This window comes from Brachycentrus maculatus, unplaced genomic scaffold (assembly GCF_059751285.1).
Source record: "Brachycentrus maculatus isolate JH-2025_06_01 unplaced genomic scaffold, ASM5975128v1 h1tg000345l, whole genome shotgun sequence".
Classification (NCBI taxonomy): domain Eukaryota; kingdom Metazoa; phylum Arthropoda; class Insecta; order Trichoptera; family Brachycentridae; genus Brachycentrus; species Brachycentrus maculatus.
Window position 1 is genome coordinate 1,155,894 of NW_028281094.1, and position 62,856 is coordinate 1,218,749.

A 62,856-nucleotide genomic window follows, 5' to 3' on the forward strand; every position below is an offset into this window, starting at 1 on the left:
TTATCGTCAATATGGTAACGGAAAATCGGATAAAGTTCCCTAGATAAATCCATCTCAATTGCAATAAATCAATTTATTTGGCATGTTCTTTTAGAGGCGTTATTTCCGCCATTGTTCTAACAGCTTCGTTCGGATCATTTGCTTGTGATTTATATTATTATTAATATGCTGGTATATTTGTGTCTGGATAGTATACACTTACACTTTTGAAAGTAATGTTTTTTTTTTAATGTAGTGATTAGTCATATTTTCTTTTGTTTTTACCCTATTTTTTTATATTTCCTCATTTTTATATTTTATCATTATTTGTTTATTTTAAAGCTTCTTACCTTATGTTTTTCTCATTTATTTCTTTTAAATGTGCTTCTTATGCCTATTTATAATACCTGTTTATTGTTTTTTATATTTTGCCATGTATTAGTTTTAGTTATTTTTAAAAAATCTTTTTTGTTACTTTATTATTTGTGTTTTAACCTTAATCCCATGTCCCAAAAAGATAAATGGAAATTACTCATCGGCAATATTATATGTATATATGACTTATGTATGTAATATGTTTTTAAAAAAAAAATGAAATAAATAAACCGAAAAATGAGTTGGAAGGATATATAATGACATATTATACCGATAAAAGAGTAATATTAATAACATTTTATTCGTTTAATTTTATGTTCATATTAAGAAAGGTGTGATGAGATTGTTTGGGCATGTGAATCGTGAATGAGTGAAAAAACAATAGTAAAATAAAATTATGAGGCAAATATGGTTGCTGATGACCAAGGAAACCTTGGAATCATCAAGTATTTAAATACTTGAAAGTGGTCTCTTCCACGTATCGCCCTTCAAGGAATCCCTGAAGGACGCAGACCCCCAGGCAGACCTCCAAAAAGGTGGAAAGACAGCTGGGAGTCAACATCCCAAGAGCTACAAGCGGAGGCACAAACAGATCCTTAGGATCTAGAAAAAGTAGAAGAAGAAAGTGGTCAGGTCAGTTGGAAAAATCGGTGGGTATGTATGAGAAGATGCATGAATGTGGCAAAAGCAAATATTGTTTACAAAGACAATTTTGTGTGGTGTTGTATTATCTCTACCTACTCCTTCGGGGAAGCGGCGTGATGGTAAGTTAATTTCTTTATTTCTTTATTTTTTTCAATTTAATCAATTTGACTATTGATTTTACAGAATGATAATTTAGTCTGTTCAATAATGAATAGACTAGTAAACGTTGCACAAGTGTTCAAAATACCCTGGGATGCTCAGACATACATCATCTTCCATTTTTATACCATTAAAAAAATAGTGATGGGAAATTTCTTTTTATATAATTATATATAATTATATAATTTGACAATAAAATTAATACAAGAAACTTAAACATATCAAAAAGAAAATAAAGTTTTAAAATTCGTTTTACATCACTTATGTAAAAAGTCAGAATAAATAAAGATATCTCTTTTCTTAGAACTATGAACAAAATGAAATTTCTCGTACAGAAATCCCCATTTGCGAATAGTAAACGCTTCTGTAACTTTCAAATACGAATTATTTTGTCCTTTCAAAGTAGGTACAAAGATCAACAAAAATAAAGAGACTACTTTGTCAATGATATATCTGTATGGAAATTTTCTAACGTTTCAGGAATACTTAAGCGTGTAATTCGACGTAATGTTAGGATCGTGGGGTAAATATAGGTTCATCTAGATAAGTAGTATGTGCACCCTTTTATTTGCGTTTCCTTGAGAGAAATTCACAAAAATGTTTCAATTTTCCCTCTTATCATTTTGACTAAAACAGTTTGTACTTAATATTCAAATTTAATATCCCACACGGGGTCCCTTAAAACCCCAAGCGACAAAATTCTAGTGGCTTAAGCCGAAAGTCTAAAGTGCTGAAGGATAACACTAAATTGGATTTTCGTGGCTTTAATATGCTTGACTTTATTGTCAAATATTTATCGAAAAATGTTTGGATTGACAAACATTTTCATGGATATTTTGTATTATTATTTCAAAAAGTGGTTTTGTAGATAATAAAACGAGAATTAAAAATATTAGTCTATCCACAGTATGTAAGTAATTGAAATAAAATTTATATTAAATTCAGTCATCATACCGCTTCAATTTACATTAACTCATGTACAACATAGAGGAGATAACGAAAAAGGCGTTAACAGAAATTTCATTTTAATGTATTCGTTAAGTCGAAACAATTTTCTCTAAATCCAAGTCACATTTTACGCAATTTATTTTTCTCAAAACACCGTTTTTGCATTGAAAAAATAAGTTTTTCTTCGAAATAATTGTATGGTTTTGAAAATAATAGAGTTATTGAAAGGTAGAGTTCAAAATTGCATTGTTTGATGTAAATACTGTTTGTATAATAATTACCATATTTATTAGTTTATTTATTTATTTTTCCAATGAAAAAAAAAACTTAAAATATACTTTTCATGAAAGAAAATATCCAATTATTTTGTTGAAATAAGTATCCTCAAGTTCTATAGTTAGTTTGATGTCATATACTATATGGTTCCCGTGAACTCAAACAAAATGCGTAATGGGATTTATGATACATGCAGGAGTTCCATAAATTTGAGTAGTGTGGTTGTCAATCATAGATAGAATAGTGAAACTTACACGTGTGTAAAGTGATCACTTAATCAGCCTATTACAGATCGTGAGCCCTGTAAATATCCAGACTTTTATATTCTTCTTCATCTTTGTTGAAATGTCAAAAATGTTCCACCCAGATTCGTGAAAAGGATTTGGATACACCTAAAAAAATATTTCTCCTAACTAACTAACTAACCATCACGCCGCTTCCCTGCAGGGATAGGCAGAGAGAATAGAGCGCCACACCACTCTGTCCTTGCAAACATTCTTCGCCTCTTCCACGTTCATGCGTCTCCTCATACATACCCTAACTGACTCCTAACCTGACCACTTTCAAGTATTTGGCATACCTGATCGTGCCATGTTTTTCTCGGTCTTCCTTTGCTTCTTTTCCCACTAACATTAACGCCTCATAGATTTGTTTTACCGTTCTTTCCTCACTCATTCGTTCTACATGTCCAAACCATCTCAATAAACCTTTCTTAATTTTATCGATAATACTTATCTCAGCTTTGCATTCCTTCCTTATTTCACTATTCGCACATCTATCATACATCGTTTTGTCGCACATCCTTCTGAGAGATCGCATTTCGACTGCATTCAGTCTACTTTCATCCTTCGTTTGCCAACTCCATGTTTCACTTCCATACATTAGAGTTGGAACCGGGACTCCGTTGTGCAATGCCAGTTTAGCTTCCGCTGATAGGTTTTTATTTGCTATAACTGATTTCAGTGCACCATTCACTTTATTCCCAGCATTTTTCTCCTTATAATGTTAATTTTAGCATATTTCTCCTTATAATGTTATTTTTGTGATTACAATTAATACATATGCATTTATACACTACACATATAACAATGATTAAAGAAAACACTTGTTTTTACCACTTGAGTTTAACTTAAGTTAACTTAAACTTAGTTAAACTTAAACATTAACTTAAACTTAGTTAGTTAAACTTTAATTTTAAAAAACAAGTGTTTTCTTTAATCATTGTAACATGTCTTACCACAAAGTTAATGCCGAAACAATAAATAAAACTACACATATAATTTATCCCAGTTATTTAGAAAATTTCTTAACTGCGTCTAAAGTAATTAAGAATAAAATACCGGTGGGGAATAAAACATAATACATTTACAGTATCTACTCAATGAATTAGGGCCACCCATTATTTTTATGAATACTCTGAAATCCTTTGGATTATTATATTTATTTTACATAAATACTTTAAGTTTTCTATTGACATCTAATATCATGTATATTACCTTCAATAATATGTAAAATATACCTGGATTATTTAAGCCTTTACAAAATTTTAAACCCTTTTTCTGAGAAAGGTCCCTAATTAGCCCAGGTAGACAGATAGTTGAAAGTTCAAAAAATAGTCCTATCTCATTTATTAGTGAAGTTTCTTGAGTTCTGGTTGTTGTTTTGTTTAGAGAGGTTATATAGTTATCGTGTCTTGTGAAAAAAAATTAATTTTTAATTTTAGTTCGTAAAGTATAAAAAAAATTTGTAAACACAAGTGTTTTTTTTGAAAAGGACAAAATGGGAAAAAGTAAAGACATTTCTGAGGAAAAAAAGTCTAGTGTTATAGTGCTACTGAAATTAGGAATACTATCTAATAGAGAAATTTCAAAAAAAGAAAACGTTTCTCGTCAAACAGTGGACAGAATTTCAAAATCAATAAAAAATCAGTCACCCGCCACCAGCAATCGGCGAAAGAACTGTCGTAGGATTAGAAAAACAACACCGAGGACTGATCGAAAAATCTTTCAAAGTGCCTTAGAAAACCGTAGTGCATCAGCAAAAACATTAAAAATAAAATTGGAAGAAGAGGGTATAAATATATCGGTATCAACACTGAGGCGACGTCTTTACGAAGTAAATCTGAAATGCAGGCGCCCTGTAAAAGTACCAAAATTGACACCACGAATGAAAGCGGATCGATTAAAATGGGCCAGGCTACATCGAAATTACTCGGTAGATGATTGGAAAAAGGTATTTATTTAAATTGAATTTTCAACATATCATTTTAGTAAATAAACTTATATATTTGAATTAAACTTAAATTTTCATTATTTTTCAGGTCATCTTTAGTGATGAGTGCCGGTTAGAAGCCGTGACAGAGAGCCGTCGATTCGTCAGGAAAACACCAATGGAACGTTACAATGAGGCCTGTGCGGTAAAAGTTATCAAACACCCCCCTGCAACAATGATATGGTCATGTATTATTAACAATTTACCTGGGCCGTTGTTTTTCGTGGAAGGAACAATGAACCAAAATTCCTATAATCAGGTCCTCGAACGAATTTCATTGCCCTTCTACCATACACTCGACCCAACAGAAGGTCCATACACCTTGCAGGATGGGGCACCTTGCCACCGGGCTAAATCAATAATAAAAATTTTGTCTAACAAAAATCTGCCTTTGCTCCCCTGGCCTGGAAATTCTCCGGACCTTAATCCTATAGAAAACGTATGGAGCATGTTAAAAAATAAGGTATACTCATTTCCAAATCCGACAGTAGACTGTCTAAAAAAAAATATTCAAAAAATTTGATCAGAAGACGAAGAAATAAAAAACATGATAAAACAGTGCATTTTAAGTATGCCAAAAAGAATTGAGGCAGTTATTTCTGCCAAAGATGGAAATACTAAATACTAACTATATTTATATGAAAATATATGCATAATTTAAGCGTAATAAAGTGTTCATGTGTAAATAAAATTCAATGTTGTTTTATTCAAGGTTTTCTCTGAGTTATTCCTGTTTGAATTGAGAAATTGCGCGAAATTCTGCGTGGCCCTAATTCATTGAGTAGATACTGTAAGTAATTCCCACTTACCACTTAAACTCTTATTAGGTTCATTGCAAAATTAAAGGGCAACATACTTTTATGTTCGCGTTCAAATCCTAATTGCACACTCAGGTAACCATTAAACCTTTTATTGTATCTGCTTAAATATCCAAAGCTTTTACCGCCCAAATGTTTTACCTTCGAAACGACCTTCTCTTCCAAACTGCGTTTTTTTTATATTTATATGTAATACCCCATCGCATTAAGAGGAAAAAAATAGTTGGTCGAATATATGGCTTCGTAGCAATGTACCTACATACTATAAGTACTTTGGCAATTTAGCAAGAAATTTTAAATGGATTAAATGTGTGTTCACATCTACATATTACGCACATTTAATAAAGATTTTCAAAGAGATGAGCTGAGGGATGTCTACATGGCTTAGGACAGGTAAGGGTGGAGAGGGATGACAACCTGAAGTTGCTTGGAAGTCATGAGGGATACGACTAAGAAGAACGGAAATAAAATATATAATTTTGGGGGTTTCAAAATTTGAAATCTCTCTTTTTGTAAAATCTTGCTGCAATTTTTCTCTGGAGGAGCAGGCAAGGAGGATGGAATGCCACACTCTTCTGTCCTAACATACACTCCTGGCTTCTTTTACGTCCATACATCTAGTCATACATGCCCTTCGATTAGGTACGTAAACTTTTGACACCACCACATTTTAGGTTCTGATTGATCTGGTCGGGCCAAGTCTTTTTTGGCCGTCCTTGTACTGTTCTTCCGTCCATATTTGAAACACATACATTCTTAGTCATTCTCTCGTTATGCATTCACTCCACATATCCAAACCACCAAAGAACTTTTCTTAATCTTTTCGAGTATCCCTATTTCAGCCTTACATCCTCTTATCTTATATTATAACAATATTTTATGTTTGTCATCTAAAAATTCTTATAATTCACCAAAAAAAATATCAAACAATATAACGTCAGTAATCCCTTTTTTTTTACATAAATTCAGGCGTATTCTAGGTATGTACCTCTACAATAAAATATTATTATTATTTAAATATAATTCTCCAACTAATCCTAGCGAGGAGAAACCCAATTATATACAATCTTTTAGTCTTTTTTTTCATCAATTTATAGTTAAAAAATAAGTTTATCATAATTAATAATTTAATAAAACTATTGAATTAACTTGACATTGGAAAAAGCAATAAATTTTATATGCAACGCCATTATTTATAAATAAAAAATATATAATTCTCGGCACGTTTAAATAAACCAGGCAAAAGGTGATGCTTCTGTTATTTACGCTTCTCCAGATTCGATGCAAATTTCACACTGCTCTGCACTGGAAAAGTTTGTTTAGTTTGCGATTAACTACGAACCGCTAGTTAAACCGCATTATTTCAATTGCGGAATCTTTTCGATAAAGTTAACTAGACGTTGAATTTATCGAAGCGCTTCAGTAAGTTTAAGTTTTAACATAGTTTTATCTTCGGTGGAACTTCCTTTTGGGTTAGACAGGTCCCTATTTTAGAAAAGATGTCTTCCGGTTCAGCGGTTGTTCACTAACAGCACCATGACATCATTTCAAGAAAACTTTCCGGAATATGTTTTTTTATTGACAGTTTAATCCTTATATTTTGCATAATGCACCGAACCTTACCCTCATTCTATTATTTTAATAAATACGTACACTCTATTTCCTATAGGCTAAAATAAGATATTGACGTAACTTGATTTGTTACGTTTATCGAAATTGACAAACGACTATTAAGTTAAAATATTAATTAAATTTAAATTTAAATCTGTGAATGCACCGAAATCAGAATGGTTTTAAGAAATAATGATACTAACCAAGTAAAAGTGTGTTTTATGTTAAGATATTTCCACAAACTAACAGCCGAATCAACAAAATAAAACAAAAACGTGGCATGATTCTTGGAAAAAATGAAATAAAATTTGAAGAATGGCAGATCGAAGACGCATTATATTACTGGAAAAGATTTTATTTATTATGATCAAATAAGTATTAATGAGTTTTGTAGACTATTATTATATTATATTATCACTATTTGTTTGATCAACATAAGAAATAACGGGTTAGGTACCTACCTACGTGCAAAGTTGGCAACATTGTATTGCAGCAAGGAATTTTATTTAATCTAGAAAGCACTGCTTTCAATAAAGTACCTACCTTCTTCCATGGCGCTGTTGCGCGCCATCTGCTGTAATAATATGTAACTACGCGCTTTCAACTGAAGCTAACGTCAAAATATTTTTCCTTTCTTCAAACGAATAAAAGATGTCGCTATACTTAAATTCTCAGAGAAAAATGTAACTTTATTACAGATAATTTATGTGAACTTAAAAAGAATTTAAATAAAACACAATATTTCAATTAGTATGATCCAAATACAATGTGAGATTTTCCAATTAATAAAATAAAAGGTATCAAGATTTTTATTATTGATATCTCGTAGATTAAGATAAATAGGACAGTTCGAGCTTACAGGGCTTACGACTTGTCATAGGTTGGTTAATGTAACCACTTTATATACTTTGTGGAATTCACCATTCTACCTATGATTGACTTAACTTAAGACTTCCATAATTTTCTTCAACTATACTTGAGAAATCGATCTATACTACAATTTGTGAAGAAAAATTTGAACACGCTGAAAATATTGAAAATCAAAGATCCCAGCATTCGTTTTTAGTTGTCCGCTTCCGACTTCAATAGGATTCATCTACTACTTGCTATAAATAAAAATACTGCAGGCCAGTTGCATGAGGCCAAATTGAAATGAAAAAACTTAAAAATGACTTTTGTGTAAATGCTGGTTTATACAGTCCATTTTCAGCTGTTCGTGAGACGTTTTGTGTTCTTATTAATGTTATCATGACATCCTTATTCGTTTTTCCATGCATGCCTCTAGAGAATTTATTTAAAAAATAAATATTTATATATTTATGAATATTGGTTAACTCACTTGAGTAAAACTCATAAACGTACATAGTTAAGAACAGCAATATGCTTATTTTCTTTTTAAAAAGTTCTAATGCGTTCCGTGAATTCATTATGCTAGTAAAATGGTGACTCACTGGCAGATTAGTCACGATATTTGCTGATAGAAACTGTTTCTAGAAACATAACCAACAACTCTCGTAAAAATTACAAGGAATTTGTGTAATACCTATATGTATATGTATTGAAAGAATATTTTATTTATAAGAATGCAAGGGTGCTAAGCTATCATGCTATAATGATATAATGTTGATAAGCGTTATCAATATAATTAAGTGTTTTGAGATGGTTTGGACATGTGGAACAAATGAGTGAAGAAAGAACAATAATTTTTTCTTCTTGGTGTAGTCTTCTTCTTAGTTAAGGCCATAACCCTGTTTTTAAGAGGGATTAGCCTCCTACGATATCGATTCACAGCTGTCAATCTATCTCTTTGGTGGTTTGCCTGGGTCTAGAGTCCTGAGTCGTCTAGCTCGGGGTTTGTTGTGCAATGCAACGTGGGAAATTTACGAAGCGAATATAGTTGAAAATAAGAGGAGAGGGAGACCGAGGAAAGCTTAGGATAATCAAGTATTTCAAATACTTAAAAGTGGTCAGGTCAGGAGTCAGAAAAATCGTCAGGTATGTATGAGGAGATGCATGAATGTGGAGGAGGTGAAGATTGTTTGCAAAGACAGAGTGGTGTGGTGTTCTATTCTCTCTGCCTACCTCTGTGGTGAAGTGGGGATTTTTTTTCACGTTAAGGACTTGATGGGTATTCCCAATACGCCAGGATAAAAAACAAAACATGAGATACATTAAATTATTTTTTATTCCATGTTGGGTAGAACATCAACAAATATAATATATGTAATATGCAGATAAATTCAGTAAGAACAGGTGTATATACAAATTATTTATGCAATACATACATATATGTAAAAGTAAAGTAGATACCTATATACAAAAACAAATTCTTTGGTTTGTACAAAAGGAAAATATTATTCTTTAAAAATTTAAACAAATAAGACAGGGAAAATTAAGCAGCTGAGATGTTTGGAAAAAAAAAACTTTCATATAAGCAGATCATAAACGTAATATACAATATAATTTATTTTCCTAGTCACTAATTTAATAAATATTTTTCATTACATACATATTTATGGTATTAAAGAGGTGTATAATTTTACAAATTACAGTGTGTGTTACTGCTACTGAAAAAGACCTATACACATAACATTCTTTATCAATTTATACTATGTATTTACGAACACATGTATGCCAAATTTTCATATCTAATGTTATCTCCATAAATAAATATATAAAATGAAATAAGGCAAAGCAACTAAAAACAGTATTGAAAAATAGTAAAAAAAAATAATTCTGACCAATTAACCCAATCCCAGTGTCTGCGCAATGCAAAATTCACCTTTTTTGGTTGCTATTTGAATAAACACATATTTTGTTGAGAACCATTGATTTTTTTACAATAATAATAAATATATTTGTAAGTCATATACCTTTTTGAGATTAAATTGTTCACTTGACCTTTGAATAAGATAGTATGTCTAATCAAATACGTAGATGAACATTTTTACTTCTATTCTCAAATCACATAGCATACATAAGTTACAGACATATATTTTATCTTCTGTATAAATTTATACTTTTAATAGAAGTCAATAGTTTTATGCCAAAAATCATTGCTATCTTTATACTCTCAGTTTTCAGAAATTAAGGTTTGAATCTCAGGTACTAGTCGCTAATGAATGCTGTTAGGAGAGCGCAGTATCATTGCCTGAGGGTGATCAGAGATATGTGTCAACTATGGTGATTGGGTAAAATTATCGCGAGATAAAAAAAAAGTTATTCACCATCGTTGTCATAATTTTAATTCATTTCACAAAAAGCATTTTAGTTTTTAAAGGTATTGTAAATTGAGAATTTATATGGAATTATAAAATACATCAATACACATAAGATTAAGTACCAATAAAATTCAATATGATATTAATACTCCATTAGTATTATTATTTTTTCCAATTTTATGAAATATGAAACATGTTTTAGTATGAAAATTTTATACCTGAATTCAGAAAAGTAATACATAAACTGTATTGCCCTAAATATAATGCCATATTTTTCTCAAAAAATGCAAACATGAAATTCAACGTATGCAACAATTTTCTAGGTTTTTACATGACGTTGAATGAAAGGAAAATTTAAAAATTTAAAACATTTCGGCGTCATATGAAAAAAATGCCCAAAGGACCTTTAATATTTTCTACACTAAGGATTGATGACCAAACACCATTAGCTTTGACATGCAAATTTTAAATGATAATATAAAAAATATTCATTACTTAAAATTTAGCCTAAAACTTATATGGATGAAAATATTCAAAACTGCTTTATATTCGGGCCAAAGAGGTTATTAAATTTAAAAAACATGTAATCTATACAATCTTCAATATATATACTTTTTTATCTAAGCACAAAGAATACAGAAAATCTATTTGAGAGCTACCGATTTTCAAATTTACTCTGAACATTTTAACAGACAGTCTCCATACATTTATTTAGGCATTTTTCTATAACAGTTTATACTATGAATTTACAATATACGTAAAAGGACACCACTATCACAATACTACACATGTAGTTATAACAGTCATGTAGGTAAGGGTTTTAGTTTATTCATACATATCCTTAATCAAATTTGGGAACATTGGATGTGCTAGAACAAATGGTTGGTATGATACACATACCATTAAGGAAATTACAAATTTAAAAAGTTATATCACTGGATGTATGATACGTAAATATTAATAATATATTACTTATTTAGAAGAGCTAAATAATAAAACTCGGTAAACAGAATAATCTTACATTAAATAATTTATTTACTACTAAATTGGAATGCAACAGATTTAACTCGATAATAATATTTCTAAATAAATTAAAGCTAACTATCATCATAAAAACAAATAATTTAAGACTACGATAAACCAATAATTTTCAATCGTTTAACATAATCAAAATAAACTTTAAAGACAAAATAATACAATTCACATCTACTACAGGTAACAGTAGTGGTATTTACACACAAGTACTCGGCATTATCGGAAATTTCAACTATTGATAAAAATCTCACTCTAATTTAGATTTACGTCAGTCGTAATAATTAGAAATTTATTCAAACAAATATTCAAAAAAATACTCGCTTAATAATTCGGCCAAATTGGCAGTCCAGGACATCCGAAACGCTCGAGAACACAACCGGTCAAACTAAACTGCAGTCGCACACAACTAAACTACGCTACCTCCGATCGTCGGCTGACATCTTCCGTTCCCGAGATTCAAGTTGTTTTGATTATTTTGCCTGCCTAGTGTGTTGGAATTTGGTATGAGAAAGCCGGCTATGGCGCTACTGTTGCTATTGAGACTCGTACCACTTCCGTGTGAATCGTTGCCGCCTCCAAAAAGAGTATTCTGAGAGGAATTAAGCGGCGCATTGGCGACCGCATTATTCTGGTTGGCAAATGCGTTATTGGATATCGTGTTCACTATAGAATTGTTTTGAAGAGCGATCAACAGGTCGATAAGAGAATTGGCAGAATTTAAAGGAGATAGCATGGTAAACAGGGAACAGATGCACGAACTGGATTGACTGGGAGAGGATGACGAGTAGCTTTGCTGGTTCTTGTTTAGATTGGAGTTGGGAGGCACAACGAGGTTCTTGGTGGATCCCGTGGAGCTGTTTGTAGAGTTTGCTCCGGAGTTGTTCTGCACGTGGTGGACAGGACAAGAAACCTGGAGATGACACGTCCTCGGAGCTGTTGAGGTAGCCATTTGCGCTGCTGCTATATGGGCCAACTGCAGGCATGACATATTGTCGGCATCGAGAAGGTTTGGATTGGCGTTATTCTGAAAGATAATATAAATATGTAGATAATTAACATACGATTTCCCCTACGAGGCCCAACCTAGCAATATCTTTGACTGGTAAAAAGGGCAGTTTTTTTCTGATAATAAAATAATACATTATTGCAAGGCATTAAATAACAATAATTTTCAGTTTTTATGATTTTATTTTAATGTTAAGAGCAAGATAAATTTTTACTACTTTTAAAACTGATACACAAAGGTTTTTCAACTAGTATTTCTAGCCTATAACCCCATTAAAATCTACTAATATATACTGCCAATACTAAGACATAATTAGTTTAAGCTTTTTCTTTGCCGGTGTCACATCTACAAGGACTAATTTTTTGTGTCCGTACCAGGTATGGGCGAATTCGCAAACGCTTATTTTTTGCCTATTTTACGGTCAAATTGGCAAAGAGTTAAGATGAATCTTTAATTTATACACTTATTAAGGTGTATTTTAAAAAAGGCAAATATTGGATTGAGTATTTGGATGACGTAAGTACAATATGCATAATTTACATACATACATACATTAAATAATTCAATCTGATTTTTTATTTTACTAAGCGTTAAGTGTATTAGATCATTATTTTTTTACTTAATAGTTGTAAATTTGAGGATGATTCCCTTACCCATATGAGCAGCTGCGCGACTGGCAGGTCTCCGGCGGCGCAGGCCAGGTGCAGCGGGGTGCGCCCGCCCCCGCGCGTGTTCACGTCGGCGGCCCGCGAACGCGCCAGCGCCGCCAGCAGCGGGGGCAGCTCGCCCCCGAGCGCCGACAGACAAGCGCCCCCGACGTCCTCCGAAGAGGGAGTGAGGAAAGCCTTGCGCTCGTATTTCAGTCTTATCCACCTGATGGAAGAGTGCATTTAAGTAAGATGATAAACAATGTATAAATCCAACTTGGATTAAACATCATGTAAGCTTAATCAGTGGATAGTGCATTTAGTAGGGTAATAACAAAAAAATATAATTCCAACTTCGAGAAATCGGAAAAAGGGTAAGAACAAAAAATCGGTTTTAGAAATTGTTTATTGATTTGGCTTTTAATTTATAGAACTTTATTTTAATTTATGTAATAATTGATAAATCAAACACAGATTTTTTTTGAGTCTACTAAGTTGTTACAACTTAGTAGACTCAAAAAATCTGTGTTTGATTTATCAATTAATACATATATTTAAAATTATGTAATTTTATATGTTATATCGTGGGTATATTGGCTAAGATTGTTATTCTAAAATCTCTGTTTGAATAATTCCTGTTCTTTAAACCTTTTAGCCTGTAGCATAAAATACCCGTTATTAAACTGTAAGTTGAATTTACTTTTAAAACTACGTAAATATAACATTCAAACAACTTAATGTATTTTGAAAGTTTATAGAACGTTGAAAATTTTATAATATGCATCATTAAGGCAAAAATTCATATTTTCAAGATAACGTTTTTTGCCAGTATACCCACAATATGTGAATGCGCTCTTTCCTTAAAAAAAAAATTAAAAAACCCCTACCGTTCTTTCTCTTCTCTAGAAGATGTTGGTACAGGTTTAGTATGACCTCTGAGATCCGCTTCCCAAACTGAATTAGCCAGAGTGTTTCCTATAGACAGCATGACGCTCAAATGGCCGGGTCTGAAAGTAAAGTAATTTGTGAATTGAAATTGCAATGCTAATATGAAAACAATTGTAGGTAAAATCAAAACTAGTCTTTCTTCGGCTGCTTACAGAGGCGTACATTCTATATAGGCAGAAAAGTAGTGCCTACCCTGGATTACTTGCGTTCCATATAGAAACACGACCAGTGCCTACTATGCCTTGTCCTTACCCAACCCTACTGCCAGATTAAAAACTCTGTGCACGCCACTGGGTGCTGATATGTTATACTAAGTAATCAATTACGCATGATTTATCACATGAAAGATTTTGAACCATGGATTTGCTATCTACAGTATCATCATTTTTAAAAGTACATTAACTTTTCTATATTGAATATCATTTTATTTATAAGCAAATTCCGAACCCAGATTATTTTTACATACTGGGAAGCGCCGGAAAACCTTCTAATTTTTTATTTTTATGTAGCAAATTTTTACAGACACACCTAAAATATTGAGAGTAAAATAACTGGTTAAAGTCTAAGCGGCATAAAATTTGAAAATCAGGTATTCAGGCATTTCCCAGTATGTAATAATAATGCGGGTTCAGATCCTGAACACAAATAAAAGGGTCATTTAGTAGAGAAATACAGCAATAAAAGCTCCCTAAATCCAATCATAGATAGCTGTTGTGAGCTCCGTCATTAAGTGACAAGGGATTTTTTATTTTATTTAGTGATTTAATTTGATTACTTAAATATTAAAATATACTTACGGCCATTCGTCTAATTCGAGGGACCTAACTCTAGATATATGAGATCCGAGATTTCTGTGAACTCCTGAACATTCGATGCACATCAAGACACCAAGGTTTAGGCTAGCCCAATCAGGATCTGGAATAGAATTATCAAATATAAAAAATTAAGGACATAGTTAAAATATTGGCGTAATACAATATGTACACAGAAATTTCAAAAATCTGATAGAAGCAAGCATTTCAAGTCATATTAATGATAATTCTATAAGTCTATGACAGGGGTGGGCAAATAGCGTCACGCGAGCTGCATGTGGCCCGCTCTGTGTTTCCGTGAAACATTTTATAAAATATATTAACACACTAAGGATGGGTGTTTTTTACACCTGCGGGTCGCTGGCGATGGTATTTGATAATTATGTACATATAGATAAGACCTTAACAAAGAGATTGGTTCATAGTATTCATTCAAAAACATTTAATATGTAATTCCTTAATTTCTGACTTTGAAACGAGGCCAACGCAGAAAGTGGAAATACCTTTTTTGTCCTTAAGCATTAATCAACTGAACGGGTAAAAATACCTTTCCCGTCCATAGCATGTAAAATTATAATTTCTGTCGCATTACTGCATTTTCTCAGCTTCCCATCCAGTTGTCTACATCCAATGAGATATATGTATCTATTGACAGTACCACCAGAGGCGAGTTCTTAATGCGTTACAATTATAAAAAATTTAGCCCGGCAGTCAAAAATTTTCCCACCCCTGATATATGCGGTACTCAATCTCACAATCCTATGAGCAATAGTCACAAACTGATGATTGAAATTGCCAACTCACCGAGTGCATCGCAATCCACGCACGTCGCATTGCCAGGCACGAGGTGGACGTGCCTCGAGATGGAGGCCTCCGCCCCCCCGGGGCCCTGCAGCGAGGCCAGGATCTGCTTGTCCACGGCGCTCACCCAGGCGTCTCGCTCCTCACAGCTGCCGGCCTCGAAGCGCCAGCTCTTGCCGTCCAGAGAGACGATGCAGAACTCATACACCTCTTGATCTGGAATATGATAAATGAAAAAGAAATTTATTAAAAGCTCAAGAAATTAAACATAAAATTGAAAAACATTACATATTTACATTTTAGCCAATGGCGGCAGCCGGTATAGTATTAAATCTTCTACCGATTTGAGCTTTTTTAAGATATTTTATCCATTCGCCAGGAACTGCGCTTGGATGGCTTGACTCTGGCCAATATCTGCACCCGACGGATTCTCCAGTTCTTTGGACACGTTGCGCGTGGCAACGAGGATAGCCTGGAACGACTAGTTGTGATCGGTAGCCTGGAGGGAAAGAGAGGGAGAGGAAGATCCCCCACACGATGGACCGATCAAATTAAGGCAGCAGCATGCACCTCAGTGGTTGGAGCGCTACGTGCAGCGCAGTCAAGGGATAACTGGAGAAGAGTCATTGCTTCTGCAAGGGTCACATCCCTCAGCAATGAGGATTAAGACGGAGAAGAAGAAGATATTTTAGAAAGTGAACTGTCGATCGGCTAGCAAGTTTTGCAAGAGTATTGATTATTCTATTCCATTTTATTCCTAACTTAATGAATTTTGGCAGATTATGTTAAATATTTTTAAAAAACTAATTTTTTGGACAGAAAATAATAAAATAAAAAATCTCACCATCACCATCACCGTCCTTCTTCAATCCACTACTCTTCATCCTTCTGTGTCTCTTCTTGACATGAGGAGTTTCCATCTTGGAGCCAGCCCCCAGGGTGTTGGTATCGCCGTTAGTCGGCACGACGAGACTGCTGGAAGAGCTGAGGTCCTCCTGCCCCGCGTTCCCTGGCGGAGCCGCATTCCGGCCGGGTTCTTTCAGGACTTCGTAAGCCGTCAGAAGTACCTTATCGGTGAGCCTCTGCATTTTGCCATCCTTTGATTGATACGCTGGTGGTTAAAAATAAATTGTTATGTCACTTTTGTGAACACATAACTATTTCTTATTTTTAATATGGTAAAATGAAAAATAGTTGATTAACCTGATAATATTTATTAAGGTGACATACACACTGCTATTCATTTTTTTATGTTTGTTTTTTTAGGCGTTGTACAAGAATGTAGAAATTCAATCGATTCATTCATTGGAATAATAATTCAATTGACTAACTTGATTCAAAAAATATTTTTTGACTAATCGGATGATAGTAATGGCTAACTCAAGTTGAATATAATATAAATAATAAAACCCTTATCCGCACCCCAATGGTGCATAGGGCACTGCGTCATATAAACGCAGTGTTATCTTGATCGTTTACACATGAAGGAAAGGTGATGAGCCCTCCGCTTCAAGTACCAGTCCAGGGTAATATTGAATAAATATTACAGTGAAAAAATCACTCATATTTATTTTTACCCCCCCTGGGAATCGAACCCGGGTCCTCCAGAACGGTAGCCGAGCGTGCTGACCATTACACTACGGAGGCGGACAAGTTGAATAAGGCATTCATTTATGAAAATGGATCAAATATATAAGGAAAAAATAAATTATTTTCACTACTTTGAGTACTTTTTTACTATTATTCCAAACCTTGAGGTGAAGTGTGCAAACTCTAAAGCTGATATGATATAATTATACATTATTTAAAATACAATAAAATAAAAAACATTACATAAATGATCAAAAGAAATAAAAGTATCCTAAAAGTAAATCTACACAATGGTAACGATTTTTGAGAGGTAATAATTGAAAAAAGTGTTATATCATTTAATTGCTCTTTCACCGTTTAATCATGTCTCGCCACAAAGTGAAAGCCGAAACAATAAATAAAACACTATTTGATTGTTTAAATAACTAAATTAACACCGTCATCTCAAAAAATTTAAATTTAACTTCCAAGGCAATATTTAATGTTTAGAACCAACTGACCTGATGAGCCGGTGAATTTGCAACATTTTATAATGTACTTATGCGATTTGTAAAAAAGAATTACGTATGTACTCACTGCTCAGTGACAGTCCACCGATGCCGTCGTTAAGATTGCCCCCGTTGTTGTAGTTCTGGTGACCGCCGGGGAGAGTGGTGATGATGGATTTGGAGCCTCGCGGTTTCTGTCCGGGCACCTTGACCGTCACATACTGCAGAGATATCTCCTTGCCGTGAACATTCTCCATGTAGTCCTGGACAAATTAAAACACCAATTATTTTTGTGAATATACAAAACATAGGTATTTTTGTTATGTAGTTTAACCTTTATCTTACGGTGCTAAAAACTTCCGCGTGCACCGGTTATATTTTGTACACCATATGAAAATGTGGTTTAAAAACGGGAAGAATGTGAATGTTCCTGAATGTTGCTTTTATTGACCATAGTTGAAGTTGAAATGTAACTATTTTGTAATGTTAGCTCTGAAAAGTATTTGAAAATGATAAAAAAAAATCATCGCAAGTAGCCGCAATAACTAGCGAAGCGACATGACCGCTGCGTACGATGGTTTGTGCACTACTAAACTTGCTACGACATGCGCGTATACGCAAAGCAACGACATATGTTTGTGTATTGGTGTTCTATCCCCGATTTTTCAGAAATAATACTTTCATGTAATACATAATCATATTACAGAGGAAAACAAAAATTCTGAGCTCGTATCTATTATATTTTATATTGATACTCTCATTTCAAAAGTTAAGTTGTAGTAAATACATATAACCGGTAAGGGAAGGTTAAATAGACATATGGGTGCATCTACAGTGTAGCAGTTAGTGCGTTTGGCTACATTAATGGAGGTCCCGGGAAAGATTCCCAGAGAGGTCAAAAAAATATAGAAGTGATTTCTCACTCTGAACTGGTGCATGAAACGAAGGACTAATCACCTTGCCTTGTAATTAACAATCTAGATAACATTGTGTCGACAAGAAGTAGTGCCCTATGCACCATTGGGTGCAGATAAAGGTGAGAAAAGAAAAATATGAAATGCACAGAGTTTTTCCAAGTCAAGGCAAAATCATTTAAAAAATTTCATTTCTCTGAAAAATTTAAACTTGTTCAAATAAAAAAGACTATGAGCAGTGAACAAATCACTTTTTTGACTAAGTGCAAGCAAATTCACTCAGTCTTCATACATATATTTGAAATAAAAATGAGTTAGTGAGAAATGATAGAATTTAAAAACTTACATTGATGCTCGGATGGTAAGTCAATCGGCCATCATCGCACAGCGCCACATACTTTTTCTTCCATTCCTTATTCAGAGCTTTGCTGCTCTTCTTGTACAAGTACCCTTGCTTTATCGGGATAGCTCTCCCCGATCCGAGCTCTCCATTTTTGAACTTATCATCACCCTTCTTGGAGGGAGTGAAGAGATTCGATCTTCTTCTCGTCTTTCTCGAGGTGGTAGGGGTTGAGGACGGCGTGGGGAGGTCTTTGGAATCCTTGTAGCCCGAGTTGGGTATCTGCAAGTTGTCCAAACACGCGGGGGCTGCAAACTTGGCGATGTTGTTGTTTTCCGTCGCTATCGTGACGAGCCCTTGCGAGGAGGCGTGGCTGGCCAGGGTGTGAGAGTGCCCCCATCTAGTGTTGTCCGGGCCGTTCATGGCGTGCAGGTCGACAACTTGCGTGGGAGCATTGTCGTTGGGCCCTGCCATGGTCCTGTGTATGTGGTTTGAGGAGCCAGACAGTGTGTGATGCCCTCTGGACAATGTATCCTGCAATCATGAAAAAATATTAATAACCTTTTAAATCACGTATTTTTCATACTGGGCACCTTTAGACATACTTTATTTTTTGCTGACTTTCAACGTCAAATTAAATTAAATTTAAAACAATATAGATGAATTTAAATTTAAAACAATATTTTAAATTTATAATAATATAAATTTAAAACACTCGGAGGCAGTATTCCCCTACCTGCCTCCGAGTGTAATACAAAGCTGGAGGTTCCCGATTTCATTCCCAAGGAGGTCAAAAGTGTTATTTGACCTCCTTGAAATCCGTATGGCCATATGTGAGACTACATGCGGCCTTAAGGTCGCATGTGGTCTCACATGTAGCCTTAAGGATTCCAAGGAGGTCAGATAACACTATTTTGACCTCCTTGGGAATGAAATCCGGAACCTCCAGTTTAGTATTACACTCGGAGGCAGGAAGGAGAATACTATTCCTATTTCACTTGAATAAGACATAGTTTAGCAAGACATTAAGGATGACATGAGACAACATCTGAGACATAAAATTGCATTAAACCATACCTATTCCATGGGAAAGAGAAGATGATCATTATTTACCTTATTATGCTGATAATTGGCGTGGTTGGGTGAATGCGAGGGGTGCAGACTGGACACGTTGGGCTGCGCCCTCAGCGGGGCCCCGGGCGGCTGCACTCCGAGGGGGGTGGAGGGCCGAGAGTTACCGGGCGTGAGGCATGAAGTGGACGAAGACAGGCGCTGCTGCACTATCTTCTGACAAGCTGCAATCAAAAATAAAATACTGTTAATGACATATTATCAAATGATCAAATTTATTATTAAGCACTTCATCCTTTGAATGAGCAGTGTTTGCGAACCGAGCATGTATCGTATAGCGCCAACCCAAGCACTGCTCACATGTTTCGACTAGTTTGCGTTACAGAAGATAAATAACCAAACTGAGCTTGGCAGTCGCCACTTGACGCTCGTAGAGGTTTGTGCAAGTTGTTTCATCAGCTTTTACTTGTTTATATATTAATAAACATTTAAAAAACAAATAATTCAAAGGATTAATTTTTTATACAAGGTTCAGTTTTATTGCTTCTGGTTTGTTTCTTTGGACTGGATAACGTTAAAATAACGTTTGATCTTTAAATAAATGTTTAAAAACCTGATATTTTTAGTTCTATTTTTGTGGAAAAAAAACCTAAGCATGAAATGGTTGAACATATTATCAAAAATAAAACCTAAGTAAAGAGAAAAACTTTAATAAAAAATAACATTTTTATCAAATATATTTTTAGGGCCGTTTAGAAAATGATGGGGTATTTATGCTAAGTGTCAATGTTATTTATTCCCGCCGTTTAACCAGCATTACAGGAGCCATCTTCAGAATGCCATGGTAGAGAAATTATATAACGAACCAACACTACGCCAGTTGTACCAATGGTTACATCATATTATTGCAGTGCCCATTGAGTGCCGAAGATAACTCCTGTAATGGTGACCAAAACGTTGGCAATGAGTACAATGACACTCAATACAAAACCATAAAAAACAAGTGTATTACTGTTTATTATTATTAGTAACGATTTGAAGCCAAGGGAGTGAGGCGGAGCACCAAAGAGACATCTGCAAGCACCCAGTGTAACATTAAATACAAAAATCATTTTATAATTGAAATGTAACTTTGTTTTAAAATCACTATAAATTGTGATTTTAAAACAAAGTTGCATTTTAATTATAAAATGGAAAATCACAAAGTTAGTGCTTCAAATATAAATTATACGAAAATCATTCTTTACTATCTCAAAATATTATGTATTTTCACATCATATTTTTTACTTATCATATCCATGTGAACAATTCATGCCACTAAGAAACTCACAGAAATTTTGTTACAATCCAGACAGTCTATAAGTATTTTATTTTATATTGCAGGCTTCAATTTATTCACAAAATTCATTTTTGGCACTTGTTTTACTGTTAAAAACTAACAATACATTATTTAAAAATAAACATTCAAATAAATAACCACCCTCATTTAGAAAGAAGAATTACTTTAAGTAATATTTTCTTGACGTTTGTACCTTTATAGCACACTTTAAAATTAAACAGTAGGAAATCACGGTATATAAAGCCAAGTTGTCAATTAAAAGTAATGTAAAATAGATACACATATAAAGAAGTCATCATGATGATAAATTGTAAGATAAATATAGGTTTGATAAGATAAAAAAACACACACTGAATCACATAACCCTTTGTTAAATTAATCAAACAAGAAGTAACCATAATATTGTGTACAAATACATTTTTTATAATTTCATAAGTATCTGTTAATTTAAATGAAATAAAAATGTTTTCTTTATTGTGATTTAATGTCGTAATTATCTAGTGTATTTAAAAATTAGTTAATCATTCTTTAACTTACTTTTAATACATGACACAAAAAATAATATGCATTTTTAAAGGGATTTAGACAAAATAAAGCGATTGAGCAAATAACAAATTGGACAAAAGCTGTCCATTATTAATATTATTTTAGATTCGCTAGATATTCATAGGAATCGTGTGATTTCGTTTAACAGCTTGAATTAAACCTTTTGGTATAATGCGAATGATGTTTTTAAATTTGAGAAAGGAATAGAAAATAATACAAACGCGTAAATTTCGACGAAATCCGACGGCCGTGTAACTCGGCTTTCTGCAAATTGTAGCACGAACTTCGCCTTCTTAAACTAGGTAAAGGCGACATATCGCCAAAAACGTTGATTTTATCCATGTTTTCATTCAAGAAATTCATAAAATAAACCCGTCAAAAACTATTTAGATCGCATTCCTTCACGAAAGTACAAAGACATGCTACCAACTGTCAGAAATGTAAACAACGACCTGAATAGGGTTGCCAGTGGATAATAGCAACGTTCCCTAGGTTTATGTTGTCTATGGTGCGCAGGTGTGTTCCGAATCATAAAAATGTAGGGTTTACACCACGCAAAAAAATATTTTACCGTATTTTAAAATGATAATTATGTTTTAGAAAAATAATATGCGTTTGTTTTATTTTGTATTACTATTGATTGTACTGTATATTACAATTCTTTCTCTTTTTGAAACTATATTTTACTCGATTGATTTAGTGTGTAAAAAAAGGACTTACCATCTTGAAATACACGTTCGACGTTTAGCCCGTACGTAGCGCACGTTTCGTAATATGAACACCTTTTCAATTCACTGGCGAGTTTTCGAGCTTTTACATCATCTATCACCCGGGGGCTATCTTCGCTAATAGTATCTGCAAAAGGAATTAACAATAAATAATTGTATTTTCTTCAACAATTAAATAATGGGTGTTTCAAATTTTTGTTCAAGTAAATAGAGCTTACCTTGTGTACCAACCAAGATGAAGGGTATTTCCGTGGAGTTTCTCAAATGCGCCATTTTGTGGTAGTATGTGTAAATGGCGTTGAAACTCGCTTCATTCTCGAGGCTGAACACGAAAATAACAGCATCGACCCAAGCGGCAAACTGTGAAAAGACGAATCAGGATTTAAAAGATTTTTCATAGCGACATTTCTTGAAAAAAAATTCAGCATCCCTACTCAGCGAAAAGTCGTTTTACATATATCACTGTGAACATTCCTGATTATGTAGGCGTCTACATCTTTACACGTCTATCCTAGAATCTAAATTTGATACGAAAAATAAAGGTTTACGAAGAAAATTGCTTTTGCAGCCCCATCGCGTACAGCGCTGATTTCATATCAACTTGAAAATACAGCGATAAGAAAATGTATACAAGTCAGAGAAATTGCCTATATCAAGAGAGGAAAATACTCCCGCCAAATTGCCGAGACAGAGTGACACGAGGTTGCGCGGGAAATTCTATGATAAGGTTTCATAAAGGGATCTTTCCAGAATTCAATCAACCCTCCGGTACACGAACCAGACTTCGCACAAAGGAAAGTAACATGAGATGGATACAATATGTACTAATTTATTAAACGATCAGAGTACAGTACCAAAACAGTTCATATCTTGGAAAGTAAATGTAAAAAAAAGATAATGTAATTATTTACATATATTACACACACATATCTACGTCGAATGATAATGCAATTAATTGATCGTCCCATTATTACTCGTATTATTACTGTCATAACTTTGTAGGTATGTATTTCATTTATTTTAAAGGACTTTGGGGTCAATTATGATAAGCTATCGGCAAAAATACTAAGTACCATATTAATTCTTAATTAATCATCTATATAAATAAAAATATTCATTTACAACATTTTGAGTGTGTCCAATTACAAAATATAAAAATATTCATGTTCATATGTTCAAACTTTTAAATATTCTAAAGTCATTCACTCAACATCATGGGGCACAGTATGGTTCTTGATGGCTGCTGTCACTGCGCATTTCGATGTTTTCGATTGCAGCGTTGTTTCAGATTAATAAAAATATATTTTCATTGTTTCACAAGCATTGTAAACGTGTGCTTTCTATTTTCTTTATTTTCCATTTAACTACATTGGGGCATAGCAACGGGTGGCCGGATACAGTAAATAATTAATATTTTGTAAATAATATGAATATTTAAAAATAAAATAAAATAAAACACATAAAATGAAGAAATTGTAGGACAACCCGTATTTAAATTTGTACTTTTTTGTGTAGATATAAAATGAAATTTCATTTTTGAAGATCTTTTACAAAAATAAGTAGTTTAAATCGAATACACCACATAGAAGGAGAGTTCAATATGGTATACACCACTTTTGCACATATCAGGGAGAGACTCAACTGAGCATTAAGCCTCGTGACCCCAATAAAGGTTCAAAGAGGAAAGATCTTTGATTTTGTTTCTCGTTTTGTACTGAACTATCGACCAAAACCCAATGCATAAATAACAAGTCCTAGAGAAACCAAGAAGAAGTCGTTATTAGGTACGTGGTGTTTATTGATGTTTTAAATTCTTTTATTATTTATAGCCTTATGAAAGAAAATGGAACAAGAAAAATATGTACAAGTTTAACGTGTGTCGCGTTCGACACTTCATATAGACATAGACCATAGACGAAATAATTAAAATTGTATACTGAGACAAAATGTAATCATATTCTGTTTGATAATATTATTAATAATAAATCGCTTTTATCTTTCATGGAAACAAATTAAATAGGCGTATAGCACATAAAATTAAAAAAATATATATTAGAGATGAAACGGTTACGATTAATATTATTAAGGTTGGTAATCGTCATTCAAATTATTACGATAGGTTTGAGTATTCGACTAATAATCGCGATTATCAAAGCAGGATTGTGAATCGAATGAGTGAAGAGAGAACTGTAAAAAAATGAGTCAATAAAAATTAGGCATGATCAAGTATTTCAAATGAAAAATTGTAAGTGGTCAGGTTAAGAGTCAGAATAATCTGCGGGTATGTATAAGGAGATGCATGAATATGGAAGAGGCGAAGATTGTTGGCAAAGACAGATCAGTGTGGCGTTCAATTCTCTCTGCCTACCCCTGTGGGGAAGCGAGGTGATGGTTTGTTGGCCGCAAAGCTTCTACTTTTAGAGGCTTGTCTGCAGGTAGGACAGTAAGGATAGGGAAGGTAAATGTGAAAAATACATCACAAACACCCAAACCAATTGAAAATAAATATATGTGAATCTTTTATGATATTGATTTATGATTTCACGGCGTAAATCAAATGGCGGTTTCTTTAGTAGAAACTTTAACAGATGATGCATAAAATTGATGATTGAAAAATGATAATAACGGCATTCCTTACAATCAATTATAATACGTATTAATAGTCGATTTTAATGACCGTTTAAAAACTAATCATTCTGGTTCAAAGCAGAAACCAGAAGCATTTCTCCCAGGAAACCAGTTGTTCATTCAAACGAGCAGAGATGGAAAAGAAATTGATTGAAAGTTGAAACCAATAGAATGGAAACACCTGCCCAAGGTGATGGAATAAAGGAAAACTAGGAAGCAAGAGTGCTTTATGCAACTCACGTGTTATTACCTTACCCAATACAAACTGTTTTATCTCATTATTTATGAATACATGCCGCCTCCGTGGTGTAATGGTTAGCGTGTTTAGCTACCGTGCTGGAGGTTGATTCCCAGGGTGGGGGGGGGGTGATAAATATTAGTGATATAACACTCTAATATGTATTTAATATAACCCTGGATTAGTCCCTGAAGCATAGGAGTGATCACCTTGCCTTCATGTAAGTCACAATCAAGATAACACTGCGTCAATACGATGCAGTCCCTTATGCACCATCGGGTGCGGTTAAGAGTTAGAATTTATGAATAAGTTGTTACGCACACTACGAAAATGCAATAAAGCTTAAAAATTAAACTATTTAAGACTGTTACGTATTGATATCTCAACATACACGAGGAAACAAATGAGATAGAAATATGGATAACTGAGTATCAACGAGTCTTAAGATGTATCGTAGACTGGTTTAAGAGATTTCTTTATAAACTGTGTAATATTCGTCATTCTAACCATGATTGACTACAACACTATTTACATTTTGGAAGAAAACAGCTCAACACATTGTTAATAAACCTATGTTAGATTTTAAAATAACCCTTTAGCTTCACGTAAAACACACGTTTTACTAAGAAATCGTAATGAGAGCAATACAAGAAAATATTGATAAATTAGGTAAAAGTTATAAATAAGAGAGTTACTTTTGTGTTTCAATTCAGCATGAAATAAAGTAACTAAGCTACAAGTAGATTTCATAACGATTTCGTCAATTGTCGTTCAATATTCGACTTCTTCACTCAGTGTTCGCCAGTGATGCATAGGAAACTGAATTGGTCAAAGAAGAATAAAATTGATCATAACGTACACGAATACGAGTTGGAAACCGCATTAGCATTTTAAAAAGATAAATTTCAATATCAAATATATGGTAATTAGTTTTTATATGAAAAACTTACGTATCCGCAGTACTCGCTGAATACACTATTATCAAAGTGCTGCACTGTCTAAAAAATAATCACAAAAAACAAAATTTAAGTTAGATCCAGGCTGAATTTATTGCATTTTAAAGATCGACGTAAAATAACGATTGCTATGTTGATATAATAAACCGATCTTAAAACGATAATATTGGACCTTCGGATATGTCAGCGGGTTCTGCCACGAATCTAAAACACGACCACCCTCACAGGGGAACGGATGAAACTGAAGGGCGAGGGAGGCATTTCGCTGTAGGGGAAACCCCCCAACAGCTCGTGGGGTGGCTTTCGGGGTGAAAATTGGAAGGATAACCCACTACGTAGGTAGTCATTTATTTATTCGGGTACAAATTTAAGACTGCACGAATTTGATGGCGCCCAAGTCAAATTTCACAATTTAATGAGGGGATCGAAATAGCGTTTTTACTAGAGTACTTATTCGTAAAAAAAAATAGGATAAAATTATTGAGAAAGAGAAAGATAACTGGTATCGTGGCGTAGTCGGGTAGACGCTTGACTGCGATACTGGCGTTGCAGTTCAATTCCCGCCGATTGCAAAATGAACCAAATAAATGTTCAATTTCAATTGATCTGGGAATCTGCTATTATATTGTACCAATCTATTAATCCTTTATGGAAAAACTAAATATATTTATATATGGTAGAAAAATAAAGTGTAGTTGAATTAAAGATTATTTCGGACTTCGCTTTTAACGCCTTAGGCGTTTTGAAACTTCAGTCCGTTATGTCAGAAAGTTTATGTTCGATTTAAAATAATGATAAAAAATGTTTTTAACGAATACGAAGTTAAATTTACTGACATCTCACGTATTTACAGATCGACCCCCTGTCAAGTATTTCGTTTAAAAATAATTATGAGTTGAAAAATTAAAAAAAAAAGTGTATCTACTACGAATATATTAAAATTTTCACATTGTTTGTAACTAACTAACTAACCATCACGCCGCTTCCCCACAGGGCTAAGCAGAGAGAATCGAACGCCACACCACTCAGTCTTTGCAAACATTCTTCGCCTCTTCTACATTAATGCATCTCCTTATACATCTTCTTCTCTGGTTATTACGACTCCTGACCCAGCCGCTTTCAAGTTTGTTTGTTATCTTTAAAAAAATATACATATGTAACTCTTTCAGTATGCTTATATTTATTATATTTATTTTTTTTCAATTAATAATTCACACTTAAATACCGAGTGAGCCAAAAAAAATCGTCTTTTTCTTCGTCTTTTTCCAAATAATGTGTAATGTGTTTATTAATAATGTGTATATTATTTATTTATAAGGTTAGTACGAAAGTTGAAAATAAAATGGTTAAAATGTATTTTTTAGTTATCTGATTAATACCCGATGAATTCAAATATTGTATGCCATAGGAAAAGTCAACATCATAAACTAATATTATAATTTTATCAAGCTTGAAATAATTAACATTGATTCTACTTGTAAAATTGATACTTTGGTCTAACTCGGTAGCACACTGAGTCGTAAATCTGACTTAACTGTTGCACTCGAGGCGGACGGTTCAAATTCGTGCCAAGTGGCCAAAACGTCAATTTAATGAGAAAACTGACTTGACCCAATAAATTCATTTTCATGAATGATCCATTCGTAAGTTGAATTTGAATTGTGGGACTGAAAACTTTGTTGGAAATGTAAGGGGGTCAATTCGATTGCACTGAACCCTTTCGCCCGGCCGATATAGGCGTTCGCGGAAACTGCCTTGTCTCGCTCGCACTCGCGCGAATGTGGAAGCGATGGCGTATCGGCATCCCTCTTCCACTCGCTTGGTGCAACAATCAATATAGCCCCTATTTGCGGAGTGCACCCCCAATGAACGCATGACCCGAAATAGTGCATGTGAAATGCATAATACACGATGACACTAATTAAAATGATGAGTAATTTATGGACAATTTGACAGAGTATTGCGTTCATTTTTTTTTAATTTTGAATTTCACAATATAAATTTTAACAGGCTTGCGAATTGCATGAGAAGTATTATACTATCAAGGAAATATTATAATTTATATTTTATTAAATATTTTGCCATTCAAAATGAGGATGACGTCAAACGAATGTTATTTATATTTTAACTTTAAATATAGTCATATCTTCAAAACTTACTTTTTAAATATGTACATATTTTAAGGAAAAAATGGTGCAATCTATTTAATTAAATTTAAATTGATTTTTATTTTATTCATTTTGTATTAAAAACGATAAATTCATTACAAAACGTTACATATAAATACTATTATACGATAAAATTACAGAAATTTGTAAAAATACAAATAATTTTTTATGAGTTTCTTTAGAATTGAATTCAGAATAAATATGTGTAATTTTATTCTGAATTCAATTCTAAAGAAATTTATTCAGAATAAATATGTGTAATTTTTTACATTAATATTTATTTCATTTTTCGTCGTTCTGGTGACACCAGAGTTGGTATCACAATGGCATTTGAATCTGGTTGTCGATCAATATTTTCAGGTGGATTTTGATACCAAAAAGAATATAATTTATGAAAATAAGGTTATTTACCGAAAAGAAAATATTTGATGAAAATAACGTTTTTTTTTTTAACCAAAAAGAAAATAATTGATGAAAATAACGTTTTTTAACCGAAAAGTAAATAATTGATGAAAATAACGGTTTTTTAGGAGTAACGTTATCTACACTACGCAGTACGTTATCTTTTTTTCTGCAATTCCAGTCCAGGTCATCCTTTTAGCGTTCGATACGTTTCCATACCAAAATGTTTCATTTCTAACTATTAAGTGCGTCATCAGTAAACAGAAGGCATGTAAAAATGGAAAACCATTACGTTATTCCCAAATTACGATATAATAGAATATACACAGGTACAGTATGCCATTAGAAATAAATGTTGTTTGGCATCTGTTGTTATAGTAACTCCTGTCAGTAAATATTACATAAACAAAACGTAGTGTAAAACATAACACACATCAAACAAAGATAAATCATTATCATTTCTATTCAATGATATTCAGTTGACGTATTTAGCTTTCAAAATAAAAATTCAACGCTTAACAACGTACAGGGTATTTTCATTATTTTACTCGCGTGCTATTATTAAAGTAATAATTGGATGAAAAAAGCTAAATTGTTAAAAAGCTTTAGAATTGATGATCATCTATTTGACTAACATTATTCAAGGTCACGTAAATCTGTACTCGTCTGGATCTCAATTTATAGAGACATTTTCATATTATAGAGACAGAATACTTTGAAACGTATAGGTAGGTGAACTCTGGAGTTTTTTGCTCGTCTGAGAACTACGAATAGCAAATAATACGATTGGAAGGTGGGATTCATTGCGAATAAATTATGAACAAAGAAAATGTGGATTTGCCGTGATAAAAAATGCAAAAATATTAAATGCAAGGAGAAAATAAATATAAAGAATGTCTTTATAACTCCCCGTTTTTGTTCGGTTGGAAAAATAATAAAAACAAAATTTCTGGAGGGGGAGAATCAAGGCGCCAAGCTCAGAAGGATCTAGAAGGGATAAAGGGACTACAACTATTTGCCTGCATAAAATATAACCTTTTCGGGCACATAAAACTGTCCTGCAGCATAAAGCATACATGGAAATTGCCTTTAACACCGACAAGTTGACAGCCAGCAGGAAGTCGGAAAATGGGCAAATAAATAAAAAGAGAAAAGTCACCATAAGTTAAGCTATCCGGCGATAGGTGATGACTTGATCTCTTCTGCTAATGATCGCCGAACTTTAGTAGGTAAAAGCAAAGTTATAAATTTAGAAGAGCATCGAAGCGAAGGCTGTAATGGAAAAAGTAAGTAAACATCCCTGCAGGGGTGACGGAAGAAAGCGGGAAATATTTATAGAAGTTGGTTATATTCTGCAGAGACCCGGGACCATTAAGCTCTCCTCTAATTGCGTCAGTGTTGGTACATAAGATCACGGCCTGCTCGAGATAATTGTATAATTTACGACTCGATGCTGAGAATCTAATTACAGAAATGGTGTAAACCTAGAGAGAAAATATAAAAGTTTATCAGCAGGAGGCTCGGGCGGTGTTAAAATGCTCGCTAATTGTATTATTGATTCATTATTAAAAGCATTCCAAAAAGTTCTGGAGAGTAAATAGAGAAAAATAAAATGGCTTCTGTCAGATTGATTAAAATACATTTAGTTATGTTTAAAGTCACGATACTCGTATTTATTGTTTCGCCGTTCACTTTGTGGTTAGAAATTATTAAATTTTAATAGAACTCTTGATTTTCACCACTCGAGTATTATATTTTAACGACAAGTTTTGAAAGCTACAGATACTTCCATCTACGGATTTGAATATAAAAAAACTAACTAACCATCACGCCGCTTCCCCGCAGGGGTAGGCAGAGAGAATCGAACGCCACACCACTCTGTCTTTGCGAACATTCTTCGCCTCTTCTACATTCATGCATCTCCTCATACATACCCGAAGATTATTACGACTCCTGACCCGGCCGCTTTCAAGTATTTGACATACCTGATTGTGCCAGGTTTTCCTCGGTCTTCCTCTGCTTCTTTTTCCAACTACATTCGCCTCATAAATTTGTTTACCCGTTCTTTCCTCACACCTTTCTTAATTTGGGTTTGAAAACAAACTTTTTTAATATAAATTTGTTTTCATTTGTAATCACTGTCTTAGTGATTACATTAAAAAAATATTCTGTCAAATAACAGGTAATCGGAAATAGAATTTCGGGGGTGCTTATATCGAAAATGTGTCAGCAGAAATTAAGACGGCTCGCCACGGGAGGAGTGCGGGGGTGAATTGGCCCATTTCCCTCGCCAAAATTCCGATATTACACGTGGCCCGCTGCCCTGTTCACCCGCTCGTCCCCTCGCCCCCCGCAGCACGTAAAAGAAAATGCAATAAGGGGAGAACTAAGCCACGAGAGGTGTATATTTATACCCTGGGAGAAATGCCAAAAAAACATCTGCGAGAATTCTCGCACAAAACAACAGGTCTCGGGACGAAGAAGAATGGGGTTGAAATGCGGGTGAAATACAATAAAAACGAGGGCATCTCTTGTCGTGATAAAGAGAAAGAAAATCTAGAACAATCATTTGTGAAAAAAAATCCACAATAACGAACAAGAAATTTAGGAATGTTGGCAAAAGAAGGATGATAGTAGACTGAATGCAGTTGAAATGCGATCCCTCGGACGAATGTGCAGCAAAACGATGTATGATAATAGAAATGCATATCAACTTGACATTGGCAAAAGCAATATACTTTATATGCAACGCCATTATATATTAAAAAAATAATAGAAATTCATCATGAAAGAATAAATGGAAGGCATGATAAGCATTATCGATAAAATTAAGAAAGGTTTGTTGAGATGGTTGGGACATGTGGAACGAACGAGTGAGGAAAGAATGGTAAAACAAATTTACGAGACGAATGTAGTTAAAAATATGAGCAGAGGAAGACCCAAGGCAAACTTGGCAGGAATAAGTTTGTCAAATACTTAAATCCAGTCAGGTTAGGAGTAAGAATAATCGGTGGATATGTATGAGGAGGTATATGAATGTAAAAGAGACGAATGTTTGCAAAGACATAGTGGTGTGGCGTACTAATCTCTCTGCCTACCCCTGCGGTAAGTGGCGTGATGGTTAGTTAGTTAAATTTAAGAAAAACGATAAATGACGCGTGGATTTGTTGTACATGGCCTATTTGCCTTTAAAAAGATTCATTGCTCACAGAAAAGAGACCGTAGCCTCGGACAACGGAAATGATTATGGAAGAAATGTCAGGATCAGGGAAATATGCGAGATCGAAGATGTCGTTAGGTGGGGAAAGCAACGAAGGAGACAATGGTATGCGCATGTGAGGAGAATGGAACCGTCCAGACTCCCCCACATCGCACTGTACGGCCAACCCCATGGTCGACGACTCCCGGGCAGACCACCAAAGAGATGGGTCGATAGCTGGGAATCGACGTCGCAGGAGGCTAATCCCTCTTAAAAACAGGTCTCAAGGCCTACAACAAGATGAAGAAGAAGAAGAAGAAGAAGAAGAAGAAGAATCACAAATCATTCGGTGAGTTATCATCTAATTTACGATGCAATTTGCTGATTTGATAACTTTCCACGGCATAAATAAGTTCCGCTGCAAAGCTTGTAGCTTGAGGGGGGTTTTGAGTCTTGAGCTTGAGTAATCTTATCAATTTGTATTTCTTCCGGGCTTGCTTCATTTCCGACCCAGCAAGGAACACTAAACTTCAATGCAATAGAATCATCACCCTCCACTTAATATAATCAAAGCTATTTGTTCTGATTAACTTCTGAAATAAGCTATAAATTGAGGATCCTTAATCAAAACTTACATCAAGTGGAGACTCGATTGTATTGTACTCTTTTCCCGTACCCTTTATTATATATAACCTAAAATAAAATGAAGACACACACATAGGTCACCCATTGTGGGATCTTTTTTGTATTAATATAATCTTTTTTTTTATAGATTTGGCGTTTAATTTACAGAACTCCATTCTAATTTATGTATTAAATGTTAAATCAAACACTGGTTATTTTGAGTCAACTAAGTTGTATTTTATTGTTAAAAACACATAAAAAATTAATTTTGCGACAGTTGTTTCAGTTTTGTGACAGTTGTGACATTCGTTTGAAAATGCCATAACTAGGCGAAACAATTGTCACAAAATTTATTTTTTATATATTTTTAACAATAAAATACAAAATAGCACACTAAAAAATCTTTGTTTTATTTAACATTTATTTTACCCCCCTTGGGAATCGAACCCGGGACCTCCAGAACGGTAGCCGAGCGTGCTGACCATTACACTACGGAGGCGGACACTCACTACTTTTACTATTACTTTTTCACTGTAATATTTATTTAATATTACCCTGGACTGGTACCTGAAGCGGAGGGCTGATCACCTTTCTTTCCTTCATGTGTAAACGATCAAAATAACACTGCGTTTATATGACGCAGTGCCCTTTGCACCATTGGGTGCGGATAAGGGTTTTATATGTTTAACATTTAATACAAAATATTTTTGTACTCGTTTTATATATTATTTTGTGATTTGCAAAAAAATAAAAATAATAAATTCAATGGATCATTCAAATTATGATATTTTTAATACAGCCTACTCCGCAGTGTAAAATTCTATATCATCTTTTTGTGACTGTCAGGATTTTGTAAAAGAATCTTCTAGGAAATGGAATGGAGAAAGTTTAAAGAGAAAGAACGCAAAGTGATTCTCTTCTCAAATTACAATAAACTTTTACATATAACAAACTTACTACTTAACAGAAAAGCAATTTTAAAGTGCAATATACTATAATCCTTGAAATTCAATTATGAAATTATCATTCCGTCTTTGCATAGTATATTGTATTGTACATATTACTTCACATAATGTCATGACCTTTATAAATTGTGTGTGTATTAATTTTTTTGCGAAATTCGTTATTTACATAAAGTCTACGACTTTCTACTTTTATTGACAATGCTTTTATGCCACATAAATGAAAAGTGAAAATAGAAAACTGCTATTGCGTCTGCATACAAATGCCTTGTTTATGATGGAAGCGGCAACCTGCATAATATTGAGTAATACTTGTATAATACTGACACGTCTTTAGGTGGTTATAATATACACAATCGTTCTGGGAAAAAAAATACGAAAATGGTACAATATCTGCAATATTCCGAAATATTAACGAAGTATTAACGAAAAAATGTACCCTGTTCAATATAATCAAAGGTATAGTACAATACGATTATAAAACCATACGTCACTTCCAGTACGTGGAATATTGTGGATAAAGATCATCTTTGAGCAACATACTAAACTAACTAACTAACCATCACGCCGCTTCCCCGCAGGGGTAGGCAGAGAGAATCGAACGCCACAATACTCTGTCTTTGCAAACATTCTTTGCCTCTTCTACATTCATGCATCTCCTCATACATACCCGACGATTATTACGACTCCTGACCCGGCCGCTTTCAAGTATTTGACATACCTGATTGTGCCAAGTTTTCCTCGGTCGTCCTCTGCTTCTTTTTCCAACTACATTCGCTCCATAAATTTGTTTAACCGTTCTTTCTTCGCTCATACGCTCCACATGTCCAAACCATCTCAACACACCTTTCTTAATTTTATCGATAATGCTTATCTCAGCCTTACATTCTTTCCTTATTTCATCATTCGAACATCTATCAAACATCGTTTTGCCACACATTCGTCTGAGGGATCGCATTTCGACTGCATTCAGTCTGCTTTCATCCTTCTTTTGCCAACTCCATGCTTCGCTTCCATACATAAGGGTTGGAACCAGAACTCCATTGTGTACTGCCAGTTTAGCTTCCGCTGATAGATTTTTATTTGCTAAAACTGATTTTAGTGCACCATTCACTCTGTTCCCAGCATTCACTCTCCTTTCTATGTCTTTATCAATCTTTCCATCCCTAGAAAACATACTACCCAATACATAGCAACATACTATGTTGTAAAAAATATAAAAATCCTCTAATGCACAACTATGATAGCCGCTTCACCCAAAACGAAGGGTTAATGGTCCCAAGAGTGATCAATATATATGGGATATAAATAACACTTCAATACACAGTTCCCTCCATTTTTAATTTGTTGCCGGCGGAGGTAAAAGAGCAAACCAACATAAAGGAATGAGTAAACGATCAAGAGTTGATATTGTTATAATTGTATATATGGGATATAAATAACACTTCAATACAAAGTTCCTTCCATTTTTAATTTGTTGCCGGCGGAGGTAAAAGAGCCAACCAACATAAAGGAATGAGTAAACGATCAAGAGTTGACATTGTTATAATTGTATATATGGGATATAAATAACACTTCAATACAAAGTTCCTTCCATTTTTAATTTGTTGCCGGCGGAGGTAAAAGAGCCAACCAACATAAAGGAATGAGTAAACGATCAAGAGTTGACATTGTTATAATTGTATATATGGGATATAAATAACACTTCAATACAAAGTTCCTTCCATTTTTAATTTGTTGCCGGCGGAGGTAAAAGAGCCAACCAACATAAAGGAATGAGTAAACGATCAAGAGTTGACATTGTTATAATTGTATATATGGGATATAAATAACACTTCAATACAAAGTTCCTTCCATTTTTAATTTGTTGCCGGCGGAGGTAAAAGAGCCAACCAACATAAAGGAATGAGTAAACGATCAAGAGTTGACATTGTTATAATTGTATATATGGGATATAAATAACACTTCAATACAAAGTTCCTTCCATTTTTAATTTGTTGCCGGCGGAGGTAAAAGAGCCAACCAACATAAAGGAATGAGTAAACGATCAAGAGTTGACATTGTTATAATTGTATATATGGGATATAAATAACACTTCAATACAAAGTTCCTTCCATTTTTAATTTGTTGCCGGCGGAGGTAAAAGAGCCAACCAACATAAAGGAATGAGTAAACGATCAAGAGTTGACATTGTTATAATTGTATATATGGGATATAAATAACACTTCAATACAAAGTTCCTTCCATTTTTAATTTGTTGCCGGCGGAGGTAAAAGAGCCAACCAACATAAAGGAATGAGTAAACGATCAAGAGTTGACATTGTTATAATTGTATATATGGGATATAAATAACACTTCAATACAAAGTTCCTTCCATTTTTAATTTGTTGCCGGCGGAGGTAAAAGAGCCAACCAACATAAAGGAATGAGTAAACGATCAAGAGTTGACATTGTTATAATTGTATATATGGGATATAAATAACACTTCAATACAAAGTTCCTTCCATTTTTAATTTGTTGCCGGCGGAGGTAAAAGAGCCAACCAACATAAAGGAATGAGTAAACGATCAAGAGTTGACATTGTTATAATTGTATATATGGGATATAAATAACACTTCAATACAAAGTTCCTTCCATTTTTAATTTGTTGCCGGCGGAGGTAAAAGAGCCAACCAACATAAAGGAATGAGTAAACGATCAAGAGTTGACATTGTTATAATTGTATATATGGGATATAAATAACACTTCAATACAAAGTTCCTTCCATTTTTAATTTGTTGCCGGCGGAGGTAAAAGAGCCAACCAACATAAAGGAATGAGTAAACGATCAAGAGTTGATATTGTTATAATTGTATACTGTAATACGTTTTTTCCCTTTATTTTCGAGTATATGTAAATTCCGCCTGCCTCGTCCGCCTCCGTGGTGAAATGGTCAGCGTGTTTAGCTACCGTACTGGAGGTCCCGGGTTCGATTCCCAGGGGGGGTGAAATTAAATATTAGTGATTTTACACTGTAATATTTGTTCAATATTACCCTGGACTGGTTCCTGAAGCGCAAGAGTGATCACCTTGGCTTCATGTAAGTAATGATCAAGATAACACTGCGTCAATTCGATGTAGTGCCCTATGCACCATTGGGTGGGGATAAGGGTTATAGTAAATTTGTAAATTATTTAAAAATAAATCAAAATAATAAAAAAAAGTATTTAAAAAGAAGTCCATTGACAAGATATACAAGGTAGCTTCATGAGTGTTCGCAAAAAATGTATTTTTAAATTATGCAGAATTTTTGGAAAAAAAATTCCCTAACTAAGTACAAGAGCTCAGTCTCTTTTTTAACGAGGCTGAGCGCAGCTAAAATTATAATATTGTAATAAGTAGAAATGTATAGAAGTTATATTTAAAAAATAACTATATCAAATTAAAAAACCCATTAAAAAAAAGAATGGATGTATGTATATGTACATATATTATTTTCAACCAATAAATAAATTTCTGTAAAAATATCATAATTCTGAAAAATAAGTAATTTTTAAACTATTTCTATCTCCCACCAATTTGCATTCACGATCTCGGAAGACGGTATCATTTTAATTCAAACAAGAATGATATTTGATCCTATGGACGTAGCACTATTTTTGCTCGGATAATATTATCTTTCACGTCTCAACCAGAGCGAGGGAATCTCCGTCTTGTGTGCAGACACCCGACGGATAATATTCGCTAGTCTGGCGAAAGTTCGCGAGAAGGAAGTGTGCAGAATCGTGCAAATACTGAAATGAAATTGAAACTTGGCGCCGACGCTTTATGTGTATACACACTCGTTATCAGATACTTAACCGGGCCATTTAATTTCAAATGAGCACTGGATGCAAGTTCGTAACGATGTATAATAATAATTGCTAATTATTTAGAGAGATGCAACGATACTTAACGTCATTACATTCCTGCTAAAGTCTTTTGAAGAAATTGACAATATGGGCAATTTCGTAACATCGAGAGTGTCTAAATACTTCACAGATCATCAAATTACTTAACCAGCCTATAAAAGGTCATAAGACCCGTAAATACTCAGAATTCTATATTCGTCTTAATTTATGTTAATATATCGACATTGAGTGTATTTAGAAAAATAAAAGTGACTTTATTTTTTGGTATCCTAAAGATTTTAGATTTTAATCGGATTACTCTAGGTACCGTAGAATGGAGCTTCTTGATATGTTACAGTACAAAAAAATCTGTATTTGGTCTACAAAAATAAACTTCTAAGTGTCACCTGTCAGGGAAACAATCATGTCGATACGTTCATTATTGCAGACCAAATACAGATCAATTTTTTTTGTACTGAGCTCAAGTAACACATCAAAGTTCAAGTAGCCCGGTTCTACGCTAACAAAAATAATAAATTATCATTTTATTGTATTGTTAACATATGTACAATTTTCATTTACAAAAATGTCCTTACTGGGAGATCTCGCTCCAGGAAAACGTTTACTAAATACAATGATACATATCATCTTTTCCTTGCTTCCTCTACCTCTCCGCCTATACTTCTTACCTGATCATACCCCATCAATTTTGCCATAAATAAACAGTTTCATAGATCAGCGTCTGTCCACAACTCTTCGACCTTCTATTTTGTCTTTTATGATCAGGTGCAATAGCTGGTACTTATTTCCTCTACATGTCCCAGATAGGACACCTTCCGGACTTTGTTGATAGTTGATCAGTCAGCATCTGTCTTCCTACACTCTTGCTCTTTGGAGCACATTTTTGATGCTGACCATATCGGTCCATGGAATACGTAGTATTCTACGATGTAGCCATATTTCGAATGCCTTTAACCGGCTCATAGTGCTAATCTTGAGGGTCCACCATTCAACTTCGTATATAAGCGCTGATCCAACACAGCACCTAACCATTATTTGCCGATGTTTTAGATTGAGGTCATCATTACATAACATATATCAAGGTATAATAAAATGTAAAGTCCTTGTCTGATTTATGACGTATGATTTATATCCGCTTATCGGGAGACTAGACGGCGCGACGGCAGGGACTAAACGGATACATAATAGTCCGACACTAAACACGAACGAGGGAAACTAAACTATGCATGAAAACGACATTTCTACAATTTCTTGTTCTCGAACAACGAAAGAAAACGAGTAGGTACACGCGAAACTGTTGTGTTGTACATTGGTTCATACAAAAACATGCGAAGCGTGCCATGCAAGGACGACTGAAAGTAGTAATTTAGACAAATTTATTAATCCATGAAAGGAAAGTATAGTGTTAATGAGAGAAGGTAGCTTTTGTTCCGATAAAATTATTTGACAGAGTGAAACTCTTTTGTAAATATGTATACATTTTTTACTTAAATTTTGATGACGACTCGGAAAAAAAATATTTACGAAACTGGAATATACCATATGAGTGATGGGTAAATCTTCTTATAACCTTCATCTGCACCCAATGGTGCAAAGGGCACTGGATCGTATATCGCCGATCCCTTTTCTGGCGAAACAGAAGGCCTGTTGACGACAGTCTACAGTCCGGCTTCTCCTGAGAAGTTTTTCGTGGTTTTCTCCCAGCAATGAGCAAATGCTGAAAAGTTCCTGATTGGCCCACACTAGTTTTTCCTTCCTGTTCCCGACACAGATTAAAATGAAACATGTTCTTAGCTAGAAGAAACGAAAATCCACTAATTGATCTATAAACCTTGTACATACTTGATAAAATTTCATCTAAAAAAAGAAAAATAAGTGTTCCAACCACAGTACCGTTTTTTTGAAAAAAAAAGAAAAGTACGTAGATGATAAGAAATCGATTATTTAAAAGTTCGTTGCTGCGTAGGTCTTTTTTTCATCTTTCTCTCCGCTTAGTAACGAAGTGACCTCTATGATACTGCGGCAGAATGAAAAAAAAAATACAAGAGTGAGCCAAATCCTAAGGGGGTGGTAAAGGAAAACTAAGTAAACACGTTTAAAACTTTGAAAATTCCCAAACGAATACGTGCAAGAAGGAAGATGCCGGTGAAACTTATGGAATGAAAATGCAATTACATGCTCCAAGGATGCATTACTGCAGGGAGGAGATTATATGGATTTAAAGGATTTTTTACAAAGAATTGAATGCTACGAGACTTTGCGAAAGACCAATGGATTATTCGGTGACATCCAGCTTTGTTTTAATACATTTTTCACGATTTTCTATTCTGATCCTAAGACTTATTATTGGGTGACTTTTTAGGTTCATACAGTACAAATTAGAGTTTCGTTGTAAGTTTGAACGCCATATACGCCTTTTATTACTAAAGTTTGAATAATTTTTGAAGTGTGTCTGTATATATATAAAATATTTTCTATTTTTTTTGTAAATTACTTAACATCCAAGTGACTCTGAAATCTTGCCGTAGTAAGATTTTGTGTTGCATAAGCCGTAGCTTATGCAACACCGCTTATCATGGCCCTACTTAGGCTTCAATTTTACGAGTTTTATAGCCTATACCTACTCGTGAGTGGATTTACTCTTTATCTTTAAAGTAACTATAATATCATGTAATACATGAATGAAAATTCTAGGCAAAAACACTATTTTTTAAGCATTAAAAAAATCCAGGCTGATTTTATACTATAAGGTATATCGTCACATCATGTTCAATTTCTTCCACAAATCCTTATATTTGATTTAACAAATTGGCCATAGATTCTTGAACTAACGTTTAATATTTTCTCAGAATTTTGTAATGAAAATGAAAGAGAATAAATTATTTTATAACGAAGCAAAAATACTAAGTATTGCTTGAAAAACATTGAATTTAATTTTGAATAAAATTGTTTTATGGAATAAATCTCGTTCATTACTCCTAAGTACTCCCGCGGTGGTCGTGAAACCCGACTCGTTAAAGTCGTTAAAATGCGAATGAAACATAGGATGGCGTTTCAAAAAAACATAATTATAAAACAACATATTACCGAAACTAATATTTACTGTTAACCGAAAACAAATTGAAAAGTTCGTCTAAAATATTTTTTTATAATCGTTGGAATAAAGTGTATGGGAGAATGTGGTCAATTGTATCATATTAATTTGTCTATTGGGTTCTATTAACATTCAAATGCATTCAAATGCATTTAATTTGCTCTTATTTAATTATTTATTCTTAATATAATAACACGATACATTACTTGATATCTATTTGCGAATGTGATGAGCATCATCACAAGATGTCTTTTATTAAGTGTGAATATGTGCAATTTTTGAAAAACAATAAAAAAAAATGGAAACACGATGTGCGATAGAAGGTTTCAGTTGACGAAAAATGATGAGGCAATAGGGCATAAAGATCTATCAGATTTAATGGTGTCTTATTTAAAAAATGTGACAAGAAGATATAGGACAAATAAATTAACTATGTGAAAATCTTCGTTGATTTAAAATATTTAACCTTTTGTATCTTTTGTATTATATTGTATCTATTATATTATTTCTAGGGATTAACCTCAATCACATATTATATACTGTACACATTCACTATAATCTTTAACGTATAAAAATCATATATTACAAATCCTTGTAAAGAGCGGTTAAAATCCTATTCAATCGCTAATATTTTAAGGCATTTATAATGCTCACTACCCATAATTAAAAATACCTACAGGTATCACGCTATACGAGTATGTAATAGTCGACGCAACTAACGCCATAGGTGGGATGATTCCCAGGGAAACAATTTTCCTTATTGATCGTTATGTTGCATGATTCCATACTTCTCCCAATATTTTCATTCTTAAAAATATCTTTATTGGTTCATTTTGAAACCTTGAATACTTAAATAATATCCTTTATAATTATTAACGTAATATTGTAACGTTACCAATAAAATTGATTGAATAGTTTTTTAATAGATATTAGACAGATAGGTAAATGGGAAATTGAGTAGCCTTTATTTACTAATTGATTCGGCGGTCACTTTGTGATAATCAATACGTATCCATTTAAATTTTAAGTTTTACTTGGTTAATACCACCATTTCTTAAAATCTATTGTGACACGTGTTTCGATGCATTCCGTAACTTTTTCAAAGATCGTAAAATGATGCGGAATACATCGAAACACAATATGCAATAAATTTTAAGAAATAGTGGTATTTACCCTTTATTCAGTTGAGTAGACGCTCGACTGCGGAACTGGCGTCGCGGGTTCAATAACCGCCAACCGCAAAATAAATTCAAATATTTATTTTCAATCGGTTCGGGTGTTAATATCGTATTTTTCGTATCTGCTTTCGCTATCCTTATTCTCCTGTATGTATAAAAGTCTTCAAAATAGAGGGTATGCGTGTTAGAAAAAAATATCGTAGCGATCTAAAAAATCTTATTACTTGAGTTAATTAATTATGATTTTATTTGAAACAAGTTTAAATAAAACATCAATAACTAGATGGATGTCAATTACTGGCATTATTTCCCTATCTGAACCAAAAACATAAAGCTTTATAATATTATTACAGTTGATCGAGTTTTGTGAAGGTATTGATTGAAATTCTGTTCGAATTTGACGGAAAGCGAAAACACGTTTTGCGTTTATATGGCTGAAAGGTGGGCCAAAACTAACAGAGCTCTCTACCAATTCAACGAGGAGTGCATTCTTTGATATGTTTGATTTCAGCTTTGCCGGTAAATATTCACATAGGGAATGGAAAAGTTTTTGTAGGCCTATTGGCGCCCCATGCAATATCCATGGTAGATTTCTCAAACTGTTATAATAATAAATAGCCACAAAAAAATAATAACTCAATTGCACAGCAATGTCAATTAAAAAATATTTTTTGTAAATACAGTGAAAATTATACCGATTCATTTTACTGCGAATGAACAAGGATAGTAAAAATTTGAAATACCTATTTTTTCCGTTTTTTTCTTTATTCGGGTTCTCTGGATTTAAGTTAAAAAATAAAAATTGAGAAAGGTGTGTTGAGATGGTTTGTACATGTGAATATTCGAATAAGTGAAGAAATGCGAATATATTTGGAAATGAAAGCAAAGGAAGACCGTGGAAAACCTGGCATGATTAAATATTTCAAGTGCTTGGAAGTGGTCAGGTTATAAGTCGGAATAATCGGCGGGTATGCATGTATGAGGAGACGCATGAATGTGGAATAGGCGAAGATTGTTTGCAAAGACAGATTGGTGTAGCGTACCACGGCGGGGAAGCGCCGTGATGGTTAGTAAGTTAAATAGATTAAAGTTTTTCTTGGTAAATACCACTATTTGATATTAAGAAATAGAAGTAGGTATTTACCAAGTAAAACTTAAATTTAAAATAAATTAATATTGCCACAAAGTAACTGCCGAAAAAAATAAATAAAATGTTTACATACTGTATCAGTAAGTTCAAAATAATAATAAAAAATAATAAAACTCTTTTCCGCACCCCAATGGTGCATAGGGCACTGCTTCATATGAACACAGTGTTATCTTGATCGTTTACACACGAAGGAAAGGTGATCAGCCCTCCGCTTCCGGTACCAGTCCAGGGAATATTGAATAAATATTACAGTGAAAAAATCGCTTATATTTATTTGACCCCCCTGGGAATCGAACCCAGAACCTCCAGAACGGTAGCCGAGCGTGCTGACCATTACACTACAGAGGCGGACAAATAATAATAAATGTATATTAAAAAAAAAAAAAACAATGTATGTCTTGTGTTATTGTGAAAACATATACATAAATTTTAATAAAATATAATTGCAAAATAATAACTGTAAGGGATTAATTTCTAAAGCGCTGTTTTTGTAAAAAAATTACCTTTTTTCTCTGTCAGTAAATCTAGATTTAAATGTTTAAAAATAGGAATTATATGTAGGCGGAGTGGGATCAGGTCAGATCTGGAGCCTTTGATTAAGATTCTGCGACCCTAAACCACAGGACCACAATTCTACTCGACCCGATAAAGGTCAATTAGGGCACACAAAATAGGGTCGTTTAAAAATAACTCTCACCGAATCAAATAAGAAAATGGGGATTAGTAGACTGAATTAAGAAGGGTTGAGTTGTTTTTGACGATTTCAATTATAAATAAGAGAGTTTATAATTAAACTACTTATAAGCCCCAATTATAAAGGCGGACTAATCAATAGCCCGGGTAACATTTAACGTCCGCCTCCATAGTGTAGTGGTTAGGGCGCTAGGCCACCATGCTGGAGGTCCCGGGTTCAATTCCCAAGAGGGTCTTAATAAATATTAGTGATTTTTCCGTCTAATGTTTATTTAATATGACCCTGGACTGGTACCTGAAGCGGAAGGCTGATCACCTTTCCTTCGTGTATTTAACGATCAAGATAACACTGCTTCTATATGATGCAGTGCTCTATGCACCATTGAGGTGCGAATGCGGATAAGGAACATTTAACGTAATTGCAAGTTTTTCACGAAAAAAATATATGGTTTTGAAAAGAAAAGAGCTACTGAAGGTTAGGAGTTAAAAAAGTAATTTAATTTTTACTTAGTAAATACCACTATTTCTTAAAACTTACCGTGACATGTGTTTCAACACATGCATTCCGCAACATTTTCAAAAATTATATTTTATTGAAAATTGTTTGAAAATGATGTTGAATGCATCGAAGCACGTGTCACAATAGATTTCAAGAAATATTAGTACTTACTAAGTAAAACTTAAATTAAAAATGGATAGATTATACCACAAAGTTACTGCCGAATAAATTAATGAAGTTAAAAAATGATAAAAAAATATTCATACACCAAATTCTAATAAATATTTAAAAAAATTGGCTTCTTGCGCAGCCGATTGTGCACTGACTTTGCATATTTGAGAGTACGAGAGTACATCCAGACCACATCGCACTGTACGGCCAACCCCATGGTAGACGACTCCCGGGCAGACCACCAAAGAGATGGGTCGATAAATCGACATCGCAGGAGGCTTATCCCTCTTAAAAACAGGCCACAAGGCCTACAACAAGATGAAGAAAAAGAAGAAGACCCTTTTTGTATATTTGAGACTACACACTTAACCATGTACCGAACACAGTACGGCCATTAGAATACAGAATATAAAGTAAGCGGTTAATTTAGTACGTTTTGGATTATTATAATTTTAGAGTGTTTGGGAGCCACAGTAACGGCTATAGCGCCGCCCGACGCCGCGGCGCCGTTCCTTGTTCCTACGGGGGTAATTTCTGCCAAGGGAGGAGGGAGTTTTTTAAGGGTAGTTTCATGTGAAAATTGTATGGGATGGTCTATTATGTGAACAGAAGGGAGAGCACTACACTCTCCGTACAATGTGGCCCTTAGAACCCACTCAATACCCTGATGTGTACGGATTTATTATACATCTAGCTGTACCCGGAGATGTGTTGCTGTGGCTCAATATGGTTAAATGAAAAAAAGAAAGAAATAGAGTATATTAAAAAAAATGACTTTAAATGTGTTATTCAAGTTTTTGTTATTTTTTATACCTACTTATTAATCTATTTTATGTTATTCTAACTAAATATGTAGTTGTTATTTTACTTTATATTTCAAATATATTTAATATCACAATGCTTGTGGGTAAACAATATTTAAACAGCTGTCAAGAAACACGATGTCCACTTTAAGCAATGTTTAGTATTGCGCGTGTTACTGTTACGTTCAATAGATGGCGCAGTCACTGTGGTAAAAATAAGTTTTTTTAAACATATTATTACATGTCAACAAAAACACGCGCGTTTTTTAATGCAACATTGTGTCAAAATTTCAAAGCAATCGGTGAATAACTTTCTACGATTTTAGATGTTAAACAAACGAACATTTATATTTTTACTAAACAAGAAATTTAAGTACTTAAATATAACCGTACGTTAAATTAATTCACTACGTTAATCTTTTTTTTTAATTAAAAAAAAACAACTTTACGCTGCAAATTAATTTTTTTGTAATAACGAATAAAAAGTGTTTTAAATCGAATACTTTTTTATTTAATAATAAACTCTATTTTAATAATCGAAGTGATTTTGACATCTCAACATAGATGAAGAAGAATATGGATGTTCACCATTCTTCATGGAAGGAAGAATAAATTAACCGAATTGAAAAAAAAAACAATTAAAATATTATATTGAAATCCATAGAAGCACGTTTATTATAGTTGTACGCATACGTGCCAACGTCACAATAGAGGCATGAAGTATGACAAGGGTTATTTTCCTTTGAGTTTTCCGTCAAAATAATACAGACAACGTAGCAAAGATAACAGACAGGTTTGATTCAATACTAACCCTAATAATATATTAGTGGTGCGGTATACGTCACTCACGCGGAAACAAGTGTCATGATCAAATAAAAAAAATACTATAAAAATACAAAAATACATTCGGAAAAATTATTGAAGAGAGCAAAAAAATCATTCATTCGCCACAGAATAGTATACTTAATTACAAAAAAAAACATGTGGACATTTATTAACTTTGTGTTATGGTAATATAACATCCTCCTTATCATTCATCCTTTACTTTGTGTAATACCAGTAAAAAAATCTACTTCACGACTTCCAGATTCGGAATAACCATTCCCTCATCAGGTCATATATAGACTAACTAACTTGTTAACTAAACATTACGCCGCTTCCTCGCAGGGGTAGGCAGAGAGAAAAATAAGTCTTTGCAAACATTCTTCGCCTCTTCCATATTCATGCGTCTTCTCATACATACCCGTCGATTATTTCGACACCTAACCTGACCGCTTTTAATTATTTCACACTTGAAGAAAAACTAATTTTAATTTATAATATAAAAATTGGCATTTTATGAAAAAAAATCAACTTTATTAAATGTTACCTGTGGTTAAATAAAATTAAGTTGCAATTTATCATATATTGGGCCTTAACTTGGTGGTTGTTAAAACATGTGGTTTAATTATCAAGCCGACTACCGATAAGTCGGCAAAGTGTACGATTGGTCGGTTTAACCGACTAATGGTGACTAGTCGGTGAATTATTAATGATCTAGGCAGGTATTAGACATGTGGATATTGAATAAATGATGATGAAAGGAAATGAAATGATGGTAAACGATATTTATTATTACATTAAAATTTAATAGCGAATATCGTGAATGGTGAGAAAGTAAAATAATAACTTATCGTAAATGGTATAATAAAATGGTTAAAAATACATTATGCATTGTAATTATCGTTGCGTCAAAATGATAATATAATGATAAAACCAAAATAATGATGGAGTTGTAAAGGTTATCTAGTGAGGATTACAATTATTGTTTTTGCTCTGTATAATTATAGAAATATTTTACAAAACAAAAAAACGACAACAACAAAAAAAACGTGTTAATTATCACATATTTTTTTACGAATGATTATGGAATAGATAAAACAATTCAATTTGAAGAAAATAAGTGACACTTCACTAAGAATTGGTCAAATTACAAGCTGCATAAAAATAAATAATGTTTTCAGGCGTCTTCCAGGATGTAAAACAACCCGGTTAGGATTTTGCATGTATCTAAATAAAAAGATCTCTGCTAAATGAAATCTTTTTAAAACCAAACGTAGATGGCTACAGTCAACTCAAACATGTGATTTATGAAATACGAGTATGAATGAGATAAAAAAAAATAGTTTATGAGGACACAAGTTTTGTGTCCGACCGGATACAATATGTCTTTGAAAACACGGTAGTAAATACATTTGTAAAAAATCTCTTATTTGTAATTTACCTTGCACTTTTAAGCAGGGTTCAAACACTAAAGGATTTTTTTAAACAGGACTCGGGATCGCATACCCACACCCGTACAACCTTGTGTAAACTTTACTCTGGTCATCTGTGCAAGTAAGTCCCTTAAGGGAATCACGCCATTATCCACCATTCTTGCTGATGTAGACTAGCCAGGCGTAACAGCCTCGTCACTGCAAAGGCGTGAAGGTAGACCGAACACACCGATATAATAATACAATGTATAAAAAGTGTTGAAGGTATTACTCTATGACCTTTAGGTTTTCTGAATCGAACGATAAACAGAGGGAAAACATTTATTTGTTGGTCTAATAAAAACATCTGAAGGCTTTGATATTCAATTACACCGTAAATAGCGAGAAACAAAATGGAATTAACCTTCAAGAAATTAAACATTTTCGAACCGAATAAGGTTTTTTTTCAAGGTGTTCTAATGGAATATACCACATAAAGAAAAGCAATAAGATAATAAAATAAAAACATATATTTTATATTAAATAAATATATTTTATTTGACTGGTGTTAATGGTGACAAATAAAAGCAGAAAAAGTAATATGGTTGTTGTTTTATTATATAAAATACAGTTTTACCAACAAAAAAATATTGATTTTAAATATAATAATGAATTAGTGATGTGTTATTTCAAAACCATCGAGTTTGGTTCATTTAATAAACATTGTTTTAATGATGATTTAACTAAAAAAAACTACTATGTATGGTACATTAAATAATACAATACATAGTAACAGGACAGTTATTTTAAAGGTTTATATTTGATGGGTTTATGAAGTTGGAATCAAAACTTATAAACCCCATTATTAAATACCATATATTTTTTAGATGTCGCAACTTGAAACGAATCATCTTTCGTCAGAAAAAGTCCACATCTATCAAAATTACAACTAACATGCGAAAGGAATCCAACAAAAGTACAAATACATACATATCTTTCAAAAATTAATTCCATATGGGCGTTCAATAATGGGCAGAATGGTGAACGTTACACAAGTATATAAAGTATTCGTTAAGCAAACCAAATGCCTGGTCGAAGGCCCAGGGATGCTCAGACTTCCATCTTCTTTCATAACAACCATAGATGTTTCATCTCAAGTTCAGACATCTATACTATACACATATTGATATATCATCACCCGCAGGGTGAATAATCTAGTGTGATAGAATTAAAAATATAAAAAAACCATAATTGAACCTGTAAACTGAATTTCATACATTTAAAAACGCTGACTAATTATTGACATTTCCATATATGAACATTTCCTGAAATATTGATTCAAGGTAATAAAAGTTCTTGTGCGATTAGATTTGTTAGAAAAGTATGATTTATGGTTGAGTAAATAATAAAAACAAGTTTTATCTATCTCGCCCTGATAAAAGTGATGACATACAGTCTGGCCAACCCGAAGTGGTGATAAAAAAATGATAAGTCTTTGAATAAACATGGAGGTAAGTGTTTTTGAAATTGAAACTGTTCAGGTAGAGAGCTAACATCGAAGTTGTATAATTATCGTAATACAATTATTAACACCAAATTAAATATTTTAACTCATTTTATAAAATGTGTCGACACTAAAGAGCGTTTGCACCAACTTTTATAAATTAACACACTTATTTTACATTTATGTTCAAACTTTAAGTACCTACATGCATATGCGACTTTATCATTAAAAATCAGTCCACTATTTCTGATTCAACTAAATTAATACAAACTTTTAAATTAGTACGACCATAACTTTATAAACAGTGACAGCTGTTTCGCACTCTCAAAAATTAATAGTGATGAAAAAACTATTACAATCAATAATTTGATACCCCGTGGAGTAGTTGGATAGAGGCTCGATTGCAAAACAAGCGTCGCGAGTTCGATTCCCGCCAATTGCAAAATAAATTCCATAATGTCAGAATAATGTTTATGATGTAGAATTTAAACCTATCTTCACTATCCTCAGTATTTTACGTGCAGACAAGCCTCTAAAATAGAGGTTGTGCGGGTTATACCTAAAAAAAACGACAAAAACAAAAACAAAAATCTCATTTTATTTGCTTTTTTTATAATGTTTTGAGATTCAACCAGTAAACGCCAAAACCACAAATAATGAAATAAATTACCAAACGTAATATTATTTCACCATTCATTTACGCTCACCGAATTGAGATAATTATTAATATTTTATTTGACTGTTCAAAGGCAGTGGTTTCATTTGATTGTTCAAAAACTTTGGAAAATGTTGAAATGATAATATAAAACCTTGTGCCAAATACTAAATTTATAATTTTACGCAGATTTAAATGCTATAAACACAAACAATACGACTTACCTATCTTAATAATCGATTCAATGTCGCTTTTTTGTGATAAAACTAAGTATGATGATGAATAATTTTATAGAACAATGAACTCTTAGAAGCGCAATTAAAACATTACGAAAATACCTGAAAGTCAGAAAATAAATCTGACTCCCAAGAAAATATGAGATGTCTTGATAATGCCCGATTAGCAATTTAATTTTGCTTTACAATTCCTACACCATATATAGCTTGGGAAATATTTTATCATCTGACCTTATTATTTTTGTCAACAGTGCAAATTTATACTTATATTTATTTGTTTATTTATCTTATTTCATCATACACATAATAGAAAATTACAATACTGTGCCGTTACAAAGTTTTCCCGTGTCGAGGGGTACATTTTACAATATTTTGTATTTAAAAGCATTGTTAACTTTGTGGTATGGTAATATAACACTCCCCATATTCATCGTTCGGTCAAAATGGTATTACACGAAGTGAACGATGAATGATAAGGGGAGTGTTACATGTTTTAAATCCTGTTTTAAACCCTGGTGATGACAAGGTTCTTGTCGAAACCGGCATATTAAAGTGTATTAATAATAAAAAAAAGTGGTTAAAACAAAGTTGTTTGATTTTATAAAGTTTATAAAATGTGCCACAAAGTATCTGCGAAAAACATTCAAGAAATTTGAAAAAATTGTTTACCCTGTCATAGGAAAAACCAGTGGTATCTCATAGAATAACGTATTGCGTGTGTTGTCTGAGAGATCGCATTAAGACTGCATTTAGTCAACTTTCAGCGTTCTTTTGCAAACTTCACTCTTCACTTCCATAAATAAGGGTTGGTACTCGGACTCTATTGTGTACTGGCAGTTTAGCTTTTGCAATAAACATAATCATTAATTAAAATTTTCCCATTTCAATCACTGAGTTCATGATGCTAAAGCCACACAGTAAATCTATCTTTGATTTTTGATAACATTTTAGTTCTATAACCAACCTCTTTTGGGGCACTAAGACATTGATTGATATGACTGCACTTTTGAATCTTAGAAAAAGACTATGTTGAGTACGGTTTAAATTAAAAGAAAGTAGATTAGTCGATTAGCAGAGAGAAAGGTGTAAATGTGACTTAAATTATGCTACTTCAAAAAAAAAACATTCAAGTAACTTACATACATTACGATGGAAAGGAAAGTAAATCACCAAAAAGTAATTAGAAATCTAACGTGTCTGTAATGAATAAAATAAAACATAAATCAAAAAGATTTATTTTTATAAACAATAATCTTTAGTTAATACAATGGCCAATTGCGGATCAAAGAAAGAAATAGAGTAAAATATTTAAAAAAAATACCTGAATTTTTAGCATTATTTATAATATCAAGAAAGATGTGTTGAGATGGTCTAGAGATGTGGAACGAATGAGTGAAGAAGGAACGGTGAACAAAATTATGAGTAGAATTTAGTTGAAATAGGAGCCGAGGAAAACTTATTTGACCAAATATATCAAATACTTGAAGGTGGTCAGTTTAGGAGTTGGAATAATCGACGGTAATGTATGAGAAGATGCACGAATGTGGGAGAGGCGAATATAGTTTGCAAGGACAGAGTAGAGTGACATTATATTCCCTCTACCTACCCCAGCAGTGAAGCGACGTGATGGTTAGTGAATTAGTTAGTTTTTAGTAGAATTTTTTTCACTGAGATCTTAAAAAAATCTTAAAAGTATACTAACGTACCAAAATAAATGTTTTAGTTGGCATTTTCTTGGAAAAACTTCTCGTAATATAATATATGCCCTTATTAGATATGGTATTTTGCAAAAATGATGCTGTATAAAATTTCCAAAAATATTATTATTTATTATAAACTCGTGCTTAGCAAAAAATTCTGGGAAATCATAACCATATTACATATATTCATTCGAACCCTTATCCGCACCCCAACGGTGCATAGGGCACTGCATCATATAAACGCAGTGTTATCTTGATCGTTAACACACGAAGGAAAGGTGATCAGCCCTCCGCTTCAGGTACCAGTCCAGGGTAATATTGAATAAATATTAGAGTAAAAAAATCACTTATATTTATTTGACCCCCCTCTGGGAATCGAACCCGGGACCTCCAGAACGGTAGCCGAGCGCGCTGACCATTAAGCTACGGAGGCGGACAAGATTATATATTAAGAAGAAAATTATGTAAACGACTGAAAGCTTGGATGAAATTTTTACATCTTTCTTCAGAGGGTTGTGTAAGAATGATACATGTGTCTACAACGCTACATGATAATATGTGAATATTTAACACGAGTAGGTTTATTTTTCGATCGTTGTAAAGAGGGAATGCGTTTATTTTTATTTTAAGACGTAAGAAGATAACACAAATCATGTTCACTCTCCCCCCTCCATTACAGGATGTGTGTGACGTATGAGAAATTAGGCGTATTATTAAAGGGTAGAAGCGCGGGAAGGCTGTCGACACGTCAAAAAAAACACCTTCAACAGAGAAAAATATTAAGCAATAAATCAATTCTTAAGATGCTATTTTGAAATCAGATCCACACGATGTTTTGAAATTTTTAGTATGGTTTTAAAAATGTTAAATTAGAAAACGTTGTAAAAATAACTGGTCAAAATATAAACTGCATAAAATTTAAAACCATCTTAATATGTTTCAGTTATATAAAAAAAATCAGTTATTAAATATTTTTTTATCTCCCGAAACGTTGCAAAATCGTTAACAAAAAATTATTTGAATTGTTTGTTTTTGTAAATAAAGAGTTTATTTTTTATTTTTCTTACTTTATAAATTATTTGTTCATTTGTTAATTTGCTTTTATGAATATGTATAGCAAATTTTACATCAATGAGTAACATTATATTATAAGTAAGTGGGAATAACCGAGAATCTCACTACATACGATAAGATAGATTAGGATTATAATATTATATTTACAAATGATGTATTGTACATACATATCATTCAGTAAAAAAAAAAACTTAATTTACTATCAAGTTTATTTTTATTATTTAAGTTTATTTTTTGATTTGATTTGAGTTGATTTTTTCACTGTAATATTTATTCAATATTAACATGGACTGGTACCTGGAGCGGAGGGCTGATCACCTTTCCTTCATGTGTAAACGATCAAGATAACACTGCGTTTATATGACACAGTGCCCTATGCACCATTGGGGTGCGGATAAGGGTTTTATTTTATATATTATAATTTACTGAATTAATAATAAATGTTCAAAATTTAGAAATAAACTTTCACTTTTGTTTCAAGTCCATTTTGTTAGTACGCATCTGAAATGCCAAGCAATAAAAAAAACGTTTTGTTAATCGATAAAATCATACGGCGTGTCATGTAACGTATATCTATGGTCAAATTCCCGTTTTTTAACCTGTACATTTCAACGAAAGGGTATCTTAGGGTGAGCGCAGGACGGTGCAAGGGTGATGCTTGGTACGCGTGTTATATTCTGTCGTTGATTGCGTTTTAAATATGTATGTAGTAATACCTCCCTTCACCCACCCTTTTCATTACTGAACTCCTGGCGCTGGAGTTGTTTAGTCGCACCCCGGAAGGCACCACCCCGTGCGTGAGAGGTCCTTTTCACCCTTCTAGATTTCCACCCTCGCCACTTATGACCGTGCTTATTGTTCCGTACAAGTTCTGAGTGTTGCCATTCAATAAAAAATGAAAAATGAAAAAATATATATTCAATAACATTTATATCTCACAAAAAGATATCTAGAGGAAGACCAAAAAATTCATGGATGCTGCAAAGAGAGAATATGGTTCGAAGACCATGCGGTGGCCTAGGTGACGTCCATGACAGAGAACCGAGGAACCTACGACCTGAGGACGAGAAGAGCTGACCGCAGCAGTCTACAGTCTAGAAAGATAAGTTGGGATGTAGCCAGGAAGAAGATGTATATCTTATAGAAAATTATATGGAAAATTATTTTTACTCTTTTATTTTTATCTCCTATGGTGACGTCATGATATGCATGCGTACAGTGGCGTGCATAGAGAATTGATTAGGGTAGGTAGTAAGGTAAGCTAGTACTACTTACTTACAGGCAGTTGAGGGAGGTAGTAAAGTAAGCTAGGTACTACTTAGTAAGGTAAGGTAGGTACTGGTTGTGCTTTTATATGTCACGCGGGTAAGTAAGGATAGTTATTGCTTTTCTGTCTTTATGGAATGCATGCCCCTGCAAATGCATTTGACAAGCATAAACATTTTTGTGGGTTTTTTTAAATATATTTTTTACAAAATATCAACGCAATACAATAACTAGTATTATTTAAATGACGGTCAAACAAATACGTTCATAATCTAACAACCCATTGCTTAATGATTGACTTAAAAAAAAAATAATTGCTTTTCAGAAGAGTTAAAGAAGCTTAACTGCGTTTTATTTTTACAAAATTTTACTGATAATCCTGAGAAAAGTTCTAAGCTATGCCCCCATTTATGTTCTTTTTATATTAGGTTCAAGCGTAGTTATCACATCTAAACTTTCTTGTGCTTTCATAAAATACGTATTTTATTTTTACGTTAGTATGACATGGCATCCCCGTTTCGCGATATGAAATTTCGCATAACGTCCCATGTGATCTTCAGTACATTCCATTTTATTCCTTTTGCCCCTTAGAAATACGGCCGAGGTTGGTATGTTCTTTTCAATGAGTTTTTTTCTGAGATTTTTCCATTAACATTGCAGACGCACTTATGAAAAAAGTCCTAATTAGCGAGGGTGTTGGGTTTCTTTTTGGAATTTCTTTCCCCATAAGGATAGGTACGTATTATATACATCAAAAATATTTTATTCCAATAAATGTTTTCTTTTGAATTGTCATATATTATCTGACTTATCTTTTCTGATGTGTCGTGAGTCGTATTAAGCATTCATTAGTCATTTAAGAATTTTAAAACATAATCTTTAAAATCTTGCTTTGTCCCTCTAAAATTACGCAGAATCAATCAGAAGATATTTTCTCAGTTTTTATGGATATGAATATGATATGAAATTTAATCTTATTAGTTAAACGATTGACTAATATAGAAATTTTTACTGCGCGAACCCAATATGTATTTTTATTACATACTTATTTACTTCGAAACTCTTAGAATCTAAAGTAAAACTTGTATCCTTTGGCATATCAATATTAAGAGTGACAAACATTTTTGCGTGTCGTTAAAAAAATATCACTAAATCGACACTTAAACTGTAGAGCGGCGAATCAAAATTAATGCTTTTTTTAACTTCTTTTTTTTAAATTGGTGCCGCAAAATTAATAATCATCCTATCGGAAGATGTTATAATTTTTGCAAATAGCGTCGAACGTCAATCATATTTGAATTAGACAGCTGCAGTATAGAAAAAAATTGATAAAACGGGCACAAATGTGTATCAGCACTGGCGGCAGTCACTTGACGGATATCATCTTTTTCAACTAACAGAAAAAAATCATTGGTTCAAATAAAGAGAAAATCCAAATATATATTTTTAAGTAAAAATATTATTGAATAACAAAATTGGATGATTAATTTTGCACCACCGTGTATATATTGATATATTGCTTATATATATATATATATATATATATATATATATATATATATATATATATATATATATATATATATATATATATATATATATATATATATATATATATATATATATATATATATATATATATATATATATATATATATATATATATATATATATATATATATATATATATATATATATATATATATATATATATATATATATATATATATATATATATATATATATATATATTTTTTTTTTAACTTTGTTCAAAATCAAATTCTACTTTCTATTAATACATCAAACCTTCTCCTTCGTATTTTCAAAACAGCAAAAAAAAAACGATTACGAATCCTTATCTTACATTCAACACGACTCCCGTACAACGCGTGGCTGCAATATTTGTACGGACACGGGAGCCGCGTTCGACGCACAGAACGTACTAAATAACTATTATACCATTGCACAGTGTGTAATATGACTGATCTGACTTTACTTTTATACTTATAAGATTATAATTGGTAAATATTTTTTTTATTTAATAGACAATTGAAAATATATTTGGATGATAGATCGGTTGTCCAAACTTAAAACACAGTAAGGGGCATTTTTTTGTAGTATGTTTTTTTTCATTTTTGGACTAAGTAGAATCTACTTAGTCCAAAAATGCAAAAAAAACGTACTACAAAAAAAAATGTCCCTTTCTGTGTTTTGAGTTTGGGCAGCCGAGATGTTTCAATGTTTGAAAAAATAAAATAAAAATATGAAAAAACGATTAGTAAAGCTAGATCCTACCAAAATTCATTTTTAAATCGAGCCTGCGATACGTGCAATGAAATGCTTAATGAAATAGACATCAATAATGTTTCTTTTAATACGTTTAAAAGAAATATTGTTGATGTCTTTTTGACCAGTTGATAAATAAATGTTCTATATAGTTATACTTTTATGACAGTTTATTTAAATTGTTTTATTTTTAGATTACTTAGGTGGAAACCTATGATTGGAATTGTTATTTTTTTGTATTTTATCATATAATGTTATTTTAGTCGAAATATTTTGTTCGTTTTCCAATAAGAAATAAAAATAAAATAAAATAAAATAGATCAGTCATATTGCACACTGTGCAATGTGGTGGTACTTTTCACACCGTGTGCAAGTCTCGTGGTACTTTTTCGACGGAAGAAAGTGATATCTCTATGAACCCTCACCTGCAGCTCGGGAGGGCCGCCCTCGTCCCTGATGAGCAGCAGGTAGCTCTGGCCGTCCACCTGGACTTCCTTCTTGAACCGGCCGCCCTCGGGACTCTCCTCCTGCATGTAGGCGCCCGTCAGGTATCTGTGCACGAGGGCCGACTTGCCGCTCGACAGGGAGCCGACGATGCCCAAACGAAGGTCCGGCACCGCCCTCGACATGGTCCATTCTTGGCTGTTGACGAACGAATCTGAAAAAAGCATTTAAAATTATAAGTAAAATAAAATAGATTATAAAAAAACTGTGTAATTTGCTTTGGGTGGCGATTGTGAACTAATTCCAATATGCATCAAATAAGTGAAGGGTTTTGTTTTTTTTATATTTATTATATTATTTATAATATTACTTTTGTGTTTTTTATATTTATTATATTATTTATTATATTACTTTTTAGATACCCGTCCAATCGTCTGGGTGTCGAAATTCCGACTATGGATTAAAATATTTGTATTGTATAAATATTTCTTATTTCAGGTAAATATGAATATTTCATTACACCCGATACGAGTACGTACTGTACTATGGAATTCTAAAATGATTTAACACTCCGTGAAATCACAAAACATTCATATCTTCAAAATTACTCAATCAAAACTCGATTTATTAATTAATTTCTGAACTAAGTCACACGTAAATTGATATCACGCTCCAAGGGTTAGAATAATTGATTCGGTGATCGAAACGTAATAAGACGAGGATTTATAATATTCTTGAAATGAATATTCGCTTAGAAACGAGGCTGGCGGATTACGCTTGCCGACGATATTACACAATTAGTAAAATTAAAACTGATACTGAATAATTATACTGTCGAAATATAGTGTAGAAATATGTCGAAGTACAGTAAACATCCCTATAACGTTGAGATAGATACCGCGTTATCGGAGTGAACTTTATGTAGCGTTAACATTTTTAATTGAATTTTTACATTGTAACCAGCGGAATAGACTGAAACGAGGAATGCTGTGACGTTCAACAGATGGGGCTGCCATTTCGTTAAAAAAACCTGTATTACAAAAAAATTACCTGTCACAGGTGTCGGTATATATGATGACGCAACATTGTTTGATTTTTTTATGGTTTAATATTTGCAGAATATAACAATTGCAATTTTATTAATTATATGTGCATATTAAGATAGATAAAAATAAGCGCGTATTCGAATGAATCGTAGTGTCAAAATTTCAAAGTGATACGTCTATAACTTTAGGAGACTTTCAACAAACCAACATCAACATTTTTATGTATTTAATATATAAATAAATAAAACCCTTATCCGCACCCCAATGATGCATAAGGCACTGCGTCATATAAACGCAGTGTTATCTTGATCGTTTACACATGAAGGAAAGGTGATTAGCCCTCCGCTTCAGGTACCAGTCCAGGGTAATAATATTGAATAAATATTACAGTGAAAAAATCACTTATATTTATTTTATCCCCCTTGGGAATCGAACCAGGGACCTCCAGAACGGTAGCCGAGCGTGCTGACCATTACACTACGGAGGCGGACGAGATATATAGATAGATAAACACCGAATTCATCCATTAATCAGAATAAGCTAACATTGGTGAAGCAATGAAAAAGTACCTCGATAGGTTGCGTGTTAAGAACGACGTAACCTTGTAAGTTGGTAAGGGTCGATATTTCAATAAACAAACTGATCCGACGTTTTAGCTTAACCTAACTCGATAGTCAAGTCAATCGAGAGATGGATACGACGTTCTTATTTCACACCAATTTTTCCTTCATTAAATTTATTGTTCATTTTTTTAACATTAAATTCTCTTACATATCGGAGTTGACACTTAATGATTATCTGATGTCTTTGTATCGTTGATTATGTCAGTGATTCACACCGGAAACGTTAGATAGACCTGTTTTTGACCGAATGTTAGACAAATTATTAAAAAAAAATTAATCTTTGTTATAAAATCACTACATATGGTATAAGAACTTCATTATAAATTCGACAGGTTCCGAAACCAACAGCTTCTTCATCGAGAAGCTGTTAAAATCGAAATCGGACGATATTTTAATTAAGTTATAATAAGGTATAAAGTGATTTTATAACAAAATTGTTTTTAAGAAATGAAATTTAATGCAAGTACTTTGTATATTATTTGAGGATATTAGTCAGTTAAGAAAACATTACATTGTCACTACACTATCTTACTAAAAGAATTACTGTCTGGACCCAGAAAAGGGAATACAATTTTGTATGGACAAAACGAGGTTCACCGAGTGCAGTTTTAATATGCGCTTTTCTTATTTATTGTAACTGCAGACAGTTGGTAGAATTCTATTTTTAATTGTTGGGTAATATATAGAAGATTAAACACGGTTATTGGATTGGATTCTACTTTTATTTGCATATATATGACAATATGTGACTCATCTGAGTTGTTTGATAATGTCTTGATAAGACGAAACGCGTCACATATTGTCATATATATGCAAATAAAAGTATAATTCAATCCAATAACCTTGTTAAATTTTGGAGATATTACCCAATAATGCGCTTTTCAATTTTTTTTTTAAATGTACTAAATTTGGCGAAAACTCGTATAACACAGGGGGAAATGAGGTTCAACGACACGTGTAATATTGGTAGTTGAGTAGACAAATACTAAAATAAGGGAAGTTTAATTAAACTTGAAATCAGATACTGATTGGACAAAGGGGGAATTGTCAGAATGGACGATATAGTATTACCCCCTACGTCCGATATGCATAGTTGGCACATCATCATTTATGCCATTTATATTTATATTAAAGGTGATCAAATTGTGTACCGAGAGCTAATAAATTAACCCTCACGTCGCTTCTCCGCAGGAGTAGGCAGAGAGAGTAGAGCGCGACACCCACTCTGTCTTAGTAAACAATCTTCGCGACTTTCATATTCATGCATCTCCTTATACATACCCGCCGATTATTTCGACTACTGACCTGACCACTCTCAAGTATTTGAAAATCTTTGAAAAGAAAGACTTATACATGTTGATCGAAAAAAAAAACAATAAAATAACACAGTAAAAAATACCATTTTAATAAAAATCAAATATATCCGTTACAAATACAACCAATAAATAATAAGTTTAAGTCCCTTTCCAAACACAAGAGCTTAGTCTCTTATTGAGGAGAAAAGCGTTATTAATTTTAAGATTGTAAAGTAGAAATGTCTAGAAAATGGATTAAACTATGTAAAAAAACTCTCGTAATTCAGTGAAAACAGTGCCTACCCTGGATTACTCGCGTTTCATATAGATACACGTGCCTACTTTGCCTTATCCTTACCCAACCCCACGGCCTACCTCGATTAAAACTCTGTGCACGCCACTGTTGGGACTATATTAAATAAATAATAACAATAATAAAAATATATGTGAAAACAATAACAATAAAACATATATGAATCATTGAACTTATTCGAGATAGACGATATGTAATCAAGTTGAACCTGACATTGATTTCTAATTGCGGTTAAAAATCCGTTACGACTAACACTGAAGAATCGGAACGCGTTTGAGGATTTTAAAAGTAGGCAGGCGTTTCTCGTGGTTTGTGGAACAGAAAGAAATACACGATTGGCAAAGGTTAGCAGAAATAATAAAAAAGACGAGAAAAGAATTGAAAAGTAGATATATAGACGTCAGTCGGCTAATGAATTTGAAACGGACTATTCTTGGTCAATTCTCACGTTCCACTCATAAGAAACACAATATCTCTTGTTTGATAAATGTTTCTAGTTACAGCGTGATCTATTTTAATATTCTATCAAAATCCGCGTATGGTATGAAATCTCGAACTTGACCTCCATAATGGCAATCTTCGAAGAACACTCTAAATCTCTTTATTCATGTTATTTGTATATTATTATCATTTTCATATCATAATTCATGTATGTGTAAGCGCCCTTGAGGTAGTATTTAACGAAATTGGCTCTAATTCCAAAATTATGATTTTTATAACTCATTCGATTTTTGTAATTTGATGGATATTTGGGTCACATAATAATTATTCTTCATATCATTAATCTATATCATTCTATATCATTAATCTCACGACACTGTACGAAATCACTAGAGCCATCTATGATTGGATTGAAAAAGCTTTTATTTAGCACCAACCCTTTTATTTGGGTTTATGCAAGTTCCGAACCGGATTATTTTACATACAGTGAAGGGCCTAAAAATATGATTTAATTTTTTTATGAAGCTTATAATTGCAAGTCAAGTGATATCCAGCCTACGACAGGTTGTTAGCCTTTTTATACACAGACTTCCATATTCTTCATTATATATATGTATATTGAGTTCTTACTAACAAAATATCTTAAGATAGATATTCATTTAAAACGTAATACGAGTATTACGTAAAAATATGGAAAAAAATCGCTGTTGTATATTTTTTCTTGTTATCAAAGCAATGGTGACATGTATTATTCAATAGTCATAATATTTTCCTACCTGTTAAGGAGTGTATCAAGAAGAATAGCTTTATTATTTGTGTTCCTGTATCCGCTATTTCCGGAAACAGCGTAGTCACGTACGTATTCCAGCGCCCACGTGCTACTTCCGTGATATTATGAGGCATAATCAAGATAATGAAAACGGAAAAGTGATTTAAAACAGGATTTTAAGGTACTCCGAGGAACGTGTCCAAAAATCTAAAAACTTTGCGTCCCAGCGATAAATCAACGGGATGTTCATACAAACTTAATGTGTGCATATATGAACTTACATATATTATGTAATAATGTTATCAAAAATATTATATGTACTGGATAAATACTATGGGTTGATAGACGTCTCACGTTTCGATCGACTACAACAACTGCTATGGGCATAGGAATCTTACCAGGTCGCAACCAGCGCACTAAATTTGGCGAGCGTGCCTTTGCTGTTTCGGGTCCGATGGCGTGGAATGCTCTTTCACCAGTAGTTAAAAATAGTGAGAACATGTTGATCTTTAGAAAAAAACTAAAAACGCATTTGTTTTCAAAACCATTTCCATTATCTTCTTTTACCCCCATTCATTTACAGTGAAGCACCCTTGAGGTAGTATTTGACGATAATGGCACTATATGAATAATCCAAATTTATTATTACAAGATGATGACAAATAACATTTAAAATAAGTTATACGATATGGTTGAAATGTTAGGGGATGTGATGAGAAACTTCGACCGTCTTCAGCAATGGGTCACCGAAGAAGGACTGCATTTATCGGACATTCTTTTTTATAATTATTTTTTCTTCAATATTACGATAAAACTTAAGTTCACTATCTACATATTATGATTATTTTATCCCAATAACTAAAAAATAAAGGTTTAACGTCCATTTCAAATGTGGTCAGTTGGTCTCCGCCACCCTGCACCCTGTACAATACTAAGAGTGAAAATAGCCATTAAAATAAATATCAGCGATACGTTGAAGGTTGTAACATTTACAGCCTTTACAGATATTTTTAATTTTCCCGAGTGTTTATCTCAAGAACGTTTACCTACTCAACAGACAAAAAGTCCATGAAAATAAGTTACGCAAAAAGCATACTAAAACCCGTAAATAGCGTGACACAACAGCCATGAAAATAGGAGGAAAAAATCTGAATTTGAGAAAAAGTGAGCGCAAAAACTAAAAGTCAACGCTTGAAGACCAGTCCGGCACAATGATTTTCGAGTTTCGTCAATTTGCGGCTAATCACCGAGACGCTTGGCCATCGCGCGGAAGCTGCAAAGGTTTAGTAAGATCACGAAACGCCACAAAATACGAATGGCCGTCAGAGATACTCGGAAGGAAGTGCGTGACGGATTACAGACGGACCTGGGAATGACTTGTATCTTTAGATGATATGCGATAAACAACGAGTTGGGTAATGATTTCGTTTTTTTAAGTTGTTTTGTTTGAGTATAATTATTTTATCACGGCATGATGACCACCATTTTATAAAAAAAAAAAGATTTGTAAAGGAATAAAATAAATTTCGTATAGTCGTAATTAAGTTTCATCACGATGTTGTATTATTTTATATTATATCAATCAACTCACAAACTAACTAACCATCACGCTGTTTCCCCGCAAAAGGATAACAACTGCCATGGCAAAGAGATCATACCAGCTCGCAACCAACGCACTAAACTTAACGGGCGGGCCTTTGCTGTTGCGGTACGATGGCATGAAATACTCTTCCAGCAACAGTTAGAA

At 33.2% G+C, this 62,856-nt stretch overlaps 1 protein-coding gene across 1 annotated transcript; it reads right to left on the minus strand.

Moving 5' to 3' along the window:
• Positions 1-9,952: 9,952 nt before the first annotated feature.
• Positions 9,953-56,832, minus strand: LOC148303827 (centaurin-gamma-1A-like). Its single transcript, XM_088269344.1, has 12 exons — positions 56,604-56,832; positions 22,787-22,928; positions 22,561-22,695; positions 19,998-20,179; positions 18,891-19,418; positions 17,719-17,893; positions 16,397-16,663; positions 15,556-15,768; positions 14,737-14,854; positions 13,879-13,998; positions 12,998-13,217; positions 9,953-12,362 (listed from the first exon to the last, which is right to left on the minus strand). The coding sequence occupies exons 1-12, from the start codon at positions 56,805-56,807 to the stop codon at positions 11,745-11,747; spliced, it is 2,922 nt and encodes a 973-aa protein (XP_088125470.1). The 5' UTR covers positions 56,808-56,832; the 3' UTR covers positions 9,953-11,744.
• Positions 56,833-62,856: the final 6,024 nt, after the last annotated feature.

Bases quoted from the DNA above. Each gene is read 5' to 3' on its own strand.
- LOC148303827 (XM_088269344.1), bottom strand. From the start codon at position 56,807: ATGTCGAGGGCGGTGCCGGACCTTCGTTTGGGCATCGTCGGCTCCCTG. The intron at 15,769-16,396 runs GTGAGATTTTTT...ATCATATTCCAG, and splicing joins GAAGGACGGTGATGGTGATG to ATCAAGAGGTGTATGAGTTC. The intron at 13,218-13,878 runs GTAGGGGTTTTT...CTCTTCCATCAG, and splicing joins TCTAGAGAAGAGAAAGAACG to GTGGATAAGACTGAAATACG.